The sequence below is a fragment of the Phocoena phocoena genome, chromosome 2 (genome assembly GCF_963924675.1).
Source record: "Phocoena phocoena chromosome 2, mPhoPho1.1, whole genome shotgun sequence".
NCBI classification, from domain to species: Eukaryota; Metazoa; Chordata; class Mammalia; order Artiodactyla; family Phocoenidae; genus Phocoena; species Phocoena phocoena.
This window is the reverse complement of record NC_089220.1, coordinates 127,956,345-128,028,433: the sequence shown is the minus strand read 5'-3', so window position 1 is coordinate 128,028,433 and position 72,089 is coordinate 127,956,345. Positions and strand designations below refer to the sequence as shown.

The following is a 72,089-nucleotide window of genomic DNA, read 5'->3' as shown; positions in this document are numbered from 1 at the left end:
GAAGAACAACAACAACAATAAAAAAAAAAACCCAAAGTTAGCAGGAGGAAAGAAATCTTATGATCAGATCAGAAATAAATAAAAAAGAAATGAAGGAAACAATAGCAAAGATCAATAAAACTAAAAGCTGGTTCTTTGAGAAGACAAAATTGATAAACCATTGGCCTGACTCATCAAGAAAAAAAGAAGACTCAAATCAATAGAATTAGAAATGAAAAAGGAGAAGTAACTACTGACACTGTAAAAATATGAAGGAGAGACTACTACAAGCAACTGTATGCAACTGTATGCCAATAAAATGGACAACCTGGAAGAAATGGACAAAATCTTAGAAAAGCACAATCTTCTGAGACTGAACCAGGAAGAAAAAAAAATATAAACAGACAAATCTAAGCACTGAAATTGAGACTGTGATTAAAAATCTTCCAACAAACAAAAGCCAAAGACCATATGACTCACAGGCAAATTTTATCAAATATAACATTTAGAGAAGAGCTAGCACCTAACTTCTCAAACTCATCCAAAATATAGCAGAGGGAGGAACACTCTCAAACTCATTCTTCGAGGCAACCATCACCCTGATACCAAAACCAGACAAAGATGTCACAAAGAAAGGAAACTACAGGGACTTCCCTGGTGGAACAGTGGTTAGGAATCTGCCTGCCAATGCAGGGGACATGGGCTCGAGCCCTGGCCCAGGAGGATCCCACATGCTGTGGCAACTGGGCCTGTGTGCCACAGCTAATGAGCCTAGACCCTGGATCCCGTGAGCCACAACTATTGAAGCCTGTGCACCTAGAGGCTGTGCTCCACAACAGGAGAAGCCACCACAATGAGAAGCCCGCGAGGCGCAACAAAGAGTAGCCGAATCACCGCAACTAGAGAGGGACTGCGTGCAACAACGAAGACGTAACACAGTCCTAAAAAAATAAATAAAACTATGGCCAATATCACTGATGAACATAGATGCAAAAATCCTCAACAAAATACTGGCAAACGGAATCCAACAGCACATTAAAAGGATCATACACCATGATCAAGTGGGGTTTACCCCAGGAATGCAAGGGTTCTTCAATATATGCAAATCAATCAATGTGATAAACCATATTAAAAAACTGAAAGAGAAAAACCATATGATCATCTCAATAGATGAAGGATAAGCTTTTGACAAAATTCAACACCTATTTATGATAAAAACCCTCCAGAAAGTAGGCATAGAGGGAACTTACCTCAACATAATAAAGACCATATATGACAAACCCACAGCCAACATCATTCTCAATGGTGAAAAGCTGAAACCATTTCCACTAAGATCAGGAAGAAGACAAAGTTGCCCACTCTCCCCACTATTATTCAACATAGTTTTGGAAGTTTTCAGGACAGCAATCAGAGAAGAAAAAATAAATAAATGGAATCCAAGTCAGAAAAGAAGAAGTAAATTGTCACTGTTTGCAGACGACATGACACTATACGTGGAGAATCCTAAAGATGCTACCAGAAAACTACTAGAGCTAATCAGTGAATTTTGTAAAGTAGAATGATACAAAAGTAATGCACAGAAATCTCTTGCATTCCTATACACTAATGATGAAATATCTGAAATAGAAATTAAGGAAACACTCCCATTTACCATTGCAGTAAAAAGAATAAAATACCTAGGAATAAACCTACCTAAGGAGACAAAAGACCTGTATGCAGAAAACTATAAGACACTGATGAGAGAAATTAAAGATGATACAAACAGATGGAGAGATATACCATGTTCTTGGATTGGAAGAATCAACATTGTGAAAATGACTATACTACCCAAAGCCATATACAGATTCAATGCATTTCCTATCAACCTACCAATGGCATTTTTCACAAAACTAGAACAAAAAATTTCACAATTTGTATGGAAACACTAAAGACCCCGAATAGCCAAAGTAATCTTGAGAAAGGAAAACGGAGCTGGAGGAATCAGACTCCCTGACTTCAGACTATAATACAAAGCTACAGTAATCAAGACAGTATGGTACTGGCACAAAAACAGAAAGATAGATCAATGGAACAGGATAGAAAGCCCAGAGATAAACCCACACACATATGGTCACCTTATTTTTGATAAAGGAAGCAAGAATATATAATGGAGAAAAGACAGCCTCTTCAATAAGTGGTGCTGGGAAAACCTGACAGCTACATGTAAAAGAATGAAATTAGGACACTCCCTAACACCATACACAAAAATAAACTCAAAATGGATTAAAGGCCTAAATGTAAGGCCAGATACTATAAAACTTTTAGAGGAAAATATAGGCAGAACACTCTATGACATAAATCACAGCAAGATCCTTTCTGACCCACTTCCTAGAGTAATGGAAATAAAACCAAAAATAAACAAATGGGACCTAAGGAAATTTAAAAGCTTTGTCACAGCAAAGGAAACCATAAACAAGACAAAAAGACAACCCTCAGCATGGGAGAAAATATTTGCAAATGAAGCAACTGTCAAAGGATTAATCTCAATATTTACAAGCAGCTCATGCAGCTCAATATCAAAAAAACAAACGACCCAATCCAAAAATGGGCAGATGACCTAAATAGACATTTCTCCAAATAAGACACAGATTGCCAACAAACTCATGAAAGAATGCTCAACATCATTAATCACCAGAGAAATGCAAGTCAAAACTACACCCCAGGGCTTCCCTGGTGGCACAGTGGTTGAGAGTCCATCTGCCAATGCAGGGGACATGGGTTTGTGCCCCAGCCTGGGAAGATCCCACATGCCACAGAGCGGCTGAGCCCATCAGCCATGGTCACTGAGCCTGCGTGTCCAGAGCCTGTGCTCCACAGCGGGAGAGGCCATAACAGTGAGAGGCCCGCATACTGCAAAAAAAAAAAAGTTGTACCACAATGTTCATTGCAGCCCTATTTACAATAGCCAGGACATGGAAGCAACCTAAGTGTCCATTGATAGATGAATGGATAAAGAAGATCTGGCACATATATACAATGGAATATTACTCAGCCATAAAACGAAATGAAATTGAGTTATTTGTAGTGAGGTGGATGGACCTAGAGTCTATCATACAGAGTGAAGTAAGTCAGAAAGAGAAAAACAAATACTGTATGCTAATACATATACATGGAATCTAAAAAAAAAAAAGGTTTTGAAGAACCTAGGTGCAGGACAGGAATAAAAACGCAGACGTAGAGTATGGACTTGAGGACATGGGGAAGGGAAATGGTAAGCTGGGACAAAGTGAGAGAGTGGCATGAACTTATGTATACTACCAAAGATAAAATAGGTAGCTAGTGGGAAACAGCCACATTGCACAGAGAGCTTTGTGTCCATCTAGAGGGGTGGGATAAGGAGCATGGGAAGGAGATGCAAGAGGGAGGAGATATGGGGATATATGTATATGTATAGCTGATTCACTTTGTTATAATGCAGAAACTAACACACCATTGTAAAGTAATTATACTCCAAAAAAGATGTTAAAAAATTTTGTTAATGTATTAAAAGGAGATAAATGCAAATTAGTCCAAGTCACTTTAAACAGATAAACAGTGACTTTTGTCTGATGGAACAAAAGGTATAAAAGGTACTTATTTTAAGCTCATGGTAATTTGATTGACTTGTTACATTATTTCTTCCTACTACTTTTAACTCTTGCTTATCTATTCTCTTTATGGTTTAACACACTTAATGTAACGTACATTCATGCTTCCTTTTAAGTAGCAAATTGTCATGAATTACTCATTAACAATCCAGCAGTCCTTAGAATAGACATTGAGTCTTTCAGGTGGTATTTTATAGATGGTTATTATAGGAGCCAATGCTGCTAGTAATCCATTTTTTTGCTGTTTTTTAAATTTTTATTTTATTTTTTTCCTCACATAGAAATATTAAATTTTATATGTTCAGGAGTGAAAGTAAAAACCTTATATTTTTTTAAAAAAAGCTTTTGGCAAAGTAGGAATAGAAAGAAATTTTCTTAATTCAAAGATGAAGTCATCTTAACAGCAAACTTCATAGTGAATCCCAGTAAATTCAGGGAAAAGGCAAGAATTACCACCATTGGCATCACTGAATAATACTATAATATAGAAATCTGAGCTCATGAAATATGATAAATAAAAGAAACAAAAGGCTTACCGTATGGCTTTAAGAACAAAAATGCCCTAAAAGACTATCTGTATCAGGTGTCTGTAAAATAATACCCATGGGCCAAATCAAGCCTATTGTGATCCAAATCCAGCCACTCCCATTTCTTTATATTGTCCATGGCTGCTTTTATCCTGCAATGACAGAGTTAATTAGTTGCAATAACCCTCAAAGACAAAAATATTTGCCATCCAGCCCTTCCCCAAAAAAGTTTTCATATGATCTACATAATAAATCAAACAGAATCCACAAACAAACCAGTAGAATGAAAAAAAGAAAAAAAAAAACAGTAGAAACACACAGCTTCTGGGCTCAAGAAATGTATAGAAAATCAACAGCATCTTTATAAACCAGCGTAATCTACTTGCGAGCTATATTACAAAAAGAACAACTTTTTACTATAAGAATAAATAAACAAATAAGCCAACTATAAGGCATATAGAAAAATATCACAACTTTACCAGAAAACTTTTTGAAGGATGTGAAATAACAACTGAATAAATGCTTATTTTGACAAACTGTCCAATCACAATATATCCAATAATTGTCAAGTCTTAGATTCCCCAATTTCCATTGTCTACCTGCTTCATGGCTGTTTTGGTAATTTCTAGATTTCTCAACAACATGTGGTGTACATAAACAATAGATTAATTGGATGTGATTGTATTCAGTATCACAGTACAAATAAAAGATGAGGGACTTCCCTGGTGGTGCAACAGTTATGAATCTGCCTGCCAATGCAGGAACACGGGTTCGATCCCTGGTCCAGGAAGATCCCACATGCCATGGAGCAATTAAGCCCATGAACCACAACTACTGAGCCTGCACTCTAGAGTCCATGCACCTCAACTACTAAGTCCACGCACCGCAACTACTGAAACCCACGTGCTCTAGGGCCTGTGTGCCACAACTACTGAGCCCACTTGTTGCAACTACTGAAACCCACACAGCTAGAGCCCATGCCCCACAACAAGAGAAACCACCACAATGAAAAGCCCACACACTACAATGCAATGAAGAGTAGCCCCTGCTCGCAGCAACTAGAGAAAAACCATGCACAGCAATGAAGACCCAGAACAGCCAAAATAATTAATTAATTAAAAAATAAATAAAAGGCTAAATAAATAAATTAAGGCTAAATAAAGATTAATAAATAAATAAATAAAAGCTCTCACGCAGCTTGTGGGATCTTGGTTAACGAACTGGGGGTTGGGCCTGAGCTCCTGTGGTGGGAGTTCTGATTCTGAACCACCAGACTGTCAGAGAATCACAGACCCCAGGGAATATTCACTGGAGTGAAGTCTCCCGGAAGTCCTCATCTCGGCACAAAGACCTGTCTCTACCTAACAGCCTACAAACTCCAGTGCTGGAAGCCTCAGGCCAAACAACCAGTAAGACAGGAACACAATCCCACTCATCAAAAATAATAGTAATAATAAGATGATAAAAAAATACATTACAGATGAAGGAACAAGGTAAAAACCTACAAGACCAAATAAATGAAGAGGAAATATGCAACCTACCTGAAAAAGTATTCAGAGTAATGATAATAAAGATGATCCAGAATGTCAGAAATAGAATGGCAGCATGGACCAAGAAAATAGAAGAAATGTTTACAGAGATCTAGAAGAACTAAAGAACAGAAATGAACAACACAATAACAGAAATGAAAAATACACTAGAAGGAATCAATAACAGAATAACTGAGGCAGAAGAATGAATAAGTGAGCTGGAAGACAGAATGGTGAAAATAACTACCAAGGAGCAGAATAAAGAAAATGGAATGAAAAGAATTGAAAACAAACTCAGAGACCACTAAGACAACACTAAGTGCACCGACATTTGAATTATAGGGAGCCCAGCAGAAGAAGGGAAAAAGAAAGGGTCTGAGAAAATATTCGAATGGATTATAGTCAGAAACTTCCCTAACATGGGAAAGGAAATAACCACCCATGTCCAGGAAGCACAGAGTCCCATACAGGATAAACCCTAGGATAAACACACCAAGACACATATTAATTGAACTAACAAAACCTAAATTCAAAGAAAAAATATTAAAAGCAGCAAGGGAAAAGCAAAAAATAATATACAAGAGAATTTCCATAAGGTTATCAGCTGATTATTCAGCAGAAGCTCTGCAGGCCAGAAGGGAGTAGCAGGATATGCTTAAAGTGATGAAAGAGAAAAACATACAACCGAGATTACTCTATCCAGCAAGGACTGCATTAAGATTCAATGGCAAAATCAAACTCTTTACTGACAAGCAAAAGCCAAGAGAATTCAGCACCACCAAGCCAGCTTTAAAACAAATGCTAAAGGAACTTCTTTAAGTTGGAAACACAAGAGAAGGAAAAGACCTACAAAAACAAACCCAAAACAATTAAGAAAATGGTAATAAGAACATACATGTTGATAATTACCTTAAATGTGAATGGAATAAATGCTCCAACCAAAAGACACAGTCTGGATGAATGGATACAAAAACAAGACCCATATATATATATGTTGTCTACAAGAGACCCACTTCAGACCTAGGGACACATACAGACTGAAAGTGTAAGGATGGAAAAAGATATTCCATGCAAATAGAAATCAAAGGAAAGATGGAGTAGCAATACTCATATCAGATAAAATAGATTTTAAAATAAAGACTGCTACAAGAGATAAGGAAGGATACGACATAATGATCAAAGGATCAATCCAAGAGGAAGACATAACAATTATAAATGTTTATGCACCCAACATAGGAGCACATCAATACACAAGGCAAATGATAACAATGATGAAAGGAGAAATTGACATTAACACAATAATAGTAGAGGACTTTAACACCCCACTTACACCAATGGACAGATCATCCAAACAGAAAACAGATAAGGAAACACAAGCTTTAAATGACACAATAGACCGGATAGATCTGGTTGATATTTATAGAACATTCCACCCAAAAGTGGCAGGATACACTTTCTTCTCAAGTGCACATGGAACATTCTCCAGGGACACATTTGGGTCACAAATAAAGCCTCAGAAAATTTAAGAAAATTGAAATCGTGTCAGGCATCTTTTCTGACCACAATGCTATGAGATTGGAAATCATTTACGGGAAGAAAACTGTAAAAAACACAAATATGTGGAACCTAAACAGTGCACTACTAAATAACCAAGAGATCACTGAAGAAATCAAAGAAGAAATTTAAAAATACATAGAAACAAGTGACAATGAAAACATGATGACCCAAAACCTATGGGACACAGCAAAAGCAGTTCTAAGAAGGAAGTTTATAGCAATTCAATCTCACCTCAAGAAAAAAGAAAAACTCAAATAAAAAAACTTACATCTAAAGCAACTAGATAAGGAAGAACAAAGAAAACCCAAAGTCAGTAGAAGGAAAGAAATCATAAAGATCAGAGCAGAAAGGAATGAAATAGAAATGAAGAAAACAACAGCAAAGATCAATAAAACTACAAGTTGGTTCTTTGAGAAGATAAACAAAATTGATAAACCATTAGTCAGACTCATCAAGAAAAAAAAGGGAGAGGGTGCAAATCAATAAAATTAGAAATGAAACAGGAGAAATCACAACTGACAGGGCAGAACTACAAAGGATTACAAGTGATTACTACAAACAACTATATGCCAATAAAATGGATAACCAGGAAGAAATGGACAAATTCTTCAAAAGGTACAATTTTCAAAGGCTGAACCAAGAAGAATTAGAAAATATATACAGACATATCACAATAAAGTTGAAACTGTAATTAAAAATCTTCCAACAAACAAAAGTCCAGGACAAGATGGCTTCACAGGTGAATTCTATCAAACATTTAGAGAAGAGCTAACACCTCTCCTTCTCAAACTCTTCCAAAAAATTGCAGAGGGAGGAACACACCCAAATTCATTCTACAAAGTGACCATCACCCTGATACCAAAACCAGACAAAAATATCACAGACCAACATCACTGATGAACATAGATGCAAAAATCCTGAACAAAATACTAGCATACAGAATCTAACAACACATTAAAAGTATCATACACCATGATCAAGTGAGATTCATCCCAGGAATGCAAGGATTCTTCAATATATGCAAATAAATAAATGATGCACCATATTAACAAATTAAGGAATAAAAACCATACGATCATCTCAATAGATGCAGTAAAAGCTTTTGACAAAATCCAACACCAATTTATGCTAAAAAGTCTCCAGGAAATGGGCATAGAGGAAAACTACCTCAACATAATAAAGGCCATGTATGACAAACCCACAGGAAACATCATACTTAATGGTGAAAAACTGAAGGCATTTCCACTAAGATCAGGAACAAGACAAGGATGTCCACTCTTTCCACTCTTATTCAACATAGTTTTGGAAGTCCTAGCCATGGTAATCAGAGAAGAAAAAGAAATAAAAAGAATACAAATTGGAAAAGAAGAAGTAAAACTGTCATTGTTTGCAGATAACATGATACTATACATAGAAAATCCTATAGATGCCACTAGAAAACTATTAGAACTAATTAGTGAATTTGGTAAGGTTGCAGGATACAAAATTAATGAGAGAAATCCCTTGCATTCCTATGCACTAACAATGAAAAATCAGAAAGTGAAATTAAGGAAACAATCCCATTTACCAAGGCATCAAAAAGAATAAAATACCTAGGAATAAACCTACCTAAGGAGGAAAAAGACTTGTACTCAGAAAACTATAAAACACTGATGAAAAAAATCAAAGATGACATAAACAAATGGAGAAATATACCATGTTCTTGGATTGGAAGAATCAACACTGTGAAAATGACTCTACTACCCAAAGCCATATACAGATTCAATGCAATCCCTATCAAACTACCAATGGCATTTTTCACAGAACTAGAACAAAAAATTTCACAATTTGTATAGAAACACAAAAGACCCCAAATAGCCAAAGCAACCTTGAGAAAGAAAAATGGAGCTGGAGGAATCAGGCTCCCCAACTTCAAACTACACTACAAAGCTACAGTAATCAAGACAGTGTGGTACTGGCACACAAACAGAAATCTAGATCAATGGAACAGGAGAGAAAGCCCAGAGATAAACTCACTCACCTATGGTCACCTAATCTATGACAAAGGAGGCAAGAATATACAGTGAAGAAAAGACAGTCTCTTCAATAAGTGGTGCTGGGAAAACAGGACAGCTACATGTAAAAGAATGAAATTAGGACACTCCCTAACACCATACACAAAAATAAACTCAAAATGGATTAAAGACCTCAACGTAAGCCCACACACTATAAAACTCTTAGAGGAAAACATAGGAAAAACACTCATTGACATAAACCACAGCAATATCTTTCTTGACCCACCTCCTAGAGTACTGAAAATGAAAACAAACATAACAAATGGGACCTAATGAAACTTAACAGCTTTTGCACAGCAAAGAAAACCATAAACTAGGCAAAAAGACAACCCTCAGAATGGGATAAAATATTTACAAATGAAGCAACTGACTAAGGATTAATCTCCAAAATATACAAGCAGTTCATGCAGCTCAATATCAAAAAACCAAAACCGAATCCAAAAATGGGCCAAAGACCTAAATAGACATTTCTCCTAAGAAGATATAGATTGCCAACAAACATATGAAAGAATGCTCAACATCACTAATCATTAGAGAAATGCAAATCAAAACTACAATGATCTATCACCTCACACCAGTCAGAATGGCCATCATCAAAAAATCTACAAAGAATAAATGCTGGAGATGGTGTGGAGAAAAGGGAACGCTTTAGCACTGTTGGTGGGAATGTAAATTGACACAGCCACTATGGAGAACAGTATGGATGTTCCTTAAAAAACTAAAAATCGAGCTACCGTATGACCCAGCAATCCCACTACTGGGCATATACCCTGAGAAAACCATAATTCAAAAGGACACATGTACCCCAATGTTCATTGCAGCACCATTTACAATAGCCCAGACAAGGAAACAACATAAATGTCCAACGATAGATGAATGGATAAAGATGTGGTACATATATACAATGGAATATTACTCGGCCATAAAAAAGGAATGGAATTGGGTCATTTGCAGAGATGTGGATGGACCTAGAGTCTTTCATACAGAGTGAAGTAAGCCAGAAAGAGAAAAACAAATATCGTATATTAACGCATATATGTGGAATCTAGAAAAATGGTACAGATGAACCTATTTGCAGGGTAGAAATTGAGACATAGACGTAGAGAATGCACATGTGGACACAGAGGGGGAAGGGGAGGGTGGGTCAACTTGGGAGATTAGGGTCGACATATATACACTACCATGCATAGAATAGATAGCTAGTGGGAACATGCTATAAAGTACAGGAAGCTCAGCTCGGTGCTCTGTGACAACCTAGATGTATGAGATTGGGTGGGTGGGAGGGAGGATCAAGAGAGAGGGGATATAGATATATGTATAGCTGATTCACTTCATTGTACAGCAGAAACTACCACAACTTGTAAAGCAATTATACTCCAAATAAATAAATAAATAAATAAATAAATAAATAAAATTTACCAATTTATCTTCCAAAAAAAATCCCACTGAGTGATAAAAGCAAAATAGTAATTATCTGATAGAAGCAGTAAAGAGCAAAAACTTTTCCACTAGAAGACAAGAAACATTGGAAATTATCTACAGGGCACCAAACAGTGGGACAGAACTGAGGTTGAGATCAAACTGAGTTGTAACCTAATCCAGGCAAACAAGGATGGCGCTGAAGGAATGAATAATAATTTTTGCAGAAAGTCCCCAAAATCTTCAATTACAGAGTCAGCAGGTTCATGGAGCAAGAACAAAGTGTGGGTTCCTGGCATGGGTATTAAAGCCAAAAAGAAAAGTGGAGTAGTTCCCAGGCAATTTCAGCCCACCTCAGTAGATATGGGTCTGTACACCCTAAAAGAAGTTGACCCACACCTCTTCACCCCATTAAAACTGTAGATAATACTCCCATTTATGCCTGGAGGAAGGGGAACCTACAGCTCCTATATAGGAATTTCTTCATTGTGTTTTAGTATTTAGCATTTTATAATAAAGTCAACATATGTTAAGGTATAGCTCTATATCAACTACTAATGTTGACTATTCTAGATATTAATGCATATATCTATCTATCTATCTATCTATCTATATATATATATATATATACAGACAAGCAGGAATCACCAGGGATTTAAAGAAACATAATGGCATGAAAGCGATGTGTTGCCCTGTAAAAGCAAAACAAATGCTTTCCCAAGAAAACAGAATTAATGTAGGAAAGAGAAGAAAATGTTGCCCAAAATCTGAATATAGCTTTTGATATTGAAAGCAATATTGCATCATATAATAAGAGCAGGCTGATAAAGAGGTACAATTAGAATTTTTTTAAAAAATTCTTAGACAAAAATATGATTGGCATAATATAAAACACAGTGAAAGACAGAATAACAAAATGTACACACACTCAACAACCAAAGCATTAATTTAAAAGTCCAATTTGAGAATGTAAAGGAAAAGACAAGTGATATATATGTAAATTATATGAGAAAGACTTGAGTTTCCATAACTAAAGTGTCAGCTAAATACTAAAAAGAAATACTGAAAGTAGTCACATATTCCCAGATGGATCCCGCAATTGTTTCTGAATTCAGAGGTTCAGAGTAGTAAAAAATACTACTAAGAACTTCTAGAATGACAAAAGAAAATTATTAAAAAGGGAAGAGAAATAAACATATACTGAATGTATCATAAAATGCTAAATACTAAAACACAATGAAGAAATGTCTATATTGTTCTGAAGAAAATTCTGCTATCCTTGAATTCTTTAACAACCCACTTTATCATTTGCACATGAAGACAAGCTAAACATTCCTAGGACTCAAAAAAAAAACTAACAAATTTGTATTTTTTGAAAAGGAAAATTACTCAAGTATATAGTCAAGCCAAATAAAAAAGTATATATAATCCAATATAAATATATATAATATATAATCTAATATGTATATAATCCAAAAAAGAAAAATCTTGTATATGAAGCACACTGGAGATAGAAACAACCAGTAAACCCTAGAGTTACATCAAAACAAGAGTGACAGTGTACTTCTAAAGTTTACTGCAAATGCTCAGAATAGATGCTTTTAAGTGAAGACTTAAGGTGGATGGTATGCTGGGGGCTAGATCATGAGTTTTTTGAAATTAGAGGGCATGGATGCACACTCTCTAGAACATAGCATGAAGCCTGGCTGATAGCAGATGCTCAAAAGATGAATGATTGAATAAGTACAAGGAAAGGGAAACTCAAAGGTGTGCTGATGTCTCGATGAATCAAGATGAATGGGAACATAATGGCAACTTGAAGACAAATAGAGAAGGAATAAAGTTGGAGTTGTTTGAAGATTTTGCTCAACTACAAGCAAATACTAATAAATTTGTTTTAGATGTGTTAAAAAAAAAACAAGAGGCATAATGAAAATTTTTAAACCACTTTTTAAAAATCTGAAGTTAGTCGGCGCCAGCCTCCTGCGATGTGCGTTGAAGTGAAATTGGGTCCCGGTGCCAGTCCAGTCAGCCTTGAGAATCCTGTGCTGGCTGTTCCTGCTTCTGGAGAGCACGAAGCCACGGAGTCTGCTGAGCAGGGGAGTATGAAGGAAAAGAAATGGCTCCTGTATTCGTTTGGCTGGAGAAAGGGACCCCAGCAAGAAAGAAAGAGTCCTCCACAGATGCCACTTCTCCCTCTGTCCCGGGCACTCAGACAGCCTTGGGGACTCTCACTGTTGGCCTAAGGTGACTTCCCTGACAGCATACCCACTCTCAGCTTATCACCGACTTGCAGAACTGCTCTCTGTGACCGAAAGCACTGGGCTGGTGGATTACAAAGAGTTCTGAGAGACTTCTCAGCAGGCTGTTCTCCACATCATTACTAGTCAGATCCCAGAGCAACGTGCCAGCCGCCTGCTTTTTCTCCAGCCCTTGCTCTTCCCTCAAGATCAAGCTGCTGGGAATTCCCTGGCGGTCCAGTGGGTGGGACTCTGTGTTTCCACTGCAGGGGGCAAGCGTTCAGTCTCTGGCTGGGGAACTAGGATGAGGCATGGCCAAAAAAAGGAAGATCCAGCTGCTGATGCTATGGGATGTCTGATAGCCCAGCCTGGGATCCCTACTCTGGGCCCCATAGTCCACTTGTTTGAAGTGAACAGAAGAAATAGACTTTAATGTAACAGAGTTGTTGTCTCTTGGACCTGGCCTTAAGAGTTGTGTCTTCTTGTTTTACTTCACCTTCAATTCAGCCTGACTTCAGTCATCACCACCCTACGTTAAATCCTGGATGCCCAGAAATTTTCAAAACTGGCTGCTACTTGATTCTTGAATTCAGAGAATTCTTGGACTTTGGGATCAAAAGAAGCTACTTGTGTCTGGGGTACAAGGAGATGGTTGGAGCGGGGCTGGTTATATGGATCCCAACTTGCCGTATCTGTGTTCCTCCCTCCCCCCATCCATCTCTGAAGGCTAAGACCCAGGCCAGGGCTGGGACAGGCCTCTCTGGGCACAGAAGACTGCCAGCATTGATTTTGCTCCTGAACCAAGAGGCCAAAAGGACATTGTGATGGTGAGGCAATGAACGTGAAACAGAAATGAGTGGCTTTAGTTTCAGGAAGTCCAAAGTGGAAAGCAAGTGTTGACATTCTTTAAGACCCATTGGAGGCTGTGTTTTGTGCTGTGCAAGCCAGAACTCTGCTACTTACTTGAAGTAGGACCTTGGGAAAGTCCCTTTCCTCTCTAGGTCTCAACTTCCTCATCTGTAAAGTGCACATGGGATTTAGTCAAGATCCTTCTGGGCCTGACCTGATATGGCTCTAGGTGTTCCAGTACTCTATCATTCAGAGGACAAAGAGCCTGAAGAATGTGGTAGAAGTTACGCTGGGTGACTTCTGAGGCTCAGTCAGAAGCAGCATCCACTTGGTTATCTTGGGTCACTCGATCTGAGGGAAGCCATCTGACTACCTGAGATCATCATGCTGGAGATGCCACATGTAGGCATTCCCATTGACAGTCCCAGCTGAGGCCCACCTTCCAGCCATTTCCCTCAAGGCACCAGATACGTGGATGAAGCTACTTTTGACTCTCCAGGCCAGACTACTGACCAACCTCTCTTGATAACCACGAGGAGGAGAAGATTCACCCCACTGAGTCCTACCCAGATTTCTCATGTAGAAGAATCTACAAAATATAAGAAAATGACTGTTGTTTTAAGCCACAAAGCTTTGGGGTAGTTTGTTATAAAGCAAAAGGTACTGGCACAAGATGGTAGGAGATGTTTAAAAATATAAGCTCCCTTGCAATGAAAAAGCCTTAAAAATGTGTAAACAAGACTTTAAAGATTTCAGAGATGTGTGAAATTTCAAACTTAATTTGGAAACCAACTTTGAATTTTGCCTATTAAGGACATTACAATAAAACTACCATTTTCTGTAGGTCACCATATTATATATATATATATATATATATATATATATATATATATATATTTTTTTTTTTTTTTTTTTTTTTTTGCGGAACACGGGCCTCTCACTGCTGTGGCCTCTCCCATTGCAGAGCACAGGCTCCGGACGCGCAGGCTCGACGGCCATGGCTCACGGGCCTAGCCACTCCGCAGCATGTGGGATCTTCCCAGACGGGGGCACAAACCCGTGTCCCCTGCATCGGCAGGCAGACTCTCGGCCACTGCGTCACCAGGGAAGCCCAATTATATATTTTTAAGTATATTTTTATCATGAAGAAGGGAGAAAAGTCACTCTATCCCACCTGAATGGCTAAAAGGAGAGAGCTAAACAGTATCAAATGTTGGCAAGGATGTGGAACAACCAGGACTTTAATACATTCCTGGTGGGAATTATTATTTCCACAGTCATTTTGGAAGGAAAATAGCTTGGAAGTATAATCAGAAGCTGAACATATGCATATATTCAATTCCATTCCTATGTATATGCCGAACAGAAGTTTAGGTATATTTTTACCGACAGATCTGTATGTAAATGTTCATAATAGCACTATTTTTAATAGCCCAAAACTGATAATAACTTAAATCAATAACAGAATAAGTTGTAGTATCATCACACAATGGAATACTGTATAGCAGTGAAAATAAATGGACGATCGCCAGGAAAAAACAAAAAATCTGGAGCTAAAATATAGAGTGTTTTTTAAATAACAGATATTATCAAAACCTGAGTCTTGGGGAGCAGGAAGACAAACAGAAATTTTTAGAAATGCTAAAGGTTTTATTTTCTTCAGAGATTATAAATACTGATGTGACAGAAAAACATGAACTCAAAAAAGCTTACCAAAAATTAGGGGTAACTTTTTGGGGGGAAAAGTGACTAAAAAAGAAGAAGGAAATTTCTGGATTGCTGATTACACAGGCTGCTCACTTTTTGAAAATTCATCTTGCTGTACACTTTTGATTTGAGCAATTTTATATATATATATATATATATATATATATATTACACTTTAATTAAAAGTTATTTTCAAAAGATTGATCTTAAACCTCAGGAACTTACAATTGATTATAACAAAGTTGCAGAATACAAGGTTAATATACAAAAATCAATTGCTTTTCTATACACCAGCAATCAACAAGTGGAATTTGAAATTAAAAATATAACACCATTTTATTAGTACACAAATAGAGAAATACCTAGGTATAAGTCTAACAAAATATGTACAAGACCTATATAAAGAAAATCACAAAACTGTGATGAACAAAATCAAAGAAGACCTACAGAAATAAAGAGATATTCCATGTTCATGGATAGGAAGACTCAATATTGCCACAAAAATTAACTCAAAAGAGATCATAGACCTAAATATAAAACATAAAACTATAAAACCTCTAGAAGATAACAGGAGAAAACCTAAATGACCTTGGATATGGTGATGATTTTTAGATATAATACCAAAAGCACAATCCATGAAAGAAGTAAGTTAGAGCACATTAAAATTTAAAACTTCTGCTCTGTCAAAGACAGTGTCAAGTGAATGAGAAGAAAACTCACATGCTGGAAAAAAATATTTGTAAAAGACATATCTGATAAAGATAGTTTTCCAAAATATACAAAGAACTCTTAAAACTCAACAATAAGAAAACAAACAACCTGATTAAAAAATGGGCCAAACACCTTAACAGTAACCTCACCAAAGAAGATATACAGATGGCAAAAAGGTATATGGAAAGACATTCTACATCATATGTCATTAGGAATATGTAAATCAAAGCAACAACAAATATCTCTACACACCTGTTAGAATGACCAAAATCCAGAACACTGACAACACCAAATGCTGGCAAGGATGTGGAGGCAACAGGAACTTTCATTCATTTCTGGTAGGAATGCAAAATGGTACAGCCACTTTGGAAGACAGTTTGGTGGTTTCTTTAAAAACTAAACATAGTATACCATTCAGCAATGCACTCCTTGGTGCTTACCCAAAGGATTTGAAAACTTTGTCCAAAAAACCTACACATAGATGTTTTTAGCAGCCTTACTCATAATTTCCCAAACTTGCAAGAAACCAAGATATTCTTCAGTAGATTAATGAATAAGTAAATTGTTGTACTTCCAGACAATGGAATATTCAGCACTAAAAAGAAATGAGCTACTGAGCCATGAAAAGACTTGGAGGAACTTTAAATGTGTATTAGTAAATGAAAGAAGCCAATCTGAGAAGGATACATAGTGTATGATTTCAAATGTACGATATTCAAATATATGATATTTTGCCTTTGTAAAAGGCAAAATTATGAAGACAGTAAAAAAGATCAGTGGTAGAAGGAGAAGGATGAAAATTTTTAGGGTAATGAACACTTTCTGCCTGATGCTATAATGGTAAATACATGTCATTATGCATTTGTCCTACAGCACCAAGAGTGAACCCTAATGTGAACTATGGACTTTGGGTGATTATGATGTGTCAATGTCAGTTCATCTTTTATAACAAATGTACTATTGGAGGGGGTTGTTGTAAATGGGGGAGACTATATGCATGTATGGGGGCATGAGAATATGGGAAATCTCTGTACCTTCCTCTCAATTTTGCTGTGAACATAGAACTGCTCTAAAAATTAAAGTCTGAAAAAAATCTCAATGTCGAAACACAAGTTTAGAAATTTCAAACTGCTATAGTTAAAGAGAACAAAGAAAGTTTTATCCATCAGTCAAAAGTCAAGAAAGGGACTGGAAGAAAAACAGAAATATAATAATTAGCAGATTATAAAATAAGGTAACAAAAAACAGTGATCACAATAAATGCAAAAAGGCTAACTTCACCTTTTAACAGTAAACAATCCTTTCCAATTAAGTAAAACAGTAAAACCCAGTTCCATGCTGTTTAACAGAAAAGCACTAAAACAAGAGAGACATAACACAGGAATAGGTGAAGATATGTCGGGTAAATACTACCAAAAAAAAAATAAATGGCAGCGTCCATGTCAGACAAGTTAGAAGGCATGAAATGGCATTTTCTTCCTGTCTAACCAAGAAAATGGAAACCACTGCAAGTATTTTCAATAGAGAGAATTTAATGGAGAGAACTATTCATAGCTGTGGAGTGGCTGAGATATCAAAAGGGGAGAGGGTGTGGTGGCACTAGGCTGAGGGACAAAGGAAGGAGGCAATGTTTCCAGTGTCTTGTCTCTAAAACCACTGTGAGCTGACTGGTGGAAGCTGGAGTCACCAGGAGAAGCAGCCTAAACAGAAGGCAAAAAGCAAAGGGGATAAGTACCCTAATTGTTCTCTTCCTGCACACTCGCATCTCCCTCCACAGCCTCACACTGGCCAAACCCACCTGAAAGCCAGGGAGCCTGGGAAACACAGCCTCATACATCAGTGCCCCACAATACAGTGAAGAGCAGAGAGTAAGGAATGGGTATAGGGACAAAAAGGTCTAGGATGAACAAAGAATGTTGAAAGGAATGTTTTTTAATGTAGATAAAAGATATAACCCACCAAAATCATAAAATAAGCATGAATCTCTATGCCTCGAACAAGATAGCTTTAAAATATATGTATAAAGTGAAAACCTCCATTGATGAAACAAGTTTGAGGAAACTTTTGGGAACAGAAATCTTTAATACAAACTAGTGTAAACGCTTCTTCTATCCCCATATGGAATCATGAGTAAAGTCTAATGCCCACCAGTGCTTTTGTGTGACTGCACTCTCTAAGGGGAACTCAGAGAGAATTTTGAACTTCACATGGGGTTAATATGGTACAGTATAGAGTCATGCAGCAAAGCCACAGCACACAGAGAAGAAAGATACATGAAAGAGAGGTTCCAAAGAATTAAAAAGAATCCCGGAGAGGTTTGTGCTTCCCTAAACATTATACGATAAAATATTCAAGGTTCTGTAGATTGCATGGTGTGTGTGTCTGTATATGTGTGTGTGTTTGCATGTATGTATAATTCTAAAAGCAGGGTGAAATGTATAGAAGGATTCAGACCAACTTTTGATGGTTGTTACCTTGGAGACAAGAGTAGGAATGGATGAGAGATATCAGTCAGGGACCAGTCAGAAGACAGAATCATAAAACTTATTTTAAAGAATTTAATATGAAAAACATGTTAACTAGGTATGAGGTTGTTAACTAGGTAACTGAAAGGGCAGAAAGAGAACTCTGAGGTATCACAGAGGAGCAATTGCAGGAGACCGCTCAGAAGAGGGGCATTGCGGGCCTGGGGCTCATATCTCAGGAGGAGGTGCTAGCCAGCTGGTGAATCTGAGGGGTGCCGTGAAGTCTGTTCTGCATATATGAGAAAATATGCAAACTTCAATAACTGCTACAGGAGAAGAAACCAGATGCAAAACCCACAGGGACAGAAGTGAAAGAGTCTGTCAAGTCTCCTTCCATAAGCCCTGCAGGCTCTCTTCAGGGTCCTGATTGACAAAAACCTAACATGACGGCAGCTGGCAGAAAAGGAATGTGTTTTGCAGAATCCCAGGCACATCCCGGCATCACAAAGCAGGAGTATAGGCAGGTAGATACATACAATTAAACTTAAGAAGAGTTTTCTATTTGAATATAATCACACAAAATACAGTACTAGTTATCTTTAAAGATATTTATTATATTTCCAATACCATTATTGACCCCTGCTTTTCACAGATGCAAGCTGTCTTATCTACAATTTACTTTATCTGAATTGGCCAAATTATCACAATTTTTCCAATGAAAGTCACCTTTCATATGGTTTCTGAAAATTGTTTATACCACTTCTAAACCTTTAAAAGCACTCTTTGCTGTTTTGAACAACAAAAATCCCAACCCACTTTGAAAACTCCCTATTCCAAAACATGAATTCAACTTCTTTCCCAGCAGCCCAGATAACATATAGTGAGAAGAGTATTAGAGCCCAATACTAGGCATATAAATCACGTCATTTGTTGTGAGTACAGGTGAGGTTTGAGTACATGGTGACAAAAGATAGAAATAATATGTAATTTTTAAATCAAGAGTTTAAACTAGTATTTTAAATTTACTGTTAACATTTTTGCATTATGTGCCCAACTGAATATTTAATCTTCTACATAAACTATTCTAAATCAATAAGCCATGCAATACGCCTTTAAATAAAATCTTAATTAAAACAAATGTGAATATTTATTGTTCCAACAACAAAATATGTCTAAAACTTACCAGTGTAACACTGTGATATATAATTCTTACCACTAAAGTCTTTTGTGACAATTTTTAAATATATCTCCTAATACTTTATGACAAAATTAGTTCATTTTGCATTATTTGTAACAATTTGGATTCCAATGAACTTGTGGAAGATACATGTCTATGGTATACTTTAGCCCAGTTACTTAAGTTTATTTTAATCAAAGCTGTTCGACTTCTAATGATGGATAGTTCTTATTTCATAATGGCATTCACTCATATTTTGTTCATTTGACAAATATTTGATATATTTATTAAAATATTGGTGATACAGTGATATAGATAGATAGATAGATAGAAAAGAAAATACAAAAATCCCTGTCCTTGAGAAAGTTAAATTAAATTATGTTTTGGAGACAGATAGCGGGGAAAAAAGTAAAATAAATAGCATGTTAGAAAACAATAAGTGTGATGGAGGAAAAATGAAGACAAATAAGGAGGTATGAACTATTAAGGGATACGTTAATATTTTAGATGGAATGACAAGGGATGATCTCTCTGAAAAGGTAAGTGGAGATCTGAATAAAGTGAGGATGGTAGCCATAAGGATACCTAGGGAAAGAGAACATCCTAGGCAAAGGCAACAAGTCCTGCAAAGACCCTGAGGTCAGCATGCCTGATGTGAGAGAAGATTGAGTTCTTCCTCTCAATTCAAAATCATGACTTCTTGGACTCACAATGATAGTTATTTCCCCTTAAGATGATAGCCTGTGAAGAATGTTACATGTAAAATACATGCTGAACACACACACTCATGCACTCACATCAAACTTGTTTAATTTTGTGCCTTATTATTGTATGAGTACACTTTTTGGCATTTTGTCAGTTCTAACAACATAGAAGTTATATTTCTTTTTTTTTAATTTATTTATTTTTGGCTGTGTTAGGTCTTCGTCGATGTACGCAGGCTTTTTCTAGTTGCGGCAAGCGGGGGCTACTCTTTGTTGCTGTGCGCGGACTTCTCATTGTGGTGGCTTGTCTTGTTGCGGAGCACGGGCTCTAGGCACACAGGCTTCAGTAGTTGTGGTGCATGGGCTCAGTAGTTGTGGCTTGCAGGCTCTAGAGCGCAGGCTCAGTAGTTGTGGCGCATGGGCTTAGTTGCTCTGCTAACTAAGATCTTCCCAGACCAGGGCTTCCCAGACCAGGGCTTGAACCTGTGCCCCCTGCACTGGCAGGCAGATTCTTAACCACTGCACCACCAGGGAAGCCCATATTTCTTCTTTTTTAATGTAATGTTACAGTTAAAAACAAAATTAATGGTTAAAACACAGTTTGAATCATAATTGCATTTTAATGTTACTGTTAGGAATTTATCTTTAAATGAATAAAAATTATAACTTTCATTTTCAAAAGACATGTTAATTATTTCAAACAGGGCTTTTAAAAGAAGTTGATTGTGTTTACACATCCTGCCAATGTAAGGTTAATATTTTCAATTAAATATTTTAATTGGTTGCTCATAAGGTAACTTTTCAAAAGACAAAATTATTTTCAAGAACTTGAGACCTCCAAATACCATCTTAAAATTCAATTAGTTTATAATGCATTTGAATAAATTATGGTTTTAAGGACAGCTCTTTTAGGAGGCTGAATAAGATTGAGTTAAACAATTAAAATTCCATTACCTATATAGCTAGTATGAATGCAAAATTTATTTCATTTATTTTTATTATTATGAAATACTTTATATATCTGAAAACTAAATAATATAAAGGTATAAGGTATAAAAATAATTGTAAAATACTCATAAACCTTTCACAAAGGTTAATAGAGTATTAGCAATACTTTTGAAGCCCCCCATGGGTTGTACCCTCTTTCTTCTCTACACCAACTCCCCCCTCTCTCTCTCATCACCTCTTAAGAGTAGCTAGTCTTCTAAAATTTATATGCATCATTTTCTCATTTACTGTCATAATGTATGAATCCCTCGATAATATATTATTTATACTTTATATGCCTTTGAGCTTCATATAAATGTCTGGTTTTACTGCAACATGATTTCTTCATTTAACACTATCATGAGACTTATTCCTATTGAGATATATAGAGCTGTATTCGACTCATTTTCATTGTTGCACAGGATTCTATTGTATGAATATACCACAGTCCATTCATTTTCCTATCAATGGACATTTTCTTGTTGTTAAAACTTTACTATTACAAATGATGTTGCTATGAACACTCTTGAACACATCTCAGTGCATTGCATATATCCCTAGGAATGGGTTGTAGATTATATGCATCTTCAATTTTTTTTAAATGACAAATTATTTTACAAAATGTTTGCATGAATTTACATTCTAACCAGCAAGGTGTATTATGGTTGCTTGATGGTTTTTAAAGCAACATTTTTGTCATAATTGCCCTTATTTGTACTGATAAACTTTGTCTCTCTCATTGATTTTAGAAGGCCTTTCTAAAACCTGTTTTTCATACTGACCCTTTGAAAGTTATATACTATGAAAATAGCTTCTTCCCTGTTTAAACGTTATAATGAATAGGCTTTTTCAATTTGAATTTCACTGTTTAACTCCCCTATTTCCTTAGTTTTATTAATCCTTTCCTACACAGAGATTAGGGGTGTGTGTGTGTTTGTGTGTGTGTGTGTGTGATTTATAAATTTTGTCTGGTCTGAGAATCCCGGTTATTATAGCTTCATAAAATTAGTTTTTTAGTGTCTTATATTTTCTACTTTATGGGAGAATTTGTATAAGACTACAATTATTAGCTACTTGAAGGTTTGATAGTACTCACTGGGGAATTTTTTAATATTGATATATATTTTTTTATTGGTTATAGGGCTATTCATGTATTTTATTACTTCCTGAACATAGTCACTTACCAACTTGCTATTGTTATGACTCTAGTATAACTTTGATTCCAAAACTAGACACAGATTGAATACCCATGTGCTCACATGTGCATACATACATATGCTATCAGCCACTCCCACTTACATAGATTTTAAAATTGTATGTTATTGGCAAGTAAAATTTAATGATTTTTTTTAAATACAGTTTGGTCACTGATGATTTGTTCAGGAATGCAACATTGGTTCAACATTAGGAAATACATTAATGGAATTAATTATATTAATATATTAAACAAGAAAAAAAATCACATGATCATCTGAATAGACCCCTAAAGCATTTAGAAAGATGTAATACTTGTATTTTCACAAGAACATAAAAGAAAAATTCTTAACTTGTTTAGGAATGGATGATAAATTTTAAAAAATGTACAGCAAATACCATACTTAATTATGAAAGCTTAGAATCATTCTCATTAAAGTTTGAGAAAAGACCAACTATCATTTTACCTTTACTATTCATTACTGAACTAAAAGTATTACCTTCTAGAAGAAGATAAGACAAAAACCAAAGTACTAAATTTAAAATGGAAAAAAAAAAGTATCTCTTTTTATACTGATATGATTCTTTCCTAGAAAATCTAAGAATATCATTCAGTAAATTTTAGAAACACATAAGAGTCATGTAAGGCACTAGGTTAGAAAATAAATAAATAAAAGTCAATAGTTTTGAGGGTTTTTCAAGACAATTAGGCAATGAAGAGCAGTGGTCCCTAACAGATGGAAAAGTCACAAGGTAAGCCCTGTGATTTTTGACACTTAGAGCCTGAAGAGATTTTCTAATTCAACAAGCAGGGAGAAGGGACCCACAAGAAAATAGGCAAACTTCCTAATTCAGAGATACAGCCAACAGTCTGGGGGACCAAGGTGGCTAGAGTCTGTAGAATAGAGTGACAGAGAGAAGAGAGCAGGACAGAGATGGCGCTATGGGTCTGTAGAGGTTCTCCCTTAAGGATTCAGCTGAGTACTGATCAGTGCATGTGTGTGAAGAAACTACTTAAGGCTGGGGGCAGAATCACCTGGAAGTATTAGAGGTAACAGGGCTCTGTACTCACATAAGACTGGAAATAATGTCTGTCCCAAGTGGTCAAACTGGAAATGCTCACAATTCTCAAGGTGCTGGGTAAAGTCCAAAGAGGGCTTTGTAGTTGGAAATGATTAACCATAGACTGATCATTGCTTTAGTTCCTCTTAACAAACCCTAAAACTGTGAGATATGAAACTGTCAAATTCTTTCCAATTAGCTTAACTTTATCCCAGAACAGAGCTCAAGAAGATCTATAGGAATACAAAAATATACAGCATCCAAAAGACATAAAATTTATATGGTCTGGCATCTAATTAAAATTACCAGGCATGCAAAGAAGCAGAAAAATACAACCCATAATAAAGAGAAAATTCAACAGAAACCAACCCAGAACTAACATGAATGTTACAGACAGACAAATACATTAAAACATTTATTATAGCTATATTCCATATATGCAAAAAGTTACAGAGACAGAAGATATAAAGAAGACCCAAATGGAAGATCAAGAGATTAAAAACTACAATGTGTTGAGCTAAAAATAAAATAAAATAAAAATATTAAAATTTAAAAAAACACTAGATGGGATTAATGGCAAGTTAGACATTGAAGAAGAAAAGATTAGTGAACTTAAAGAAATAACAAAAAAAAAAAAAACCCTAAAATGAAACATAGAAAAAAAGAAAGACTCAAAAACGAACAGAGCTTCAGAGGGCTATAGGACAACTTCAATCAGCCTAATATACATGCAGTTGTAGTGCCTGAGGGACAGGGGATAAGCAAAAAAAGAAAAAACGTTTGAAAAGAATAATGGTTGAAAGTCTTCCAAATTTGATGTATACTCTAAATTCACTGATCTAAGAACTCAGTAAACCCCACATCATAATCAACTCCTCAAAAACAGTGATAAAGAGAACATTTTTAAAGTAAGCAGAAGGAAAAAACATATTCTGTACAGAAGAACAAAGATAAGAATGTCAGCATATTTCTCCAAGTAACAATGCTAGAAAGAAGGCAGTGGAGTAACATCTTTAAAGTAGTGAAAGAAAAAACTGCCAACCTAGAGTTCTATAACCTGTGAAAATGGCTTTCAAAACTGAAGATGATATGGGAATATATATATACATATAGCTGATTCACTTTGTGATACAGCAGAAACTAGCACATCATTGTAAAGCAATTATACTCCAATAAAGATGTTAAAAAAACAAACTAAAGATGACCGAAAGGGAAATGTGGGGAGGGATAAATCAGGAGCTTGGATGAACACACACACACATACACACACACACACACACACACACACTACTATATATAAGATAGATAACCAACAAGGAGCTACTGTATAGCACAGGGAACTCTACTCAATTTTCTGTGATAACCTATATGAGAAAAGAATCTAAAAAAGAATGAATATATGTATAACTGAATCATTTTGCTATACATCTGAAACTAACACAACATTGTAAATCAACTATATTCCAATAAAATTAAAAAAAAAAAAACGAAGGTGAAATAGAAACCTTTTCTGGCTTACAAAAGCTAAAGGAATTTATTACCAGTGACCCTAACTACAAAACATGCCAAAGGAAGTTCCTTCAAAGCAGGGAATGTGGATCTACACAAAGAAATGAAGAACACTATAAACTGTGACTGCATGGATAAATAGAAAAGTGATTTCCACTGTTAAAAGATAATTGATTATTTAAAACAAAAGTAATAACAATGTAGTATAGTTTATAATATACAAAAAAGTAAAATGTATCACAATAATAATACAAAGGCTGCAGGGAGAGAAACTGAAGTATATTAGTGTAAGGTTCTTTAACTATATATGAACTGGCATATTAGCACTTTCAAGTAGACTGTGGTCAGTAAAGATATACTATATAGAACCATTAAGCCAGCAAAGGGGATTAAAAATAAAATCATACTGGATTACATTATATTTGCCTTTATCTCTTTATTTCCTGCTTTAATTTTACTTTAAAACTAAGGGAAGATTTATCAATCTAAATTTTTAAGATAAAACTTAAATAACTATGATTGCAAAAATTATATAGGAACCTTATAGATGAGTAATAACAAGGTAAAGAATCTGACCAAGGTAAAGAATTAAAATCTTGGAGACACTGAAGAGACATTAAAATCTTTGATTTAAAGATGGGCAACATCATCTAAATATATAACTAATTTATTTACTTGCATACATGAGAAAAATTATTTTCTATTCAGTGTGTTGAAATTCCTCCAACGTACTCAGAAGTATTGTTATATAATCACTTAGTTGTCTATGTAATGCTGTCCTTTTGAGTTGCATCATAAATGCCAGAACTTCCAAAGCACCAAACACTAATTGAATTCTATTTTTAATAACTGGGGATCTGAAAGGAAGTGCATAAGCAATACCATTATTGACAGATAATGTAAATTCTCTTGTAGCTCATCACAAAACTGCTATTTTCTGAGTTAAAAATCTCTACTTGGAGTCCCCGGAGAGAGAGCCTTAAAAGTTCTTTTCAGTCAGTGTAAAAATATTTTGGTTTTAGCCCATATGCCTACATGTGTTGTACGTAATGAAAAACTAGAGATAAGACATAAAGAGAAAAAGATAACTATTTAAAAATTCTGATTTTGGAACAATATAGGTTTAGTGATTAATGGAGAACATTAACAACATGGTATATATTAATAAACTACTTTAAATTACACTAAAATTATCAACAACTTTCTTAAATAGCAGAGACAGCCAACAAGAAGATATGGTAGAAATAAGAGAAATGTTATTCACTATGGCAAAAAAAAGTCATCAAATACCTAGGAATAAATAAAAGTGTGGAAGACATACCTGAAATAAACAATAAAACATTAATGAAGGACATCAAAGAATACATGAACTAATGGAAGACACACCATGCTCCAGGATGCAAAGACTTGCCATTTTAAAGATGTCAATTCTCCACAAGTTAATCAGTGCAACCCCCCAACTAAAGTCCCAACAGGACTTTTTAAATTAATAGACTTTATTTTTTAGAGCAGTTTTGGTTTATAGAAAAATTGAGCAGAAAGTGAAAAGTTCCCATATACTTCCTCTCCCCCTGCCCTCAGTGTCCCCTGTGTTACCATCTTGCATTAGTGTCAATTGTTGAACCAATAATCATGAGTCACTATTAACTAAAATCCATAGTTTACTTTAAGGTTCACTCTTCATATAGTACAGGTTTTTTTCAGTGTTCATGAATGTATAATAACATAATTTGTAATGCCCACCATTACAGTATCATACAGAATAGTTTCACTGTCCTCAGAATCCCCTGTGCACAAGAGGAATTTTTAAAACTGGAACTTGATGACCTGATTGTAAAATTATTTGAAAGAAAAAGAAATGTGTGAAAAGCCAATAAGGGATTTTTGAGAAATAGAACGATAAGGGAGAATTTGTCCTATCAATGATCAAAACATAATAAAAAATCATAGAAATTCAAACAGTGGTGTATAAATATAAAACTATATGTACTTAGATTAATGGGACACAACACAAGTCCCCAAACTAAGCATACAGTTATGAGAATAAAGGTAAGTATTTAAATTAGTGATTAAAATTGTCTAATGAAAAAAATTATAAAATTAGATTCCTACCTCATATCATATCCCAAGTTTACCTATATTTAAATTCTTAAATGAAATGAAATTATAAATAAAACTATAGAATATTTCAATAAAATATATGACAATATCTTGATAACTTTGTAGGTAAGAAAGACCATTACCTAACTCAGAGGAGTTAATTGACAATCAGGAGGGAATTAAATAATAACTTTTATTGTAAACCTGTCTGCATCATTTGAGCCATGATTAGGAGCATACTCTTGTAACTAAATATTAATTAGAAAAATAAAAACAGTGAAGTTTCTCCCATGACCATTTTCTCTGATCAGAGAGAACAATGTAGTTATTTCATGCAACTTTTAAAAATAATGGTGGTGTCATAACAGTTGTTCACTGGTGCATGCAGCAAATGAAAATTTTCAGTTCATATTAAAAATTGTTTGCATTTCTAACAGGAAGCTGTAGGGAAAAAATATAATCTTGTGAAAAACAGGGTTAAGGAGACTTTTTTGAAAGTCTTGCATTGCCAATCACTCACCAAAAATAACTTTCATAATTCTTAGTTTTCTCTCCAATTTACTCTCAACTCAAAAATAAAGTTAAATTTTTTCATTGTTTCATTATAGACTGAAAAGCCCAGTCATTGATTAAACTGTGAACACTGGTTCTTCTCATCATGGCATAGGACTGAGCTGACCATATAATTTTTTTTTTTTTTTTTTTTTTTTTTTGCCGTACCCGGGCCTCTCACTGCTGTGGTCCCTCCCGTCGCGGGGCACAGGCTCCAGACACGCAGGACCAGCTGCTCCGCGGCATGCAGGATCCTCCCAGACCGGGGCACGAACCCACGTCCCCTGCATTGGCAGGCAGACCCTCAACCACTGCACCACCAGGGAAGCCCTGACCATATAATTTATCGTCTAAACCAGGACTTATTTTATATCAAAAGGGAGCCCTATTAATAGCATCACTAAGACTGCATGCCTCCACTAAGGCTGTCCTGGGAACCCTAAGATGAATGATCACCTACATGGTGACCTTTTGGTGGTCTGCACCTTTTCTACCTGCTTATGCTGCTTTTCAACCAGTATTTCCTTGGACCTCAAGTTCTAGGAATTCTGAACTACCTCTGGTTTCTAAACTATGCCATCCTGCTTTACACCATTAAGGCTTTGCATATTCAAACCCTTTGAATAATTCAGTAATTAAAACTGAGTACTTCAGAAATTTCTATGGAGCTTTGAAACCCTGCTCAGATGGCACCTCTTAGGAAAGGCCAAGGCTAATGTCCCTCCAGGGATGACCAGTTTCTTCTTTTAATCAAGAGTCAGTCACTTGACATACAGATGGCTAACAGGCCCATGAAAAGATGCTCAGCATTGCTAATTGTTAGAGAAATGCAAGTCAAAACTACAGTGAGGTACCACCTCACACCGGTCAGAATGGCCATCATTAAGAAGCCTACAAATAACAAATGCTGGAGAGGGTGTGGAGAAAAGGGAACCCTCTTACACTGTTGGTGGGAATGTAAATTGGTGCAGCTACTATGGAAAACAGTATGGAGGTTCCTCAAAAAACTAAAAATAGAATTGCCATATGATCCAGCAATCCCACTCCTGGGCATATATCTGGAAAAAACTATAATTCAGAAAGAAACATGCAATCCAATGTTCATAGCAGCACTATTCACAGTAGCCAAGACATGGAAACAACCTAAATGTCCATCAACAGATGAATGGTTAAAGGAGATGTGGTACATGTATATACAATGGAATATTAGCCATTAAAAAAATGAAATAATGCCACTTGCAACAACATGGATGGACCTAGAGATTATCATACTAAGTGAAGTAAGTCAGAAATCCAAATACCATATGATATCACTTATATGTGGAATCTAAAATATGACACAAATGAACTTATCTACGAAAGAGAAACAGACTCACAGACATAAAGAACAGACCTGTGGTTGCCAAGAGGGAGGGGGATAGTGGAGGGATGGACTGGGAGTTTGGGATTAGCAGATGCAAACTGTTACCTATAGAATGGATAAACAACAAGGTCCTGCTGGGAACTATACTCAATATAGTTATATTCAACTATATTCAATACCCTGTGATAAACCATAATGGAAAAGAATATGAAAAAGAATGTATATACATGTAAAACTGAATGACTTTGCAGTATAGCAGAAATCAGCACAACATTGTAAATCAACTATACTTCAATAAAATAAATTTTAAAAAAGAGTCAGTCACTTGGCATCCACACTGTGATCTCCTTCACAGGGCTACTGAAGATAAACATGACAGTTTTGCTCTGGGAGCTTATAGTCTGACAGAAGTCTGGACCTTGCAATGCTTCTACTCCTATGATTCTTTCACTGTATGACATCTACCTGTGTCATTCCTTCACAGAACTGCCTGCTCTGTGAAAACAGGTATGTTAGCAGATCTCTGTTTGTCTCTGACTTTCCTTTGGAGAACTAGACCTCCCTCACAGCATGCAGTCTTAACAAGTGTACTAATTAACTATTGCTGTATAACAAACTATGCTAAAACCTTGTGGCTTAAACACACATTTTTTAACCTTATGTGTCTGCAGGTTGGCTGGGACCTTCTGCTGATGTCGGCTGACCTGGCTGATCCCAGAGACCTATGCCTCTGTGGTCAGCTGGAGGGGTGACTGGAAGCTAGCTTTTTGTAGTGGTTTCAAGATGTGTCTGGAAATTCTTTCACATTCTTCCTTTCAGAAGGTGGACCATAATTCTCCTCCCCTTGAATATTGGCCAAAGGTAATGATTCATTTCTAATAGAATGTGGCAGAGTGAAAGTATGAAGTTTCTGAGGCGAGCACAAAAGGCATTGCTGCTTCCAACTTGCTCTCCTGGATTGCTTGATCGGGGGGGGGGGGGGGCTGGGGGGCATCTTGTTGTTAGGACACAAGCAGCCTGTGGAGAGGGGCCCCTGTGAGGAGTAACGGAGGCCTCCAGCCACAAGCAATGCCAACTTGCCAGCCATGTAAGGGAGTCACCTTGGAAGAGAATCTTCCAGCCTCAGATGACTCCAGGCCCAGCCAACCTTTGTCCAAAAACCTCATGAGAGATCCCAAGCCAGAACGCCCCATCTAAGCTGCAACTGGATTCCTGACCTTCAGAAACTGTGTGAGGTAATAAATGGGGATTGTTGAGTTGAGCTACTGAGTTTGGGGAGTAGTCTGAGGCACAGTGATAGATAATGGATACACTGGCTAAGATGACTCAGCTGGGACAGCTCATCTCCACTCCACATGGTCTCTCATCCCCCATCATGCTGGTCTGGATTTGTTCTCATGGCTTGACAGTTTCCCAAGAAAAAAAGCAGAAGCTTATGAGCACCCCAAGGCCCAGCCTCAGAAATGGCATGCCACCTACTGTTGGCTAGCGCAAGTCACCAGGCCCACCAGGTTCAAGGGTGAAGAAACAATCACCTCCCCTTGACGGAAAAAACTGTAGTCACATTACAAGGGGCGTGGGTAAAGGGAGGGGAATAATTGGGGCCATTGTGACAATCAAGCTACCATAACAGAATTATCAGTCAGTCAAGGTGTTTCCCCTCCTTGGTCCCAAGAGTGGGCTCTTGACTACAGCAAGGAGAGTTTGCTCTCCACCCCAGGAATTTTGACTGTATGACTCAAGAGGAAAAATAAATGGTTTCATCCTGACAATGAGCAGTTTGAAAAGACCGAGCACTAGTTCTTGACACCTAGATACCTGGAGATTTCCTACTTCCTGTCCCATCTGGTTCTTCAGCTATTCCTTGTGTAAACTAGCACATGCTTTCTTATAAACGCCCATTCTTTCCTGCTTAAGTTAGTCAGAGTCCGTTTCTGCTGCTTACCATCAAAGAACCCAGCCAGAGAATCCAATGACCTTGGAAGCACTCAGCTCATGTCCAGACAAGCTCTGGTGTTCCTTCCAAAGGTAGGGACCAGAAGATGCCATAAACAAAGCACCGAGAGATCCCTCAGATGATTACTGGCAGTTAAAAAATAACTTTGGGGCTTCCCTGGTGGAACAGTGGTTGACAGTCCGCCTGCCGATGCAGGGGACACGGGTTCGTGCCCCGGTCCGGGAAGATCCCACATGCCGTGGAGCGGCTGGGCCCATGAGTCATGGCCACTGAGCCTGCACGTCCGGAGCCTGTGCTCTGCAACGGGAGAGGCCACAACAGTGGGAGGCCCGCGTACCGCAAAAAAAAAAAAAAAGAAAACAACTTTGAAAACTCTTTAAACATACTTAAGGACAAATGTAATAAAAATGCAAAGCAATCGCAATTAATGCTATAGAAACTACCCTAAAATGGTATTTTCTGCAAAGGCTACATTGTCTGGCAGCATTTCCATGTGGCAATGCTGCTGTATGCCAGGGATATCACATACTAGGAGAGGCCAAAGTTTCTGGCACTTGGACCAAATATTCATATTCAGGCTATGAAGGTGATGGCATCACACTGCCTGCTTACCGTGGACATATGGCAGCTTCAGGTCGCTCCTCCATTCGCTCATCTATTTCAGGTTATTTTTACAGTCACTCAGGGCCTGACATGATTTTCACTTTCAGCTGGTCATGTTTCCTTCCTAATTCGCTATACCAATCGGGGATGACAGAAGGTATCAACTCCCTTCTCGGATATTTAAACTGCAAGCAGTCATCTGTATGCAAAAAGTGTGCCCATGAACTTTTGTGCGTGTGTGTGTGTGTGTGTGTGTGTGTGTGTGTGTGTGTGGTACGCGGGCCTCTCATTGTTGTGGCCTCTCCTGTTGCGGAGCACGGGCTCCGGACGTGCAGGCTCAGCGGCCACGGCTCATGGGCCCAGCTGCTCCGCGGCATGCGGGATCCTCCAGAACCGGGGCACGAACCCGCGTCCCCTGCATCGGCAGGCCGACCCTCAACCACTGCGCCACCAGGGAAGCCCACCCATGAACTGTTGACAACTTTCCTTATCAGAGGCCAGAGCGCAAAGTTGCAAAATCAGATGGCTCCCGGAAATACTTGCCCCATTGATGTTCAGCAGCTTCTGAAAGAAACTCATTAGTGGTTTTTCAGGTTGAATTTCCAGCAGCTGTCAATCAGGGACAGGCTTGGACACTTTGCAGTGGAGACACTGTGTCCTAGTGATTAGGAGCACAGACTTTAAACCTGAAAACTCTGAGTTTCAGTCTCAGCTTAACCCTTCTGGGTCCCAGTTTTCCCATTAGGAAAATTTTGCCAAAAATAGAAACTATCTCATAGGGTTCTTCTGAGAATTAAATGAAACAATATGTGTAATACACTTAGTCCATAGCTTGCAACCTAGGAAGCAATCAATAAATGCTAATTGTTACTGCTTCTATCATTATTACTACTAATAATGCTACCAATAATAATTTAACATGCCAGCAGCTTCCAGGACTGGAACAGCAAGGTCCAGCAACATGTGATTCACCAAGTTGCAGCTGCAGAACTAATGCCGGGCTAGGCAGGATTGGCATTAGCCTCTAAGAGCAGCAACTGGGGAGGTGGGGCAAGATGTTGTGGCTCAGAGTCCAAGTTCCATCACTAGACACTGTCAGCATCTCACCTTCATACTCCATCAGGGTTGGACCAGCAGACAGAAGTAGAGCCAGCCCTCAGAAGAAGGGAGGTGAGAACACATGTAAGTATCAGGGCTGGGCTCCACACCCAGCAGAGAACGGAAGTGGATGCCTGGACCTGGGCAAGAAACAAGACAGTTGCAAGGGCCCTACTGACACTCTGGAACACCCAGGGCTCTGGTCACACTGCAGTGCCCGGGGCAGCAGAAACTCTCCAGACCCATCCAATCAGCTGAAGGGAGTAAGTAAGTTCACATGGTGCTACCAAGACCAGCTCTCTGGCAGACTGAAGGCAGTGCTGTAATGTGAGCTGCTCCTTGACTGTAGGGATAATATGATCTCCCTCTCTGAGCTAAAGAAAGGAATAAAATCAACAAGGAAAAGGAAAGCATGGAGCCCACAGTAATGGTACATCTGCAGCAGCCACAGAGCACTCCAGGCAGGAGAAGGGCTGCTAATCTGAACAAAGAGCTGTTATCTGTCAAATTCAGGGTACCTCAGGGCTCTGCCACCCCCTCCCCGACCCTCTGGCAATTGTGTGTGGCCAGAGGATCCCAGCCGCTGAGTCATTCTCAACAGAACCCCCCAGGACCTTGCTACTCACAGTGGTTCTCAAAGGGGATCAGAATCTGCATTTTAGCAAGATGTCCACAGAATACACATGAGCGTTTCAGTTTAAGAAGTTCTGTGAGGACACTTTTTTTTTTTTGCAGTACACGGGCCTCTCACTGTTGTGGCCTCTCCCGTTGCGGAGCACAGGCTCCGGATGCGCAGGCTCAGCGGCCATGGCTCACGAGCCCAGCCGCTCCACGGCATGTGGGATCTTCTCGGACCGGGGCACGAACCCGCGTCCCCTGCATCGGCAGGCGGACTCTCAACCACTGCACCACCAGGGAAGCCCGAGGACACTTTTATCGATTGGTGGGATTGAGAATGTGAGTTCAAACCTATCAATATTTGCCATCCCTGCTTTGAAAACAGACTGAGATTGGGGGTGCTGAAGGCATGAAGATGTCCGTCATTTCAGAAATGATACCAGAGTCTCTAAGTGGCAATGATACCAGAGACTTTTCGCTCATGAGAAGGTTGCTGTGTAGCCAGAATTAAGACGGTCCCAGCCAAGTGGAGATGGCAGGTTCGAAAGAAGCCAGTAAAGATATCTGGGAAGTGGAACAGACATTTGGAGCTGGAGCATGATAAGAATTAGAAGACGCTCTGTGTGACCCTTGAGTCTTATGATGTATCTTGTCATGATTTCCTTCATGTTGGCTCATCTTGATTGTCTGTTCTACTTCATCATTTGTAGTTTTGAGAAGATCAAACCCACTCAGCTATGCTGAGGTGTCCCAAAGAAAAATGACTTTCTCTGGGTCAGGACTACAGATGGGAGCTGCTGCAGTCCCCTGGGAACCAGGAAATGGTGACCAGACCAGAGTAATCAGGGAATACGGGAGAAACAGAAGAAAAGTGAACGTTTGGGGAAGAACTCAAGATCCTCCCACCTGTAGGGTGTTTTTCTTAAAAACTGTGCATCTTTGTGTGGGTATGATTTTCAGGGAGGTAGTTTTTCCCTTTGTGGCTTCTTCTGAGAACCTTCTGAAATGGATGAATCTTTACCCCTCTCTCCCCATCCACCAAATGTAGAGATAAGCTCAAAACTTGGCACAATTTCAGGGACTTATAGAACCTGTATGATCTCAGGGACCTCAGGTTAAGAACTCATGCCTGGCACTTCCCATACATTTTTTTTCTTCTTTGAATCCGTAACTTTAAACCCTGACACCACCATTGTTTCTAAACAAATAAGGAATACCAGGTAGTTTTCCATTTCCAGTGAGAACTAACTCACCTTTCAGACAATGAATGTTCGGAGCAGCAGTCCTCACATCAGATGTGCTGCTTAAGCTGGAATTCCCAGGAGAGCTCACAATAAACACCAGTGCGCAGGCTAGAGGCTGTGATTCTATTTGTTTGGGTGGAACACAAGCATCTATGTTTTTAAAGCTCCCAGGCAATTGTAAAGTGCATCCCAAGTTCAGAACCACTGCTCTAGGGTGATTTTGCCTAAACTGGGTCTGGGATAAGCAGTAATCACTACTCTGCCTTCCCCTGCCCCTCTCAACAAGCCCTCTGTACTGGAAGCAGATGTGCACAACCCAGGGTAAAGTGAGATGAAGAAAATCTTCTATTTGTATCCTTTTCCCTCGGGTACAATCCTGTTTACATCCTAAACATGAAACCTGAAAAAATACTAATAAAAATAAATTTTTATTGAAGTGTAGTTGGTTTATAATATTGTGTTAGTTTCAGGTATACAGCATAGTGATTCAGTATTTTTACAGATTATATTCCATTATAGGTTATTACAAGAAAATGGGTATAATCCCCTGTGCTATACAGTGAATCTTTGTTGCTTATCTATTTTATACGTAGTAGTTTGTATCTCTTAATTCCATACTCCTAAATTGTCCTTCCTCCCTTCCCCCTCCCCTTTGGTAACCACGTTTGTTTTCTATGTCTGTGAGTCTGTTTCTGTTTCATATAGATATTCAGTGATATAAAAACCCAAGTTAACAAACAACTGTCAATAAGCCATGGATCTTTGACTCCACCCCCTCTACACCACGTACAAAAGTCTTTCACAAGCAGGGTGGGGACATGCCTCTGACTTCTCTCAGAATCACCACTTGTGGTTGTGAAATTTCAGGTGAGTCACTTGATGTTTGGTAAACAAATGTTGGTATCCCAAAGATGTCTGCCTATAAGTCTACCTCTGTCTGTATATGCACGTCATTTCCACATGCTTTTGACGAGGACGTGGATTTTTCCAGTCAACCTTTCAAGTATGTTACTTCTCTGAAGATCACTGAGCAATAAATTTAAAGCTCAGGAATATTGGCAACAAATGTGAAGAATTAATTGGCAGTCTTAAAGCTCAACTTGGAAAAAGTTCATTACTTCTAATGGCTTCTTTACAAAATTCCCTATTTGTTTCAAGGCTAGAATACATGGTTGCCACATCTTGGTGGATGGCTAGCATCTGGCTTCACCTCTAAAATTTCAGCCACTGCCTGGCTGCAGACTCTATCCGGATAGGATACTTTGAAAAAAAAGTGTCTCAGCAATAAGGTTTCCTTCAGTCAAGTGTTAGTTCTTACACTGCAGCCCACTGTGCCCAATTTTAAAGAACTTCTGACTCAGATGCAACATTTGTGATAATCTGTTATTCCATTTTAATAACAGTAATTGAAATGCCTCTTATGTCAGCCTATATTCAATGAATAAAAGAAAAGAATGATTTCTACTCTGATGGTCATAGGGGAAGAACACTGAACCCAAGCAACTGAGATGTCTTCATTGTCACCCCCTTCCCCCGCATCAAGTAATCCATGATGGTGTGGCTTGGACATGAAACCAAGGCTGTACTCAGTGTCATTATGTCTTTGAAAAGCAGTGTCCTGTGAGGCTCAGCTTCAAGAGAGAAGTCAGACATGAGGTTTTTGAGCAAATGGCTTGGATGATTACCTTGGATCTTATTACACATCTTTATGGGAAATGACCTAGCTGAGAACATCTTTAAAACACACACAACTCCAGTCATCCAAAATCCTGAAATTCTTCCCTGGTTACACATAGTATTTGAAGTTCCCTTTCAATATTCTAATTACAAATGTGATTTTAATGTGAGCTAGTAAAATATATTTCTTCTCTACATCTCAACAAGAGCATTTTTTTTCTTGCCTAGAGAAGGAAGACTGTCAGAAGTGACATGACTACCAGCTGCTGTCACATGAAATATTACAGTTCACAAAGTACTAACACATACATTTTCTCACTGAATCCTTAAATTATGACCAGCCCGACTTTCTTAAAGAGTCCAAATAGCTCATCCAAGGTCATGCCTTCAGGAAGTGGTAGAGCCAGGGCTCAAAACCAGGACTGTCAGACTCAAAATTCATGTCCACTACCATCATCTTACCAAGGACAACAAAGGCCACCATTTTCGGGGCACTTATTGTATAGCTGGCACTTTTCATGCAGTATTTTATTTAACATGACCCACAGTGAGGAAGGCGTTAACATCTGAAGCCCCAAGAGCTTAGTCCCTTCCTCAACTTTACACAGCAAATGCTAGAAGTAAGGTTTGAATCCTGATCTTTTCACTGCCCTTGTGGCTTCACATGAGGTAGAGATCAGCTCTCCATGTGCCTTTGAACATCACACAACAAGCCCCACTCAGCAGCGAACAGCCCTGAAGCTGATGCTAATGGCCAGGGGTCCCTCCATCCTGACATGTGACGTGGGACACTGGAAACCTTCCCTGCCTAGCCTGATAGTGTTCCCAAGTGATCAAAAGGACTCAGGGAAGCTAACATTTGACGATGTGAAAGGATCTACCGTTTTAATACCTCTATGCCTTATTTACCCCACTAGCCCGTGATCTACTTAACCCTTGAAAAAAACCTGCAAAGCTTCATGTCTGAGCCCTGTATTCTAACAGGTGGAGAGAGTCCACTGAGTGCCGAGGTGCACTGAAAACATGCCAGACATGAAAATAGCAGTTTTCCTATGCACTATCAATAAGCAATCTGAAAATGTCCAGGAGGAAAAAAATTCCATCACATCAAAATAGCAGAGAAAAAATATATAACAAACCTCACCAGAAATATGCAAGACCCATATGAAGAAAAAGATACAATTTTACTGAAGAATACATAAGTTCCTGAATGGGAAAACTCAGTGTTTAAAACTGCTCATTCTTGACAATTTAACTGATAAATTCAATATTCTCTCAATGCTATCCTTATCAAATATCCAGGTTTTTTAAATGAAAACCTGACAAGTTGGTCCTAAAATTTCTTCAGGAAGATAAAATGTATGAAAATAGCCAAAATAAAATGTTGAAAGAATAGAAATGAAGTGACACTTGCTTTACTAGCTATCAAAGCATACTGTAGAAAAACCTGAAATAAACAAAAGTATTGATTTGGTGCAGGAATAGACAACAGAGCAGTGCTCAATTCTCTCAGAGAGAGAATTTTTTTTTAAACAGACTGATGGACTTTTTCAATTCGACTTTGTCAATTCATTGTGTGATAAAAAGGAATATTCTATTCAGTGGAGAATGGGAATAAATCAATTACAATAAATTATGTTGGAGGAATTAACTATCTTTTGGGGAAAAAATAAGTATTTTTCCTGATAAGATACTCAGATTATTAAAGAGCTTAAGGTAAAAAATAATTAGAAAATTTTAGAAGAAAATATAGAGAAAGGCTTATAGTTATGGGAAAGGGAAGACCTTTTTATGATTAAAAAATTGATCACATAATGTAAATGATTTATAAATCTGACTATAGTAAATGAATTTGTATTAAATTGAATTTAAATTAAAAGCATTTGTAATTAAAAGACTAAAAATGCATAAGATGAGAGAAAATGTTTGCAATATATAACACCAAGTCTCAATACTCAAAATACAAAAAAAAAAAAAAAAACTACAACTCAGTGAGACAAAGGACAAGGTGAATTGCCATTTTGCAGAAACAACATGCCATACGATAATATCTCAATCTCACTCATATTCACTCATATTCATAAAAAGGTAAATTTAATCCCTAGTGAAATACCACGTTTCACCCATCTGATTGGCAAATATTTCAGACTGGTTATGTCCAGTGTTGGCAAGATAAAAAATGATGCCGTGCACTCCTTAAGAGGATATAATTTTTTTGGAGGACATTTTGGCAGTATCTATTTACATTAAAAATGACACATCCTTTGACCCAGCAATTACACTGTAAGGTTTCTATCCTAGGGGAAATAATTACACATATATACAAAGAGACTTACACAATTTGTTCAGCACTATTATTGTTAATAACCCCAAATCTAAAGCTACCTAAATGCCTATTAGTGGGGCTATGATTATACAAACAATGGCGCAGTCACGAAATGGAATCCTATGTTACATAAAGGCAGACCTTTATGTACTGATAAAAAGAGCTCCAGGATACTTTGAAGAAAAACAAGGTGTAGCACCCATAAGATAATTTTATGTATGTGTGTGTAAGACAAACGCATAAAAGTAATGCACATATGCTTGCAAATGTACATACTAAGCTGACAACAGTGGGTATGGCTTCAGACCAGGGAGAAAGTTTCTGGCAGTGGAAGGGTCTGAATGCAACAAAAACAGGGGCATGGGACTCACCCCCATTCACATGCTCTTGGCATAAGTCCATTGGAAAACAGTCTTGATTCTATGGACTCAGTTCATAAAGTGATTTTTTAAAGTTGTTAGAATTTACATTGCTTTTATGATAATTTTATTATTTAATTTAATTAGAATTCTTCCTGAGCCATCAAATATTTGCAAGGAGGTGTTTTGTGAAATCAATAATAGAGTCAGTTATCACGTGGCCATCTCCATCGGAGCAGACCCTGTGGAGAAAAGGGAGAGTAGTGGGCAATCATGTAGAACGAATGATGTGTGGTCACAGATAAGCTTTCCCATTGAGTCTGCATTCAATACAGACCTAATTATATTTATCTAAGACCCTTAATGGTTACTTATCTCACATGTCTTGATTTCACATCTACCTGTTCAGTTTTAGTAATGGAATGTAATCTACTATTAGTTCATCAGCAGGAAACACTTTCCTGGCTCTGCCTCTTCTGTTGTCATCACAATACAACTACATTAGGTGTGCATAAACCATGCAAGAAGGCAGGACCTTTCTGCTGTTCAGAATAAGATACCTTTAGCAAAAGAAAGAGTCCTTGTGCCCTTGTGTTGACTCCTGTCTCTCCATCAAAACGGAGAATCAAATAAAACTTGTTGGCAGTATTTCTTTACTGAATTGTGTTTTGTTTTCTTTTGTATCCCTGTTCTTAGTTGCCTTTTTCCCTCATATGCTTTCTCCCTTCCAACTTTCCTTTAAGTAAAAAAAGCTCATTTCAGTTATATCCTCTGCTGCTGCCACAAATCATTTTTGGAAGAAAGCAGAGGGTCAATTTAGGCCTGTGGATGGAAAGGGTGCTCCAGAACGGTGTTAACTGTGTCCTAAAGAGGATTACTAACTCAGAGAGGAGCACAGCAGTGTAAACTGTGTATATACCGTGATGGTAGGGAACCCATACCCTACCAGTGGTCAACAGCTGATCTCATTACTTATCAAAATTCTTTCCTTCCTCCTTTCTTTTCCATCCTTCTTCTATTCCTTCCTTTCCATTTTCTCCTTAACTTACACTGAAGGCAGTTTAATGAAGATGGAAGGCCTTGGGTCTGACCTTGGCCCTGCCACTTGCTGGCTGTGGAATAAAGCAAGCTACTCCATCTTTCTGAACCTCAGGCTCCTGATCTGTAAATTTGGACCTTATCCCAAGATGCCCCTTCACCAGGTTATTGTGAGGCTGAATGGGACCGCGTACACTGAGCATCTAGACTGGCGTTCAGTGGGTGTGCAATAAAAGTTAGGTCTTTCTCCCACTTCCTAGGTATCTTTGCTTTGTACACTTTATTTCCAACTGTCAAACAGGAATTCAGAAAGCAAACACATTTCAAATGTCAGCAACCGTACCAGTGCAACCCCCAAATTAAGATCCAGGTGAACATAAACTGAATTTACAAGATAAAAATGTCTAGGCAAAAACAAGATGAATGTGTGCACTATACAAGAATGAATGAGAATTGGTACTTATGCAGTGATTCAACTACCTTTATAAGACCTGAAGGATCAGGAAAGATAAATTCTGAGCAACATGGAGTCAACATACTATAACCTTTCTCCCAGTGACTACAATTAAAACTCAGATGATGATTAAAATAACAATAATAATAACAGCAATTATCTGAGCACCAATAACAGCAAGTAGCTTAGGGAGGGAAATCAAAACTTAAAAAGCAAACCATATTAGGACTTTGCTGGTTGTCCAGTGCTTAAGACTCTGAGGTTCCAGTGCAGGGGGCCCGGGTTTGATCCCTGGTCAGGGAACTAGATCCCGCATGCTGCAACTAAAGAACCCACATGCTAAAACTAAAAATCCCTCACACGGCAATGAAGATCCAGCATGCAGCAACTAAGACCCAGAGCAGCCAAATAAATTAATAAATATTTTAAAAAAGAAAAAAAGCAAACTAAGTGAGTTTTACAGAGGGTTTTATTTTATCTCCTGACCTGAAACTAAGGGTGGCCCCAGGGTGGAACTACAAAAGGAGACACAGGCAGCAAAAAATCAGAAAGAACCCTTATCATTTAGTCAGAGAACCAAGAAAAGGTGTTCCTACAAGCAGGAAAGTATGGGGAAAATCCCTGTTGTTGTTGTTGCTGTTTCAAGTAAACTTTTACTGTGGAATAACTTTAGGTTTATAGAAAACCTGCAAAGATAGAATCGAGTTCCTGAGCCCCCCTTACCCCGTTTCCCCAACTGTTAACATCTCATATTAATATGTTCCATTTTTGAAAACTAAGAAACCAATATATTACTAAACTTCAGACTTTATTTAGATTCACTAGTTTTTCCACTAACATCCTTTTACTGTCCTAGGATCCAATCCAGGACACCATATTACATCCAGTCATCATGTCTCCTTGGTCTTCTCTGGTCTGTGAGTTTCTCTGTCTTTCCTTGCTTTCATGGCCTTGAGAGTTTTGAGGTACACTCATCAGGTGTTTTGTAGGATGTCCTTCAATTTGGGCTTGCTGGATGCTTTGCTCATGCTTAGACTGGAGTTATGGGTTTTAGGGAAGAATATCAAAGAGGTGAAGTGTCCTTTTCAAGCTATCCTATCAGGGGTAACTGCTGTCAACATAACTAATGACTGGTGATGTTAACCTGGCTAAAATATGTTTGCTGGGTTGCAAACAAGTGACTAAGTCTAGTGCACACTCAACGGGAGAGAGAAGAGAATCTGCATCAATAATTGGTAATTCTTCTGTAAGGAAGAGTTGGCTCTTCTCCTCCATTTTCTAATTTATGTAATCATTTACTGTATCAGTATGGATTCACATCGATTTGGGATTTTCTTTCTCTTTTTTTCCTCCTGGCCCTTCCCTAAGGGTGGCTCTGGTCCTAGAGCTCCACAGAGGAGTCCCTGGTGGCACAGGAACCTAAAACCCAAGGAGAATACTTGTCTATTTGGCTGGAGGAAATGGGAAAAGATGACCCTGTGGCCGGGAGTGTGAAGATCCCCATTTTCTTCTCTCTTTTCCCTCACTGTTTTGCCTTGAGAGTAACCCCAGTAGCAGCAGCACTTGTAGCTATAATCCCTAGAAGAACAACAAATTTCTACCCAGTGGGTTGGAGGAAGGGGCCCTGGGGAGCTACAGGGAATGAGGGAAATAATGAAGAGGAAAGAAATAGGGAAAGGTATCCCCTAATTCTGTGTATGAACTGATATAGTCCCAGGCTCACTCTGAGCTGCTCACCTGGGGTAAAGACCCATAGCAGGAGAGCAAAGCCTGTAAGAACTGAACTGCCATTGGAACCTCTGCCCACAGAAGGAGGGTTCAGAACAGTCTGAACATTCCCAGGTTCACTGCCTGTCAAAATAAAATAGCTGGCATTCTGCAGAGGATTTTAACAGGACTCAGAGTCTTATAAGATTCAAAATGTCTATGGTATAATCTAAAATTATTCAACATACAAAAAAAAAGGAAAATGTAACTTCTCAAGGGAGAAGACAATCAGATTTCAAGCTGAAGATTACCCTGATATAGAAATTTTTTCAAAGATCTTTAGACAACTATTATCGTCATGCTCAGTGAGATAAAGGTAGACGTTCTTGAAATGTACAAAAAGATGTTCTTAGCAGGGGAATAAAAACTATTTTTAAAGTGAGTATTTTAGAACTAAAAAATACAATATATTAAATTAAAAAGTCACTGGATGATCTCAATAACACAATGAAGGTGATAGAAGAAAAGGTCAGTGAACTGGCAAACAGATCAATAGAATTTATCCAATTTCTACAACAGAAAGAAAAAAGATTGAAAAAAATCAGTCTCGAGGTCCTGTGGGACAGTATCAAAAAGATCTAATATTCATGATATTTGTCCCAAAAGGAGGCGAGAAAAGAGATAGGTGCAGAAAAAAAGTGAAGACATTATCAAAGAAAACATAAATTTGGTGAAAGACATATACAGCTGTAAGAACCCCAAACAAAATAAACTGAAAGGAAACAAAATCCATCCACATTATAGTCAAACTGCTGACAACTAAAGATAAAGAAAAAATCTGGAAAGCAGACAGAAGAAGATTCCCTTTATGTTTATGAATATGGAAACAACAGTTTGAAGGACTGTTTGGTTTTTCATTAGAAACCAAGGTTATCAGAAGGCAATGGAATAACATCCATAAAGTACTAAAAGAAAGAACACGATGCTGTACACCTAAAACTAATATAACATTGTAAACCAGCTATATTTGAATTTTTTAAATGATCTTATTATTTTAGTAAAAATAAAGTATATGACAATGTAAAAAAGGAAAAAAAAAGGGAAAGAAAAGAACTGCCAGCCCAAAGGTCCATATTCAGCATATATATCCTTCAATAATGATGTCAAAATAAAACTCTCTCAAAGAAAAACTAAGGGAATTCACTGCAGCAGGCCTTCTCTAAAATACTAAAGGGCATCCTTCAACCTGAAATATTCCCTGAGGGAACTTGGAACTTCAGAATAAAGAAAGAGCAACAGAAATGATAAATATCTGGATAATTATAATAGACTACCTTCTCTTAGATTCTTTAAAATACATATAACTGGGCTTCCCTGGTGGTGAAGCAGTTAAGAATCTGCCTGTCAATGCAGGGGACACGGGTTCAAGCCCTGGCCTGGGAAGATCCCACATGCCATGGAGCAACTAAGCCCATACACAACTACTGAGCCTGCGCTCTAGAGCCCAAAAGCCACAACTACTGAAGGCTGTGAGCCTAGAGCCCATGCTCCGCAGCAAGAGAAGGCACAGCAATGAGAAGTCCACACACCCCAACAAAGAGTAGCCCCCGCTCGCTGCAACTAAAGAAAGCACACGCGCAGCAACAAAGACCCAACACAGCCAAAAATAAATAAATAAAAAATAATAATAATAAAATAAAATACATATAACTACCTGAGGCAAGAATGTACATTGTCTGGTGGGGTTGTCAATACATGTGGATGTAATATACACGCCAATTATGGCATAAAGAGGGATATTGACCCCTAGGGCAAGTGCGTAAAAAAAAAAAAACAACTACAAAGCGATATAGCTCAAAATCAGTGGATACATTTAAACAGATTACTAAAAGATATGCAAACAATCGAAAAGAAGGCAGGAAAGGTGGAATAGAGAAACAAACACCACATCCACAAACCAAGCAAATAATAAAATAATACACCTAAAACCAACCATATCAATGATTGCATTATATGTAAATGGTCTAAACACACAAAGTTAAAAGACAGAGACTGTCAGATTGGACTTTTTAAAATGCTATATGCTGCTATATTAATGTTAGCGGAACTTAAATAGTCACAATAATATATGCACAATAAAAATGGAATTTTATCTGTGAACCAGGTGGGTCACTATAAACTACATTCTGCCTAGTTGTACAATATTTTTTGTTTGTTTAAATATCCTCCTTTTTTAAGGTTTGGCTGAGGCAGCTCTGCTCTATAGCAAACATGTCCAGGCCCATGTAAGCCAGTCCAATGGCCCCAGGTTAACCACTCAACAGCCATTTTTCCTCTTCCTTGTTAACAGTGCTCTGATTTTGTTCAGCCTCCAGAGGAAAAAAATCACTTGTCTGAATGAATTGTAAAAATTTTACTTCTTTTTGCCAGTTAATGACCTACTGGTGCACGTGTGACAGTTTTGGCCACATCACATAAGAAGTTTGTAGGGGGCATCTAGGAAATATATTTTCCTTCTGAGAGGAGAGAGTAGGAGAAAAAAAAATTCCCCCTTTTTGGTGGGTTTTTTCCCTTGCTTTAATTTTTGAATTCTGTTACATGAGAATGAGATACTTAGAGCTGTGGTAACCAATGGCACCAGGAAAAGTGCTGAGTGTGGCAGAAGAGAAAGATAAAGGGAGTCTGGGAATCATCCCTAAGAGTACCTACTACTGGGCTTCTTATTAAGTAAACAAGAAATATTCTTATCGTTTAAGCCCCTGTTGGTCATGCATTCTGCTACCTATGGTCAGAATAACATTAACTGATAAATGAGCAGATAGTCTAGTCGTTCTCAGCACAGAATGCCATCTGAGCAATTCTGCCTTCTGGGCACTATTAGGGCCATTGTCCTTCCCCCTTTCCCAGCCACTTCATTTGGATGGAGAAGAACATCTGCCTCTAGAGGATTCATTTCAGAACCAATAATACTGCACAGGTTGGGACTCATAGATTCAATCAGCCAACAAACTCTTACCAAGTACTTCAGCTAATTGTGTGCTAAACTGAGTTCAGTACTAGAGGGACAACAATAATGAGAAAAAGTTCTGTGTTTCAAGTGGGGGTGAAGACTATATGCAAATAAGTATACATGGTCAGGTTGTGACATAAAGAACAGTGGCATAGTAAGAGCATGTTGGGGTCTAGTCTAGATAAAGTGAAAAACAGAATAGCAGCTATTTCGGAAATTTATGCAGAGCGAGATTTCTGGCCTTTTCCACTTTCTTTAGGGAGTGGTAAGAAAAAGTTGGACTTGAAAAGCCTTATTAAATTTCCACATTAATACTCTAAACTCAGAGCAGAAAAGCAACCTTTAGTTTGGAATTATTTTTAAAAATAAAAGAAACAACTACCTCAGGAAAGATTTTTAAATCTCGATATGACATTGATCCGTGATAGCTCACAACCTTCGTATTTTTATAAGGGAAGAATTTATAAGAGTTAGAATACGATGGCTAGATAGTGGCAGCGATGTTAGATGATAAAAAGAAAAAACTAGAATAGAGAAGGAATGAAGGATTAAAGAAGAAAATGAAACCGAGGACAGGCGACAGGCATGGAGAACAAGGCAACTGGAAATTTTCGTGGACACCGAGGTCAGGAAATCCTTTTGGGTGGGGAAGAAACTTGGGTGGCAGATGTTGTTTAGAAACGAGACTGATGACCTTATTTTGAGCAGGAAGAATGACCATTCCAGCCATTCTCAGTTTAAAGAGGTTGCAAGACGAGCCGGGCAGCAGAACTCCTTAGGGTTGTTCCAGGTTGAGAACCACAGCCTTCATTCTTCCCTTCTGCAGCTCTTTCTTAGGCTGCGAACTCTGAAACCCGAGAGAGGCGGGGCTCAGGAACCTGGATGTTAGTAGATGCCAAGTTGTCCATTAAAGTTCCGTGGCGGTCGGCCCCCAAATCTCACAAGGAAATACTGCTAAATTCCTTTTTCCAGCGTATCTACTTCCTCTCGAGTATTGCAGACGTAATCATAAACACAACCTGGTTGCAGCCACAACCTCACATTCTAGTGTGAAGCCCCCTGACTCCCGCAAACAGTTCCCAAGCTGCTAGAAACCCCGCCTCCGTTTGTAACCATAGGAACGGCTGGCACGCCGCGAGCCTGAGATTCCCGATTCCGCCCCCTCCCTAACTAATATTGTTCCCCACTATCTGTCCACATGGGCGCACCGCCTCACTATTGGTCAGTGCCCCAGGACTGTGCCTTGCCCCAGCCAATAAACGGACTGTGCACGTGTACACCCGCAAATCCTGATTGGTCACCACTCCCTGATCACGCACTGCCTTCCTGCGCCAGCCCGTGCGCGGCGGCGCCAATGAAATGACTCAGTAGCCATTTACAACCAATCAGCACGCCGCGCGGCTCACAGCCAGCCTATGGGCGCGCGCCGGGGGTGGGTTGTCCCGGCTCTTTTCCATTCCCAGCTGGGTTTGTTAAAGAGACAGGCCCTACGGCGCACCGGGGCTCCACTGGGCATCGCAAAGCGGCCGCGCGGGCCCTCGGCGTGAGCTGGCGCCCGTGACAGCGGCGCCGCTCTGCTTGCGACCCCGGCTCCGGGCCGCTGCCGACGTCCTTGGTGCGGCCGCGTCGGCCGGTAGGATGGGCGGTGAGGCGGGGTCCGCGGCGGTGGTGGGCTCCGAGGGCCGCGTGAAGAGTCTAGGTCTGGTGTTCGAGGACGAGCGCAAGGGCTGCTACTCGAGCGGCGATACGGTGACAGGGCATGTGTTGCTGGAGGCTGCAGAGCCGGTGACCCTCCGGGCGCTGCGCCTGGAGGCCCAGGGTCGCGCCACCGCCGCCTGGGGCCCGAGCGCCGGCGCCGCTGCCCCGGCAGCCGCCTCGGAGGTGGAGTACTTGAACGTGCGCCTGAGCCTGCGCGAGCCCCCGGCCGGTGAGCGCGGGCCACGGCCCCGGAGAGGGGCTGGCGGGACTGGGAGAGGGCAAGCCGGCGGATGCCCACCGGCTGGGTGGGCGGGGGGGGGGCGGGAATCCACCCACGGGGTAGCCGGCCTCAGTTTGGTCGCCTTGACGGGCGGGCAACAATGCCTGCGCCCCCCATCTCACAGCACCGGGGAGATGGTGTTCACTTCTGCTGGCGCCCCGCCCCTGGCTCGCTGGGGTCTGACTGCCTCCAGGGTCCCAGGACCATGTAGGACAGCTCTGGGAGTGAGCTGTTGCCATGGGAACCTGTGATGGGCAGTCAGGAATCAAGGATCTGGGGATTTAGGTTCCTTCTCTTGTGGTCTGAGGAGTGGAGGGCGGAACCAGAGTTTACGAGGTTCCATTCTCGGGTGCCCAGTTTATGGGGGCCCCTTCTCCCCCTACCCGTCTCTAGATGCTAGTTCTTGGTTCATGATGAGTTAGCAAAACCTCAGTCTTAGGAGGAGGGAAGTAGTTCCTGAGCGTTACGAGTTCAAAGGAAGTGCTTTTTGACTTGATCATCATATTTGGTTTCCCTCCTTTGGGGAGTGGGGTAACTTAAGAGTTCTACGTCTTACTTTCTTTGTATTTATTTTTCGCTTCTTTTTGTTTCCTTTGCATTCTCTTCCTCCCTCCCCTAGCCCACCCCCATAGACCTTTAGTGACAATGGGATCTGGGCACTGGAAGAATGATGACCCTTCTTGTGAAGTCCAGTTAATAGTGTAGGCTTTTACACTATTAAAAGTGCCCATGTGGAAACTCACTACATGGATATTCTATCAATATTAGGTGCAAAAAAATATTAGGAACGGTGAGTCTTAGTCTTCTTTCAGTTGGTAGGAGCTACTTTAAACTATTTTACTTCTCTGCCTCATCAGCTTCAGCATTTATCTGTAAAATAAATAATGGTATAGACTCTCGGCCCTTGAAGAATAAAATACAGCGTATCAGTGTTTAACCTTTGCTATGTATTATACAAATATCAGTAGTAAGTGCGGTTTTTCCATGTCCTGCTGTGGAGAAGTAGACTATTCACAGTTAAATCCTCAAGGTATGTGAGAATCGAGTAATCCCAAAAACTGTGGTGAGGGAAACATGTATGAACCAAAGCCCTCTTTTGGATTAACAAGTGTAGTATGTTAGGTGACAGTTCTTACCTGCCTTATGCCCTTTCATCAATATGGTTTCCAGAATCAACCTATACATGCCTACCCCAAGGTAACAGACAACATAGATTTTCAAGATGGCTGACTGGAGTCAAGGGCAATGGAAAAGGAAAGTAAATTGTTTTTTTGTCCAGGACTTTGGACTCTGTATCTCTGTGCCCATAACTACTCAGTAAATAGATGTAAGATAAATAGCAGTTGGACCTGGGATTCGAAGTAAAAAAACCGCTTTGGTAAAATCTGGGCTATCAAATAGTGTTTGATTCACAAGTCAGGTTTCGTCTTGTCATTCTAACGGAATAGAATGGCTAACCCTAGACAACCTGAAAATCTTAGCTTGTTTTAGAATGTACCATAACAAACTCTCTGCAAAAAGTAGAATCATGGTCTGTTTTAGTTGATTTCATTGAGAAAAAAAAATCACTCCTAATATCTGTAGCTTGGAAGAGGCTAGCAACTTTACATAGTTGTGGACTCTTAGGTTCATTTAATTCCAAAACCTAGCTGAATTTCAGCCACCTGAAGAGATTTTTAGAGATCCAGATATTCAGGAAGTATGGCTCTGGGATCTATTTTCAAAAAATCTACTGGATAATTTTTCAGCATTGTTAATCGAACTACTTGCTATCATGGTGATTGATTTTCTTCATATTTTTATTCAATAATTATGGTAGAAAGACAAGACACATCAGAGAGTTGGTTTCACATCTTGGTCGCACACCAGGAGTATGACCTTGTGCGCGTTCCTCATCCTTCCTGAGCCCCAGTCTGCCTCTGTGATGGTCTTCTAGCTCCCACGCTCACCAGTGCTCTGAATTACGAGTTTGGGCTGAAGGACCATTAGCGAATGAAACATCTTGTGACATTGTAGTTCTCATTGCATAAGACAAAGGTAATAAACTATGAGAGCAGAAGCAGAAATGGGCACATGCTTCAGTTTGTGGACCTTCTTAATTAAAAATTAATAAACAAGAGAAAGCAAGCAAGCAAAGATTTGTTTCCAAATACTATAACCCAGGTTTATCAACTTTCTCAAAATTTTTTCCTGTTTATGTTTTGAGGTAGTTGAAAGTCTCATTTTAAATGTTCTAGTTCCTATGTTGATTTGTTTTTTCTCTGAAGAGGGAACTTCATCTCTCTCTCAACCTCTTCCAATATCCTGTGCAACTCTGTTCTTCACACTTGCCTGTCATGCTCTGCCTCATTCCCTTCCCTTCATCTAAACCCCTTCTCACTTGTTTCCATGCCAACCCTTACTTCAACAGCAGAAGTGGTCCTCAAGATGCCCCCGCCACTGCCATGGACTCCAGCATGCTAGGGTCATTACTTGTGTACAGGTGTCTATAGCCTCCTTTCCTCCCAAGGTCTATTTGGGGATTGAAGTTATTTAGGTTTGTATCCATTTCGTATCAGCTTTGTGCTTGATATTTAAGCATTGTAAATTTTGAACATAAATGAAATCCACGTTTTTAAACATTTCAAGTACTTTGTCATATTCAGTAATCTAATGATTACAAATTAGAACTTTAGCCCAGCTCTAAGGAGTGTTGGGATTCCTTGAGCCTAGTACCTGATAGCTATAAAATGGAGAGGCTTCCCTGATTCCAGTGCTGTAGCACTGCTGGGACTTATAGGGCGGCTCTGGACCCACCTGAGCTCTGGGACTCACTCTGTCACTGTCATTTAACATGGTCTCATGTCCCTATGACTTATTCACTTAGCTTCCAGGTCACCCCCCTTTTGAGTATTTCTATTTGAATGATCTTAAGTGGCAAATACTTGTAAGGTTTTTTTTTTTCTAATATATTACAACATTGAAAATTGGAGATAGATTCAGGAAACTTAACGGGCCAGTAATGCATTCCTGTTTTCTAAAAGTATAAGGTTGAAATGTTAACTGAGTTGATGATGGTCTTAGAACTCTAGTATTTAAATGAAAAATTATCCCATTTCACTAGTGATTTCTGACCTTTAAAATTTTTTTAATGAATGGTTACAGTAGAAATCTCCATTTCATATCTACTGACCAAGCATATCTCAGAGAAAGTTCTCAGTCTGTTCTGCACTTTCTTCATCGTAATCATCCCACCCTTGATGAGGGAATTTAGTTCTAAACTTGAATCTATGCACATAAAATGAAGGGAACATTTGTAAGTATCTCTGGGGAGCCACCCAACCAACACTGATAGCCCTGGAGTTGGCTTCAGATCTGAACGATACAGTCTCTGCACTCATCAGGGCTCCAGCAGTGCCTCTGGCCTTGCTAGGTCCATCCACACCCTGCCTACTGGCCTTCTTACAGTCAAGGATAAGCCTCTGCGTGAAATGAAATGGTGCTGGCTGACCCCAGAGCCAGAGAAAGGAGTCGTGGCCGTGCTTGGCCAGGCCCACTCCATATCCCAAGTTAAACAACATCCCCTATTAATCAGTAATGACCCCTGCCTAATAATTTGTTCTGTTGGTTTGGCTATTTAGTATTCAGTATTCGTAATATTCCAAGTAAATTTTTCCTCTCCTTTTCCATCTCTGCCCAAAGAATATTTAGTCTGATTTTTGTGGTATACCCAAAATAAATAGATCTATTTTTTTCTAGATTAATTTTAGGTCCAGTTTAATATTGGTACCTCATGTTAATATAATAGTATACTAACATTAGTATACTCATGCTGGTATACAAGTGGGGGAAATAAATGTTTATGTATATGTAGATATGTATGTGTATATGGTTGTATATACATATATATGTATATGGGAGCTCTGGCATTTTATGGTAATTACTTGTGTAATTGGTCTATTTGCAGATAGAAGATACATATGTATATACATACATATATATATATGTGGTTTGAAATTGATTAAACTTGGTAAAAGTTGATTCAAAATTTAATTCTCTAAATCTCAGTTTAATGTACTTTTTGATGTATATTCAGTGTTATATATAGCTAGGAAAACCTTTTAAAAAAACTTATGATTTACATTGTGAAAATTCTTGATGTAATATGAACCTTAGTGAAAATAAAATGTATTCTCTTTTTTAGGTGAAGGCATCCTCTTACTACAGCCTGGAAAACATGAATTTCCATTTAGCTTCCAACTTCCATCTGAGTAAGTGAAACTGTGTAACTGGGGATTTCCTTTCCCTGCAACCTGTCTATCCAGTTGTATGGGCACCAAGTACCTTCTGACATTCAGGTGTGCATGTTTATCCTGAATAACCACTGAGTAGACCTAACCCCGCTCACCTTTTTTTTAAAAACAAAACAAAACACCCAACGCTTTAAGGGCTTTTCCCAGTTTTGTTAAACTGAAAAACAAAGTTAAAAAGTCATCTCTTTGGTTTATTTCAGACCTTTGGTAACCTCATTCTCCGGGAAATATGGAAGTATTCAGTACTGTGTGAGAGCAGTTTTGGAACGACCCCAGGCACCTGATCAGAGCATTAAGCGGGAACTCCAGGTCGTCAGTCACATCGATGTCAACACACCAGCATTACTAGTAAGTTCTTCCTTCTTCTCTTCCTCCTTCCCCTTTTCCTCCTTCCCTTCCATCCTCCTTCCTTTCAACTGTGGTCTCTACATTTAGCAAGTCTGGTGGCAGCCTGTCCTGTCACTTTCCGATATAATCTTATAACCCATAGGCATTCACTATAAATATGTGATTCTAAGTTGGGCAAATTACAAATTGTGTGTGTTAGTACTATTGATTGTGTCCCTGTTGTTCAGGGCTTCTTTTGCCAGAAAGTTACATGGGCTTAAAATGCATTAATAAGGCTTAATAATAATAATGCACACACACAGAGTAGTTACTTTTCCCAGAGCAGCCACATTCACAGGGCTGTGGTATTCTAAACTCTTCGCTAATAGCAGGTTGAGGAACAGTAATTATGGAAGAGTATTAATCACTCCCAGCCTGTTATTGAAGCTCAGGCCATTATGCTGTGTCTCCTTGCATTTTGCATGTCATTTTCTAACATTAAGTAAGTGCATGCAGCTGCTCTGGAGACCCTTTCACTTATCATTTCCTTATGACAGATTTGGCCACATTAAAGCATTGAACTTCTAATAATCACCAGAAATACTGTAGGCTGATAAGAAAGATTAGGCTATAAGTAACAACAGAATAGGCAAGATGGGAGTTAATTAGCTAGATTCTTTTATCTAAACCCATATTATCAAAATAATATAAAATTATACCTTGTACTTTCATGATAGCTACTAGGACCTAATGGTTCTTCATTTAAATATGAATGAATGATTTTTTACTTCATAATTTAAACTTTCCATCATGATACTGATGTTACAAAGATATATTTTTAGTATTGGAGGTTTCTCTTTCTACCCAGTGTTTTTAAAGATCAGGAAAAGAAACAGGAGTTAAAAGTTGTTTAACTCTACTTCCACACAAAAATGAAATAGAATTTACTCTGATGTTCACCTTTAGATTATAAAAATGTAACAGATATGCCCTAGTTGCATGGTCCCTTGTGGCCAAAATCGTACAATAGCCAGACCCAGCTGACCCGGCTTATAACTATGACTTATCACCTGCTCAGCACCTATTTTGAAAATTGATGATGCTAATAACTGCTTTGTGTTTCTAAAAACTACTTGGAATTGGGTGGTTAACTAATTCTAAACTATTTATGGGGCCATTGTGGCAAATAATTTAAAGATTTTTTATTTTTTGGCAAAAAGAGATACTATTTGTCCTTTACTGTCCTTTTATAATTGAAAAAAATATTGCAGCTTTGGGTTTTACAGTGAACTTTTGGTTTGTGCGTCTTGTAAACTGAGCATTTTAAACAGTATTTTATAATACTGTTTTATAAACAGTATTATATAAGCGTCTTGTATCGCTTATCTTGCTACTGTAGAATAGAAAGTGGGGTGGTGAGTTCAATAACCCTTTAGATCCATTACACTAGGTGTGTTATTACACAAAACCCAAAAATCATTCTAAGTTAAGGACACTTGAAATTTCTGCCTAATAATGCATTTTGAAGTAAGGAAAAAGGCTGTTTCCTTATTCCACATTTTAAATGCCAAGACAAAAAGAATATTCTGATTATTGATTTTTATACCATTTCTCCTTTTCCTGATCTACACATAGTCTTAAAAAAAAAAAAGTAGTTCTGTCATATTAATAGGTACTACTACAGTTTTTGGGGTTTTTTGTTTTTTTTTGTTTTTTTTTTTTTTTGTGGTACGCGGGCCTCTCACTGTTGTGGCCTCTCCCGTTGTGGAGCCCATGCTCCAGATGCGCAGGCTCAGCAGCCATGGCTCACGGGCCCAGCCACTCCACGGTATGTGGGATCTTCCCGGACCAGGGCATGAACCTGTGTCCCCTGCATTGGCGGGCGGACTCTCAACAACTGCCCCACCAGGGAAGCCCTCTACTGCAGTTTTTTTTGTTTTTTGTTTTTTTTTGTTTTTTTTGTTTTGCGGTAAGTGGGCCTCTCACTGTTGTGGCCTCTCCCATTGCGGAGCACAGGCTCCGGACGCTCAGACTCAGCGGCCATGGCTTGGGCCCAGCCGCTCCATGGCATGTGGGATCCTCCCGGACCGGGGCACGAACCCATGTCCCCTGCATCGGCAGGTGGACTCCCAACCACTGCGCCACCAGGGAAGCCCTCTACTGCAGTTTTTGATTGCTTTTTTAAAGGATGGTATATCACTTACCAGAAACACAATGAAAACATAGGATAAAATAGAATGATGTCACCCTAATTTGAATCTGAAAATTCACCTTAGTTTTCCTGAAAAGGGAATGATTTTTAATGCTTTGTCTTTAAGTATTTTACCTAGTTTGTCGCAGGAAGATAAGAAAGGTTGATTTGTTGTTTTTTTGGAAGACATTGCTGTACAACTGTTTAATAAAAAATGACATAACTTTAAGTTCTGTGAGTTTTCTAGACCAGTTTAATTATTTTTATTATTTGAACTTTTCAAGACCCCTGTATTGAAAACGCAAGAGAAAATGGTTGGCTGTTGGTTTTTCACTTCTGGTCCAGTCTCACTGAGTGCCAAAATTGAAAGAAAGGGATACTGTAATGGTAAGCAAGCTGTTTAAAAATCCAAATGCAAGATTCATTCATTTTATTAGCTAATTGTAAGTGATTTTTAATAGTGTTTTGTAATTTACCAAGGATATACTATTTTAAAACATGAATAATACAGTTGTCTGGTTCTAGTATAAATAATTGATATTTAAACATTTGCAAATAGATGAGCGGATAACAATAATCCTGGTATTTCTGACTTTAGTCCTGGTACTTTCGTAGCAAAGACTAAAACCAGTAGAGTGGGAAAATGCCAGCATTTTATTTTAATGTTGCAAAAAAATGTTCCAAGCAGTGTTGCTCAGACGAGAGCTGTTGTCATATGAAAGTACTGTTAGGCATTCTGACCCCATGCTGGCAATTCAAATATATGGGAGGGGCTAGAATGTAGAACATTGACACTCTTAACAGTCAGATTGATATCAGAACAACAATCTGTGAAGGGCCCAATTCCATCCAGTGGATTTGGCCCCCACTCCAGGGTTCTGGCCTCTTGGAAATGAATATGGTATAGAATAGTATGATGGTGGATGCATAACGTGGGTGTAAAACTTGCCTACTCCATCCATTGCTTTAGTTGTGTTTATCAGTTCCTAAAATGGGAAGACTTTGTTCTTCTGTTGGGAAGATTTTAATTTGTTAGGCACTAATGAGTATGTTAGTGATCTTCTGTACTTAACGTAGTACTGAATCATTTATTTGTATGTCTTCTCTTAACTTTTATAGATACTGGTCATTTACAGATCTTTAGAATTGGTAGCCTAATACTGCTACATTAGAAAAGTGAATCATGTGATAGTTAGAAAACAGTATCTACCACAAACTGCCATAAATTTTCACTTCTCTGACTCAGATTTGCAATGTAAGTTTTCCGTGAGGCTTCTCAACTTGTTAAAGCAGCGTTGCCACATTTCAGCTTTCATCAGTAACAGCTTTGTTCCACTGTGGAGAGAATTTCCTCAAGGGTCTCTGAAGGTGTTTCTGTTTTCTTTTTAGGAGAAGCTATTCCAATCTATGCAGAAATAGAGAATTGTTCCTCTCGTCTGATTGTTCCCAAAGCTGCCATTTTCCAGACGCAGACATACCTGGCCAGTGGGAAGACAAAGACCGTGCGGCTCATGGTGGCCCACGTGCGCGGGAACCACATTGCCTCCGGGAGCACCGACACCTGGAACGGGAAGACCCTCAAGATCCCGCCTGTGACGCCGTCCATCCTGGACTGCTGCATCATCCGAGTGGACTACTCCTTAGCTGTGAGCACGGCGCTTGGTGAAATTAAAGACGTAGCATGGAGCCATACCTGGTGCCGTGTTACTGAGAAGATGTACCTTTAATACCCAGGAAAATGTCATTTTATGTCAGCATTACAACAAATTGTGGAATATGTGAAGATTGGCCTTTGTTTTTTAATCAAAAACTATCCCCCTGAGGTATTTAATTAAATAACATGGAAGAATGAAGGTGCAGTAGGGCTGCTATATTGAAGACATAAGTAACTTTCTATATTTCTGTGTAAGCTGTGCTCACTTACAATGAAGTGTATTAAGGCCACACTTCCCCATCACAGAGCGTTCACTGTATTTCGTGGGCTCTTCATTTAGTTCTTCATTTTATTCGTCAGGACAATTTACAGTTGTGTTGGGGGTGGTAGCAGACAACAAAAGCATTTTTTCTATGAAAAAATAATTGGGTTATTTACTATGAGGTTTAACTTACATTTGTGCCTTTCTCTCTCTCTCTCTCTTTTTTGTTGTTGTTTTGTTTTTTGGCATATTAGGTGTATATTCACATTCCCGGTGCTAAAAAATTGATGCTTGAGCTGCCCTTAGTGATTGGCACGGTTCCATACAATGGTTTTGGCAGCAGAAACTCCAGCATTGCCAGCCAGTTTTTTATGGATATGAGCTGGTTGACGCTGACTCTGCCAGAACAGCCTGAAGGTAAAATGTTTTGAGGTTCTTTCAGAATGCAGTTTTACACATAGAGTACGTAAGAACAGGACGTATGAGATAGGAAATGCTCAAATGATAATTACTGCTGCCACTACAACTATTATTACTCTTTTTATTACTAAAAATCATCAAACATATTCCCAGAGGGGACTTTGAGAGTTTAGCTTATCCAATACAATCTACATCTCCTGATTCCTATTTATAATAGTAGAAGAATGGAAAATAATCAGAGTAAGAGTATAGTGTGTTATGTTGGTGTCTTCCGTAGCCACATTTCAATGATTTTTTTAACCTAGACTAAAACACACACGTCTCAAAGAGAATATAAATCAGTGTTAATAGTATTTTAATAAAAGCAGGATCTACTGAATATTTTTTTGTTGTAATGGGCACAAAAACTTCCTGCTTAGAGGAAAAAATACCAATGTGTTATCTTCAAATTAAGCTAAGTTTCTTGTTCCTGTAAGAGTTCAGAAGAGAGTAATGTAATCAGTTTTTGCCTGGATTTCTTAGAGCCAACTCCTTTTTTGTTTCAGCACCACCAAATTACGCAGACGTGGTGTCGGAGGAAGAATTCTCTAGACACGTTCCTCCTTACCCTCAACCCCCTAACTGTGAGGGGGAGTCGTGCTGTCCTATGTTTGCCTGCATTCAGGAATTCAGATTTCAGCCTCCGCCTCTTTATTCAGAGGTAAAGCAAAAGAAAATTAGACTTGTGTTGTGCTGTTTGTAAATAATCCTCTGTGTCTGTTTTTGACTCCCAATTAGTAGAGGATACATACAAAAAAATTTTATGATGGTGATAGATTATCACTGATCCACTTACCACATTTTGCGGTGTTTTCTTGGTACTCTCTATCATACATGTAGAGTACCATGGATTGCCTTTAAGGCCATGGAATACAGAGAACTTAAGTGGCCTACTGGGACTTAATAATAGGCTTTAAGCAGTTTGGCTTATGACCATATAATTAGAAATAGATACTAGAATCACGTTAAAGAATGCTTCAGTAGTAATCTTGGTCTGCTCGTTTTTGCAGGTTGATCCACATCCTAGTGATGTAGAAGAGACCCAGCCTGTTTCCTTCATTCTCTGAACATATTTCAGAAATCACTGTGTTCATCACCAAATTAGAATGTTGGTTCTTTCCCCCTGTCTTTTTGGGGAAGAGGGAGGGAAGATTAGCTTAAGAACATAAATAGACATCAAGACTGAAGGTGATAGAAATTAAAGAATGCGTGAACTTTCCAGTGGGCCAACAGGATTGTTGCACAAGTTTGTGATGTGGTCTTGTATCCCTTTAGAACTATGGGACAAAGATGTGAATAGTCACAGAATGTAATGGAAGTCCTGATGGTGATAGAGTAAGTGAAGAGTGCCTATGCTGACCCAAGAGAAAGGTGCCTGTAAACAGTGAAAGCACTATGCGAGCATATCTTTACAAAGGTTTCTCAAAGTAGAACAGATGTATCCTCAGCTTTAAGGCAGTATGGACGCATTGGGAGGAGACTTGATTTTGGAGAACGTAGCAGCACAGGGTGTGCATGAACAGGAAAGGGGCCCACTCTAAATTAAACATGAAGCGAGACCCTCTGGTGTCAGGGTCTTCATGATTTCTAACCATATTCCATAGGACTGAAGTCCTTAAAAGAATCCTTTTCGGAGGTCATGGTCTTATGAGGTTCTAATAAAGTAATACAGTTTTCACTCTTTTAATGGTAGTTTAAGAGGTAGTTTGTAAGTTGGCTATACAGTATTATGAAACCAAGAAAGAGTTCCTTCCTTGAAAGGCTTGTCAGTTGAAAGGGGAAAGGTGTACTTCAATATGAAAACACATTTTGTTGAACGTTGCACTTTTTATCCTCTTCAAGTACTTCAGCAGAGTACATGTTTGATTTTCCTCATGTCTTATTTACCTAGGAGCATATTAGAAAAAGACAGGGTTAAAAAAAGAAAAAGAAAAAAAAAAGCTTGCATCCTTAGGATGCCTTGATAACTGCACAGGGGGAAAAAAGGCCTTTTTTATCTACCTCTGGTGGGGTTATCAGAATCAGATATATTTTAAAACTCCAGGCCGGTGAAGTCTTCTTTGGAGTTTCTGCTCATTTGCAGTAGCAATCTCATCTCTCCTATCCCTAAACCTGAAACTGGACCAAGGGCAAAATCTACAAGGTTAACATCAGTTGAAAGTTAATATGTGTATACCAAAGGGTATTTCAAAATAAATGCAAAATCAAGGCAGAAATACCATTTTCCATTTTTTTGAAAAGTCATATAAACTTAATTTCTGTCAAGAGACTTAAGTCTACTGATGGCAGTCACTGTGTTCATTGTTATTCCAGTTCTTTAGTAATTCTGTTTAAACTGTGATTTTTTTATTGTTTTGGTGCAATATTTTATTATCCTTTAACCTCAGGATATTCAGACCAACAAGATTGTGTTGCTGCTAAAAGACTGAGCAGTGTTTTTACTGTCCCCCTGTCCCCTCCTAGTCACAGTCACATGTTTGCTTGTTTTTACTTTAATCTGTTGGTTTTGTGAGCTGAGAGCATTTCTGTACACTAAGTAGAAGGGAGGTAGGGGTTCCCATGATAGAGATTTTGGACCAGCCCAGTACTTTGGTTTTCTCCATGTCCTGAGGGTTAGATCTGGAAACCCTGGTGCTTTCCATGCAGAATACTGTGGGACGATTAGCTTTTCTTTCAGTCAGTATATTTCGTTAGAAATAGAAAAGTTTTAAGGTTAAATTTTGTATGTAAAAATTAGCTGGACATTTGATCAGGGATTTTTATACAAACATTAGGTAAATGTACGCTTTTCACCCTTGGGTATACCTCTCTTCTCTGTAATCACATAAGCATCTTAAGCCGTTTTTTCATCTTTTAAGCTACTGAATGAAAATCACAATACAAACTGTTTTACCAATAATTGTGGTACTGAAATTGTCACAAATCTTTTTTCCCTGCTTTGGTTTTTTGGTGATCTTTTATTTTGCTTTGTTTTTGTGTGTTAGCTATGTGCTGTCTAAACAGTTTTACTTTAAAAAAAGATCACCTTCAGCTATTTCTTGACCTCTGAGTTGCAGTTTACATGTTTTATCAAGACATTTTCCATCTCCATGATACCAAAACAAAGTAAAAGAAACAAAATGGTATGGAGGAAGAGAAAGTTTAATTATCTATCTGGCTGCAAGTAGAAAAGCAACTGCTTACTGGAATCCTTCAGTAGGATCGTTTTGTCACCTTTTTTAAAGAAATGAAGTGCACCTACCAAATTAAAACAAAGCTGATTTTTTAGCACTTACGAGAATAGCTAAAAGGTATGATTTGCCTTATTGAATTGATATTGGTATGTCTGACCTTAAGCAGTAGGTTGAAACTGCATACCTTTATATAATCAAATTATTTGATGAAGGTAGAAGATTCTACATTGGAACAGAGAATACTTGGGAATGAAGGTAATAATTTAGCTGCTATTTGCTTGTTTATTCTCCTCTTGCTTAGTTTGCAAAGAAACTGTGGCCTTAGAATTTTCTTTTTGATGCAAAAATTTTGAAATTGAGAAAGTGCATCTTTTGGCACACAAAATTCTTCCATGGGCAGAACTTTACTTTCATGTTTTTGTTTTGCACAATAAGAAACTCAATAGGCAGGGGTTATGTTTTTGATAAGTTAACTATGAAAGCTTTTTATTTTTATTATAAAAACGTAACAGTTTAACCCGGGGGGGGGGGGGTGGGGAGATTGTATTTTGTACTGTTGTCTGAACCCCATGGGTTCCTTTTGTTAATAAAATGATTACACTGATGCTGTGAGTTGCTAGTTTTGTTTTTGTTTTGTTTTTGTAAGACTATGACTTAAATTGTTACAGACTTAAGGGAAGTCAATACCATGAGACAAAATGTTACTGCTGTTAAGATCTGTTTGTAAATGTGTGCTATATCATCAGACCAGGCACAGCCCTGGTGGATTCTGAGCCTGTTTTCGTGATGGCCTCAGTTTCCCCAAAGGTAATCGGTTTTTAGCATTCTATGAAAAAGAGTAGTTGAGATGAGTGATTACGCTTAAGCTATATTGGTCATTGAGAGAGCATTATCTCCATTTATTCTCAAATAATAATGACCACTTCTTTAAAGCTTTCTGAGTTTTCATGTTTGTTTGACCAGAACCTTTCCAGGATTGATTTAGTAGGTCTGGTGGGCAGTCAGTGGACTCATACCGTGAAACACCTGTACGTAAGCCTCCCCTTTCCACGCACATACTCAAATGGACAAAAGTCATATATTTTGTACAGGGAATATGTAACAATATGTCATCTCAGGAAAACTGCCTTGACCCTCTGTCCTGGAAGATTTTAAACCTTAGCTAAGTGGTAAAAATTAACCCAGGTAATTTACTCTCCAGGTTTTTATAATGTGTGAGATGATGTTAAATAATTGTCTTTTCTGCATTCACATTTGCAATCAACATAAATCGAGATATTTGTCTCATGCAGTAAATATCGAGACAAAATTTGTAAGATTAACATTAAAGTTTCTGTAGTTTGTATTGCAAAGTTTCAGGACATGGCAGTCTGGGACATAGCCCTTATATTACAAATGGGGATACCAAAACCCAGAGGTGTAACCTGAAAATTTGGCCTACATTCTTTGTAAGATTCCTGCTCACTCTAAAATTTCCTGATTCTACTACAACTTTAATAGAAGTTATGGAAACAGGAATTGCTTTAAATTACATACCTTAAGACTTGGCAGACCTGAATACTACTAGGCATATACTAAATCAAGAGTCTTCAGCATTTATATCTAAAAGCCCTGTCTCCTAAAAGGATACCAGTCTTTGACTAAATTGCTTCATAAGTATGATTGATTGGTAGCTAGAATCCTTTCTTCAGCAGAGGCATTTGTTTCTAACTTTATAATTTGAAATAATTATAGGATCACAAAAAAATTGCATTAACAGTAACAGAGAGATCCTGTGTACCCATCACCCAGTCTCCCCCAACCATAACTATAACACATTATCAATATCCGGAAATTGACACTGACACAGTAAGAATTAACTAGAGTTCAAGCCTTCCTTGGATTTCACCTGTTTCTGAATAAACTCATTGTTCTCTTGCATGTTTTCCTATATAATTCTATGGCATTTTATTACATGTCTAGGTTCACATCACCACCACAATCAAGATAAAGAACTGTTCCATCACCACAAAGAAACTCCCTTGGGCTACCTCTAGGCAATCACACCCTCCCCTTCCCTAACCCCTGACTGAACTGTTCTCTATCTCTGTAATCTTGTCATTTTGAGAATGCTTAGATAAATGGGATCATTAGGTACGTACCTTTTGCAATTGCCTTTTTCACACTGCATAACACCATTAAGATCCATGCAAGTTGTACTTATTGATAGTTTTTTCCTTTGTGTTTCAGCTGCAACATTTCAAAAGAAATATATCGGCTATTACTTAAAATGCCTTCTTGCAATTTTCAAAGAAAATATGTAACGTGCACATGATACCTTTGTAAATATTGTTTTTACATTTGAGAACTACCTTTTATGTAGAAAATATTTAAATGCAGGTTTCCACAAACTTAGGGGTCATTTTCAGCTTGCCAAAGTCCGTGAAGTCTTTGAAGATAAATACAAAAAAATGCAAGGGCATTTGCTGCCCTTGGTTTACTCATTTAATAATATTTCCCTAATAGCTCTCTACTAGTCTTGTACTGTCTAGGGGAAGACTTTTTCTTTAAAAAGTTACTTCCTGGTACTATAGCCATTTCCCACTGGGACCCCAGCGCCGTATCTATTTAATGACTAAAGGACATAACGTGTTCCAAAACAAAATGCTAACTTTACATATAGGAACTCCTTATAATAACATAAAGATGTCCATGTTTTTTTATTTTGTCATTTAGATGCCAAAATCCATCTGAGTCCCTGAGATGAGCATTCTGTATATGAAAGCTTATCTGTATTAGCTTTCACTCCAAATATTCAGTTTTGACTGGTTTATTGAGTTGATTCAAGTAAAGTATAAAGGTTTATGATCTATATAGTTAATTAGCCTACTTCAAAATACGGTGCGCACATGCGCGCGCACACACAACGGTTTCTTGCCTGGAAACTTCCCTCTGCAGGCAAGATGGGTATCAAAAGTTATATTTATGTATCTGGGAACTCAAAAGAGGGCACATTACCATCACCAAGTATCCCACTACTAGAAGACAAAGGGTGAGACTTCTTTTTGGTAGCTGATATACTGGTGGGCAGTAAACAGATAAGGGTAAAGGAAGCTTTCAACTAAACAATTCTATGTTTCATAACACACCCTGAGTCACTACAGTTCGGGAAGTTGAAAGCAAAACCCTACTATTGAACCATAATAGTCCCTGGCGTAATTCAGAAGGATCCAGGAGCCCACGTGAGAAAATGTAAGAAGCTATACTGAATATTCACTATCTGAGAGCTTCACTGCAGATTAATTTTAATAGTTTCAAGAGAGTTAAGATTATGGAAAAACAGCTTAGGAACCTAAACACTTTTACAATTTTTTTCTCTTGCGTAAATTAAAACATAAGTACATGTATGTGTATATATAGGAGGAGTATAATACCAAGCAAAATCTCTAGTTCACCTTCTTTAGGAGAGGACGAACTCAAAGATTCCTTGTAAATCTCTTAAGAGAACATACTTCTACAGAGGTGGATTTCAAAGCAAATCTCAGTGTTTATTATTCCATCCTCACTTCAACATCTGGCTCTTTTAGATAAGTGCAGAATTCTAGGTACTAAGGGAAACTGTAGCAACAAACACCTACTTTTATCTTATCTGACATAACAAAAAAACCTCCATAACATGTCAAAAAGATAAACACATAGGGCTGCAAACACCAACTCCTCTAAGAGAGTGGCAGGATCACATCTGATAAGTGTGATGTTTTTATGAAAATTAATTGCCTTGTACTTGAAACTATTTTAAAACAACCAGCTCCAGAATTGTCCTCCCAGAAATAAAACAAGAATAATCCCTGATGCCAATGGGAAGATGTTTTAAATGGTATCTGCATTGAACAGAGGGATTTCTTAAGGTCTCAGATTTGCTTCTGACCACAATACAGAAGTCTTACAGGGGAGAACTGAGTTGGTGGTAGCCAGGCAACCTGCATGTTTTTCCAGCCTCTCCCAGTCACAGATACCAGGTCTTTGACCCTTCAGCCTTAGCCTGGCTGGTTCCAAGATAAACTGTCCCTCAGCAGGCTCCAAGGCAGATGCTGGGAGCTGGGACGTGTCTCATTGCCCCAAGTCTGCTATGACCTGGCTCACCCACCTGGCTCAGCCATCACCTCTTGCTGACTGTGTAACTCACACGTAGAACTTTACAAGTGTTCGGAGGGAACACTTCCCCAGGCAGCAGCCTGCAGAGTTGAGACCCAGAACCTCAATTCCAACACCAGGACCCCTACAGGGAGAGGAAGGTACAAGAAATTCCTTAAAACAAATAATAAATCAGGAGTGGCTGCCATCAGCAAAAGTGAGGGCTCCCCATATCAGATAAGTTCACTGAGAGGAAATTGTCTCTTTTGGTGGTTGGTTTTGGTTTGGGGTTTGGGTTTTGGTTTTGCACCTGATTTTTGTGAAGGAAGTTTATACCTCGGGAGCTTCTCCTCCCACCTAGCCAGAGCCTCAATGCCCTGCCCAGTGATTGCTTGTCCTCGCCCAGGGGGAACAAGTTCTGTTTGCCCAGGACTTTCCCCACGTCCCAGGACCCCTTCAATTGCAGACAAACTGGCACAGTTGGTCACTGTAGCCCTGCCCCACTATCAGGGGGAAACCTGCTCTACCCCCCACTCCCGGACACACTACTGCAGGCCTTCACTGTGTCTTTGTCACTGTCTCTGCCCCTCCAGCACCAAAACCCTCCTACTGTCACCCAACAGCCCCGTGCAGCAGAGTGCCTTCCCCGAATGAACAAGGACAAAGAAGCTCAGGACATTTAAGCCATTGGGATTTGGACCGGGACCCCCTTTGAGGCCAGCCGGATAGCTGGTCCAGACTCCACCTCTCCCATCTCCTCCTTCTTTCTGCTGCGGAGGCCCCAGCTAGCCCAGGGCCAGCCTCTGGGCTCCCAGGGACCAGGGCCTGGCTCTGAACCATAGGTCACACCTCTGCAAGGCAAGTCACTTCCTCCCAGGCTTTGAGCTCTGTGCACAGACCCACATGGTCAGAGGCCACAGAGGTGCCCCTCATGCTGTCTTCTCATTCTCTCTCTCTCTCTCTCTCTCTCTCTCTCTCTGTGTGTGTGTGTCTCTCCAGAAAGGAGGACCTGATTTCCCAAGAGCTTTGGGTCCCTTTCTTCCTCTTGCAGCTCTCTGGGGTGAGCTGGGGAAGCTGTTGCATAGGAGGAATGATCACTAAGTGCCATGGCATAATTATGCTCACAGGACGTTTGGAACTCCTCTCTGGAACTTGCTCTCAGAGCCTGTGGCACAGTCTTCTTAATATCTTTATGGAGAAAAGTCTTTATCTTTTGAGATTTGAACTGATGTTGTGAGACTGTCCAAAGATCATCCAGAAAGTAGCCTGGAGTGTGAAGCTGAGTGCTGGGTTTGGGGGCACTGATTAAACGGGCTGGAGCAGAGGTGAGGGACAGCAGTGAGCAGGGTGTCCTTTTGGGGTTTGACCAGCTGACTCTGAAAAATATGTCCAAATGTAATACCTTATTCATGTTTCACCTTACCTGGGTGTTCCCAGGTCCCATCAGCCTGTAGAGGAGAACTAAGTCTCATGAAAAATAATATTCCCGAGTCACTGACTCTTACCCCAACTGGCTCTTCAAAAACCTTAGATTCTTGCCAAGTCCCTCTCTTACTCCTAGGAATTTCCCAAAGTCCCCATGAGTAAGTCCCTTCCCACAACGCTGGTGTCACCTGTGATGCTCTGAATGCTTCTGAGGTTGATTTTTACCAAGTGGAGAAGAATGATTTCTGCCATTTTGTAATTTGTTTTGTAAGAAGCCACCCCCAAAACAGCTTCTTGGGCCCCAACCTATGGCCAAGTTTCCATCAAAGCTGCAGTTTTAGTTTTTGATTGGCATATGTCCCTCTCTGTAACACCTGGATGTGCAATGTTGGGACCAGGCTGCTGGCACAGTCAGGAGACCCATACGCCTCACAGTCTTGACTTCCTCTGAAGACTAAAGCTCTGACATTGGACCAAATCTCTCTTCCCTGGTGCCCTCTTAACCAAGGATGGGTCTTTCTCCGCCCCCAGAAGTTCCCCAACCAAATCCCAGGCCTCTGCTTCCACCAGTGAGCTCTGGCTCGGTGTCAAGCTGGGTCCCTCCATCTGCACCACGATAGGCAGACAGTCACAGAAAAGCAGGGTGAGCCAGAGCATGGCTGCAGGAGGGACTTAACACCCAGCCCCCAGAGGTGCCACCTGCCCCAGAGCCACAGACAACCAGTGGCCCCTTTCAATGAGAGACTGGGCAGAGGGACACACCAGACTATCCATAGGTTCTCTATCTGAAACACCTGGAGCCCACAGGTAAGCAGGGGACAGAGGACAGATGTAGCTTTTGGAGGGGGAAGGGTTTCTGAACACATGGGTGACTGCCTGGTGAGGGCAGGTCCAGGGGTCCCCAGGCCACTAAGGGAAAGCACAGGGTCACTTGCCAAGTGCTGTCAACAGGAGGGAACCAGGTACTGACGTGCCCACAGGCTTGCTTTACACTTCATCTCAGTCCTCACTGCCCTTCCCACAGTGATGTGGGCCCATCAGGAAGCCTCCAATTCCCAGCTTGGACAGAACTGTGATAGAAATGCGGCACTTATAATAAATCTCGCTGATGTAACTTTTTCCCTGTCTCCTTTTCACCTATTTGGCTGGGGTTGAGGGCCTTAATCTCTCCAATGAGCTTCTCCTATAAAAGGCCTCTATTTGTGCTCAGTACAGACTCAGAAGCCCAGGGAATTTTTACATTTATTACAGAAGGAGGCAAGCATCCATTCTGCCTGTTTCCATTAACACACACTGGCAATTAATGTGTTTGGTTCAAAAGCCTTCAAACATTTTTACATCCATTTGCACATTTAAATGGCTCTATATAACAGTCAAGCAGGTGGTTAACTATATGTATATTAAATTCACAGAGAAACTGGTAATTTTCAATTATAAATGTCAGTTCACAGTTTACATGATAAGAATTTTTTGAATAGACCCATTAGCTGATTTAGTTAGCTAGGGTTTTTATAAATCATGGTTTATTTGCTTATTCTACTTATAAAGGAGGAATTTTCAGTGTTCTCCCATGAATCAATAAATATTTACTTTGGTCTTTATTCTGCCCAAATGCCAAATTTCACAATGGATGAAATATCATTGGGGTTTCTTAAACAGCTGTTGGAATGCGGCTGTTTTATTAGTTGTTTTGTTTAGTATTATTACACAGAAAATGGTTTAAAAGTTTTATTCATTTGCTATTAATTTGTTTTTTATGAATAAAGTCAAAATAGGGCTGAATCGCAGTTCCTTGTAATTTTACAACGTATTGTACTTCCCTAGTAATATGTCTTGACGATAGAAATTTCCAAGCCCATGAAAAGCTGTCCCATTTCTCTAAATTATATCCTTTAAAGCAAAACTCTGAAATATATAGCACTGGCTTACACATAATAAAATTTGATGATTTTGTTACCAGGGATAATATTTCTCTTTTCTAAGCAACAGAAATAATTTAAAAGCCTCTCATTTGGCTTTTACAGCACAAAAGGCAATGTGAGACACCAGATCTGGGGGACGGGTGGTATGGGTAGATAATGAACTAGAGCTGAGATGCTCAAGGTCACACTGAGAAATCCCCTTAACACTCTCTATCCTTGCGATTCCCTCAAGTCGTTCCTGGATCTCTCCTTTAAAAGCATGATCAGGCAGAAACTTTTCAGCCCCAAAACATGTAAAGGGGACTACTGGAGGATTTTCAGGTAGTTTCCAAAAACTTGGAACCCCAGTTTACATGAACTCCCATCGAACCCTATGAACTCCTTAAACAATGTAAGAAATAGGAAAGCCCCAACTTGCTTCCTGTGAGTCCAGCCCTACAAGACACAAGAAGGACTCTGTGACTGGGCTTGGCCGGTCTCAATTCTGATGACTAATACCTTCAAGACAGGCAACTCATAAACACAACTCGGAGAAGAATCTCTCTGAGTTACTAGCTACGAATGAAAAGATAATGAGGGCTTCCCTGATGGAGCCATGGTTAAGAATCCCCCTGCCAATGCAGGGAACATGGGTTTGAGCCGTGGTCCGGGAAGATCCCACATGCCTCAGAGCAACTAAGCCTGTGCACCACAGCTACTGAGCCTGCATGCCATATGCGCCTAGAGCCCGTGCTCTGCAACAAGAGAAGCCACCGCAATGAGAAGCCTGTGCACTGCAACAAAGAGTAGGCCCTGCTCGCTGCAACTAGAGAAAGCCCAGGTGCAGCAATGAAGAACCAATGCAGCCACAGCTAAATTAATTAATTAATTAAAAAAAAAAAAAAAGATAGTGAAAGAGAACATTAAAAAGAAGTATTTTATCTCAGACCCCTGGGAAAGATTACAAACTATTCTGCATCCCATAATAAGCTGCCTCATATTTTGAAGAAACATAAACTTGTTATTCTCCTTTAAAAGTTATCTTCTAAAGGCTGTCTCCTGTTAGCTCTTGAATAAACATTCACTGAGGGTGACATAAACCTCAGTTCTGACTTTGGGTAGGTTACAAAGGTTTGTAAAGTTAAGGAAAGAGGTTCTCTGTATGTTTGAGTCCAGTGAGGTTATCAGGTGGGATATTGTGGCAAAAAGTGAGATGCTATTCCTGAAACAAATGTTTACAGGTGACTGAAGAACATTTCCTGGAAAGAGAGATAAGAGATTGTTTTTCAAGAGAGAAAACAGATCAAGTCAGAGAATTATCTAAGAGAGAGGCAATACCAAACTAAATCTGGGACTGGGCTTTAGCTCCTGGCTCCACAAGCATACAAACTTAGGCAAGTCACTCAACTTCTCTGGGCCTCAGTCTCCTCATCTGAAGACACGGAAAGCATAATACTGTCTCAGTGGTCGTTTAGAGAAATAATGGGGTAGCATCTGCAAAGCATAGACCCCATAAAATATGAAGCCAAAATGGATGTTCAATAAATGGTAGATGAATCCAGAAAAGTTATGTCATTCATTTGCTTCAGTGATGAGTTAAATTTGATTCCAGGGAGATCGAACATCTGGACTCCTCCTCTGCCCCTCCCTGAACTGCACTGCCTACCCTTGAATTCCAAAACAAACCCTCTTTTCCTCTCCTACAGCTGTTCTCCAGTGGCCAGTGTAGCCACCACTTAGGAACCTGGTGGCCAACTTCAACTTCTACCAAGCTCCCTTAGCATGCCACGTGGACAGAAGATGTCGATGGGACCTTGGGGAGAGTTTTTTGTTTCTTTGCTTTAATTTCTATGAAAGACTCAGCACTCAACATTGAATTATCAGCAGTTGATATGCTTTCAGCCCTGGACGGAAAAGAAGAAAGAAAATAATACAGCGGTCACCTTACAGGAGAAAGTATTTCTGCAGCAAAATTGAAGCTTTTTAAATAATGTTTTTAATAATGTATCTGGATTTTCAGAAACACTTTAGGTATGATTTGGTATAGGTCAACAAAACCCCTGCTCATTCCTTTTGAATGAGCAATAAGCTGGAACATTCTGGAAGTAAACATCTGGGACCTGGCCAATCCTTGGGGCAGGTTGGTGTTTGGCAAACCTGAATTTCCATTGAGTGACCCATTGTGTCCCCCGGTCATGAAAGTTTTACATTATATTTAATTTTAAAAACTATTAAGTCTTTCTAGTTGAGAATATAAGAATAAAATAAAAACACTCCCAGTCACCACCCTTATTTTGTTATAAAGTTAAAGATCCTGGTGTGGGTCTCCTGAGGGCTTGCTCCCTCTCTCCATCCAAGAGGAAACCAGGTCACCAGTGTTGTGTGAATATCTTGTCTACATTTTCATAATCTTGCTACATCTCCCCCTCCAAAAACAGCATAGGGAATGGCTGTGTGGATGTGTGTGTGGATGTTACACATAAATGCAGTCAAACTATTTTAGAGCTCTGCAAGCAGCCTTTGTCAGTCTTTATCATTATCTGTTCTGTTTTCAGTATCTATGCTTGATGAAACGTGGAGCAGGCTCATCGTTTTCACACGTTTATATTTCACTGCAGGAATATGCCATGATCAAATTGAAACATTTAAAAAAAATTTTATTGAAATATAGTTGATTTACAGTGTTGTGTTAGTTTCAGGTGTACAGCAAAGTGATTCATTATACTGAATATATAAAATTATATATATATATATATATATATATATATTCTTTTTCAGATTCTTTTCCATTATAGGTATTGCAAGATATTGAGTAGAGTTCCCTGTGCTATACAGTAGGTCCTTGTTGGTTATCTATTTTATATATAGTAGTGTGTATATTTTAATTCCAAACTCCTAATTTATCCCTTCCCCCCTTTCCCCTTTGGTAACCATAAGTTTGTTTTGTATGTCTATGAGTCTATTTCTGTTTTGTAAATAAGTTCATTTGTATCATGTTTTTAGATTCCACACATAAGTGATATCATATGATATTTGTCTTTCTCTCTGTCTGACTTACCTCACTTAGTATGATAATCTCTAGGTCCATCCATGTGTTGCTGCAAATGGCATTCTTTCATTCTTTTTTGTGGCTGACTAATATTCCATTATATATATATATATATATATATATCTCACATCTTCTTTATCCATTAATCTGTTGATGGACATTTAGTTTGCTTCCATGTCTTGGCTATTGTAAATACTGCTGCTATGAACATTGGGGTAAAACATGCATTTTTTTGAGACTCCACATTTCCTACAGCCTCACCAATACTTATTACTTCCAAAGTTTCCACTTTATGAAACAGTCCCTCATTATTTTAATTTTCATTTTTATAATTACTCATAAGGTCCAACAACATTTCATATGTTTATTGCCCATTTGGGTTTTTATCTTCTCTGACATCTCCTGTTCTTATTCTTTGTCCATTTTTATAATTAGTTCTTTTTTCTTATTGAGTCATAGAATTCCTTATATATTTTAGATCCTAAACTTGTTATCAGTTATATATGCTGAAGTATTTTGCTGGAAGATCATTGTCAGATCTTTTATTTCAGATAGATACATCAGCTAAAATACCCCTTTGAGCTTCTTACATGTAGAAATTTCTCTTAATACCATATTCACGTAATAATTCATTTTATGTTCACTTGCTAAGTCATTTTGCAGGTTTTTTTGAGTGCTATATGTCATGGGAAATCAACTGTGCTAGCTTTGGGGCAAAATAAGGATAAATAAGATGTTTACTTTCTAGTTGGGAATGTGACAACACCACAAATACCTAACATGCATGGTAAAATGTAATTTGAGCCATAAAAGAATCCAGCTGAGAGAGAAAGTACTTCTGGCATTTCATGGTAAAAGTGGCAGGAGAATCTAACTTTAAAATGTGGTAGAAATTAGACGTGCAAGGATAGGGTTCAGGACATGGAGCTGGAGATTTCATGAGCAAATATCAATCCATTTTTTGAACAAACGTTTTCCATATTTTATCTCATTTTAGCTTTAAGGCAATTCTGCAAAATAGTTATGATCGTTGTCTTTTTCATGTGTGAGGAGCCGGGGTTCAGAGAGCTTAGGAAGGAAACATTTGGCGAAGTTCTCAAAACTAGTTCACGTTGGAATTTCATTCAAAACCCAGGTTTCCTTGACTTCATAGCCTTTGCTCTTGCCACACAACTATACTCAATGGCTCGAGGGGCAGCAAGCCAGCTGGTAGATTCCACAGGCCACTTGCCTCCTGGGCATGGAGGAGCTACAACTGGGCAGGGGGAGGCAGGTGAGACAGCAAAGGGCTAGGCCACCCCAAGCGTGTGGACTGGTGGTATCCAGGGAGCTGTTCCTCAGCCCCCTGGAGAGCGAGCAAAGGCTGGTCAGAGTAACGCCTGACAGAGTTTTAACAGTCTGCCATTGTGAGATGCAGAGCAGAAAAACAAGAACAATTGCTCTTTCGCCCGAGAAGATGAAAGTTTAGCAACAGGAAAACACAAAGCCTGGGTCCACGATTGCACAGATGAGAGAGCCAATAGAACCCCACCTTCTCAATCAATGTTTGTTGAATGAGTGTAGAAATGAAAGAGGAAAAGAATAAAAATACATATACAACATGGAGAAGCAACCCAGGTAAGGTCACTGTAGCAGAGAGAAGAAACAGATCAGGTCACCATTGTTTTCTTTCTTAGGACTGCTTTCTTTCTTAGGACATCTTTCTTTCTTAGGACTGCTTACCTTTCCATATTTGCACCATAGAAAGAGGTTAAAGGGCCATAACTTTCATTTTCTTTCTATTATTATACATGTGGGCCTCTGCCCATGTATCCTCCATGCATAGAACAGAGCTACCCTTCATCTCCTGGCAGGGGGCTTCCA

At 38.9% G+C, this 72,089-nt stretch overlaps 1 protein-coding gene across 1 annotated transcript; it reads left to right on the top strand.

Annotated features, from left to right (window-relative positions):
• The first annotated feature begins 47,040 nt into the window (after positions 1 to 47,040).
• On the top strand, positions 47,041 to 58,951 carry ARRDC4 (arrestin domain containing 4). Its single transcript, XM_065871872.1, has 8 exons — positions 47,041 to 47,329; positions 51,564 to 51,630; positions 51,873 to 52,020; positions 54,475 to 54,577; positions 55,580 to 55,836; positions 56,361 to 56,523; positions 57,072 to 57,226; positions 57,576 to 58,951. Exons 1-8 carry the CDS (start codon positions 47,041 to 47,043, stop codon positions 57,630 to 57,632), a joined length of 1,239 nt encoding a protein of 412 aa, XP_065727944.1. The 3' UTR covers positions 57,633 to 58,951.
• The last annotated feature ends 13,138 nt before the right edge of the window (positions 58,952 to 72,089 follow it).

Bases quoted from the DNA above. Each gene is read 5' to 3' on its own strand.
- ARRDC4 (XM_065871872.1), top strand. From the start codon at position 47,041: ATGGGCGGTGAGGCGGGGTCCGCGGCGGTGGTGGGCTCCGAGGGCCGC. The intron at 51,631-51,872 runs GTAAGTGAAACT...GGTTTATTTCAG, and splicing joins AGCTTCCAACTTCCATCTGA to ACCTTTGGTAACCTCATTCT. The intron at 55,837-56,360 runs GTGAGCACGGCG...TTGGCATATTAG, and splicing joins GAGTGGACTACTCCTTAGCT to GTGTATATTCACATTCCCGG.